Below are 72,089 nucleotides of genomic sequence, written 5' to 3' on the forward strand. Positions count from 1 at the left end.
AGCTGAAACAATATCAGTATCTTATGTGTACTATAATGATCAGTTTGCAGCTGTGCATGTAGTCTTGGATGAAGGACCGAGACAGTTGATTAGAGAACAGGTGAATCACATATTTCATTAGGCAAGAAAGGGGGCAGGGGGAAATGCAAGCAAAACAGCTGATGGTCTTACCATGCTCAATCTCTCATGTCCAAGGAAGCAGAAGAAGGGTTATCCAAAATGATGAATTTCCTTTTGGAAAATGAAGCCATTGTTGCATGTGAATCTTCACTGGTGAAAAGTCCTCTGAGAGCAGTAAATGCAGCAGTATATCCTGCTGGTCCAATTGTACCTAATCTGGCAACTATTGGGGTGCAATATCTGCTGGGAGTTCATTCACAGATCAGGTGGCTAGAAACAGCTATGTCAGGAAGTGCAGTAGTGCTTCAGATGGTTTCCACAAGAGCACAACAGCAGTGTAAGAAAAATGAGGATGTGTACGATGTGGATATTTCAGACTTGACACCTGACATATCTTCATCATCAAATGATGGAATTGTTCTGCAGCAGTCTGATGATCAGATATTAATATTGTCTGATACTCACAAGTACTCACTAAAGAAAGAAGCTTTTTGTCTAAAAAAGAATCAGTTCAGGAGTGTGTCTTATGTACAGGAGAGAAGAGAGAATATAAGCCCATATGGATCTGCATCTGTCTGTCATAACAAAAGGGACGTTTTTAATGATTAATATTGCAGTTCCACTGGATTTAGACTGAAAGGTCAGTGATCTACCTGTGACCATGTTGAATGGCTAAGAGCATTGACATGTAAACAGAGTAATCCTGTCCTCCACATTTTCTATATTTCTGTTTCATTTTTGTTTTGATCCGGTTCTGCTTTAGAAGCTGGAGACATGAGCGACCGTCTCTACTTTATAGTCTTTAATATCAGCTCTGTCTTCTTTATCTGAGACAGTTGTTGTGATGCTTGTGCTCTCTGCTCCCTGTGTTACTGTACTCTCTCTCACTGACCATCGTTTGTGTTTGTGTTTACTTTGGAGAAACTTGGTGACCGCAGAGGAGCGAGATCTCCAGGTGCTCTGCAAGGAGGTCGTCAAGCTTTATTGCTACTGTTGTAGAGGCAGTCCAAACTCCACCAACGGAAGACGAGGCTGGAGATTCCTCTAACGCTGGCTATATTAAATCCAGCACTACTGGTGTGGCGGACACAGAGGGTTATCTCCCCTCCCGCACCGCAGAGGACCTGGAAAAGCAGAGGGCTCCTCCACCACCACAGCCGGTTTTCACTTCTACTTTTCAGCTCTTCACCAGCTCCTCAGGGCGGTGTTTTTCATTGTTGGAGGTTTTACTGTAAAACACTTAAAAGCATTAAGACCAAAGAGTAACACCTCAACCCCTTTCCTTTTTTTTCTTTTTTTTTCTTTTCTCTTCTCTCCAGGCGGTTTCAGTATCATCATTCTCCACTCTTCTCTGCCCGATGCAGTGAGGCCCTGAAGGAGCACCGCCACACTTCTGGACACCACTCGGAAAAAGACAGGATTCAAGGGTAGGAAACTGGATAGTGGGCAGGTAATTAATTTATGTGGTTTACTCAGTTTTATAATCATTTATTCTGGTGTTTGGGCACTTCACTCATTTTATGTTTTTAAGCTGTGTCATCTTTATGGTTTTGAATGTCTTGAGCTGGAACATTTTAATGGTCTAAATGAGTCTCTTAAATGTGCTAATTTGGTCTGATTAAGAATCCCATTTGAGCGATGTTGATATTCCCAAATACAATAAATTCTGGAGTTGCTTCTAATGCAACTGCAAATCGTACAACTAAAGCAGTTATCTTGGTACAGAGGAATTGGGAGATTACGATGTTAAACCAAGGAAGGGATGAAGAAAGGAGAATAACACATTACAACAAAAGGAAGAAATGAGAATTCTTTATTTCAGTTCACGCTCCAAATCCAAGAGATCCCAGTTTTTCTTTTCTGTTAGATTATCTAACACATCTAGTGGACTTTCAGTTAGTGGTGGGATATGAATAGTCATTAATCATTTATTAATTAAATGGATCAGGGGGTGATATTTCTCAGTCAGCTGGCCGCTAGCTAGTAAGCTTAAGCTAGGTATTACCACATTGTCTTTACTCGACTGCTGGAAGCATCTTAAGCAATAAACTAAATTTCAAGTTGACAAATACTGGCTTTAGATACATTGGGAGATTACAATTACCCATGACCTGAACTGAATTATTAGCTTTGTTTCTCCTGCCTGTTGAGCGTATACACATCTCTCTTTGAATGAAGTCATTTAGTAGCAGTAGGATATGGACCTGGAACCTTTCTGAACTTTTATTTAATATTGTGCATGTATTCTGTTTATTTCAGAGTCTTTATTCCTCAGCCTGTCCTCAATTCTTCCTCACTTATTCATCATTCACCCATAACGCTGTCATATTTCTAATGCCCAGTGCTCCATGCTTCAGCCCCTGAACACTGAAAAGTATCGACCCTAAAGAGTAATGCCACAGTCTCCTGTTTTCCAGGTGCCAGTGTCCTGGACGTCGCCAGGAGGCTTTGGCGCCATTTTTCTGCTTGTATTAAAAAAGTAATAGTGTCACTCATAGTATTTCAGACAAATCCTGCAGTATTGAGACTGTCATGGTTTGTAAAATATAAAAAAAAAAACCTAATGGTAAAAATACAGGTAATAATTTCTGAATATGAAGTTATAAAAGCACATACAAGTGTCCAAAGAAACAAAGGGTAAGAGAGTAGACAGAAGTTTAGAAGAAGACAGAATTTTAAATAGTTAAATAGATTTCAGACTGGGTGCTAACCAGCCAATTAATCCTCAGAGTCCATATTGTCTATTTAAGTCAAGACAGGTTGCCAAGTAGTATTAAATTCACCACTGCACCCAATTTTAGGTAGGAGGGGTTTTCTCTTTCCCTTTAAGTAATCTAAGCAGTCTTAGTCAGCACCTTTTGAACAAGATTTCCCCAGATAAAGCCCTTGAGGAGTCAACCTGAATATTGCTGTTGTAGGGGAAGGCTGGATCGGCTGTTTGAAGACTCCTGAAAAGAAGTAGAAAACATAATTCCAAAAGACTGTCATTTTTAGACAAAACCAGAACGTGTGCCTGTGTTGTTGATTCTGTTTGACGTCTATCTCACATTAGATTCATGTTTTAAACTAATTCTGCCAATCATGCCTCAGTCCAGTGTAAGAAATGCACTATTTTAAACTGAATTATAATGTGTTTAAACATATAGATGAGGAGAGTTATCTACAATATTTTACCACCATTCAGTAAATATATTGATGGACAGATGTATCCTCCACCTACTGCTGATTTAATACTCGTTAGGGTTTCATATGAAAGGAGTTCAGTAACAGATATGGTGCCAATTATTTTTTTTTTTTATCTGTGGGTTGACGTTTAGAACCGTATCTAATAATGACGAAGTTTGTGGACACAAAACTACGTAGCTGCAAATACCTGAAAAAATGAGCATGAAGATTAAATTCAAAGTTCAAAAGATTCAAAGCTTTTATCAATAAACAGATCCTTTAAGACATTTCCTCCTTTTTCTCCTCAAGATTGAAACAATGCACAGAGAAGCAAATTCCACTGCCACAGTTTTGGAGGTTCCACCGAGACCCCAATATTCCTCTGGGTTCAGAGTTTTCAGAGACAGGATCAGAAACCGACAGAGGCGGCCGCCGTCATCCCAATGAGTGATTCTGAGTCAATTCAGGCGCTCTACTGACTCCGAGACTCTGTACCCGAGGTGACTGTAAGTAAATTAATTAGACCGCTTGCCTTATGAATTACGGGCCTCCAAATTTTTAGACATTCAGGTTACTTTAATCAGGATCCATTTAAATATTTTTATTTTCAAATTTGTTTTATACCATTGACTTTTTGCATTATCCGGATTCAAAGGATGAAGATGTCCAAAGCATTGCCTTAAGATCATTTCAGTCTCACAGTTAGAAACACTTAGAAACTTCAGTATCCGTCAGTATGGACACAATTCTAACAGTGGATGTTTCAGGCTCACCACTCTCAGAACATTTCTGCAGTGCTGTGAAGGTGAAATTGGGTAATAGAACAGTAAAACACCGGTTTATAGTCTCCACACATTGCCCCGTGAATTTACTAGGACGTGACTTATTGGGAGCTTTCAGTCTAAACCTACAATGTACAGATTCAGGGTTTTCTGCTGCTAGTCCTAGTATAGGGAGATTTCCACTTCAAATAGACCCAGAAGAATATTCTTGGCGTCTGACAGAGCAGAGAACCTGATGTGCACATGGAGCTCTGTCAAAGGTTGAAACATAGTTTTATTTGTCTCCAGATGGTGTTAATATGTATGAACATATCGTGGTAGAAAAGATACCAGCTGAAACAATATCCGTATCTTAGAGTGGTATGAAAAAGTTTGGGTACCCCTGATAATTTTGATGATTTTCCTTTATAAATCATTGACTGTTCGGATCAGCAATTTCAGTTAAATAGATCATAAAGCAGATGAACACAGTGATATTTGAGAAGAGAAATTATGTTTATAGGATTTACAGAAAGTGTGCAAGAATTATTAAAACAAAATTAGGCAGGGGCATAAATTTGGGCACCCCAACAGAAACATGACATATGTAGTAGGTCCTCCTTTTGCAGAAATAACAGCCGTTAAACGCTTCCTATAGCTTCCAGTGAGAGTCTGGATTCTGGTTGAAGGTATTTTGGACCGTTCTTCACAAAATGCAACGTTGCTAAACTCCACGGCATACTATCCCGGGGGGAAGCTGAGAAGCTGGTGCATGTGTTCAGAACCTCAAGGCTGGACTACTGCAGTACTGTAGGCTGGAGGTTCAGGTAAAGCTCTTCATAAGCTCCAGCTTGTTCAGAATGCTGCTGCCAGGGTACGAACTAGAGCTAGAAAATCTGATCATATTAGTCCAGTTCTTTCATCCTTACACTGGTTACCTGTTAAATTCAGTACAGATTATAAAATACTTCTAACATATTAGTCTCTTAATGGTCTGACCCCACATTATCTGGAGGAACTTCTTACACCTTCTTATACCCTCCACGTATACTCCGCTCACAAGATGCTGGCCTATTATCAGTCCCACGTATTTGAAAAACCAGTGCAGGAGGAAGAGCGTTCTTTTATAAAGCCCCAACTTTGGAACAAGCTCCCTGTTAATATCCGGGAATCAGAACCACTCTCAGTCTTTAAATCTAGATGAAACACTTCTCTCTTTACACCAGCTTTCAGAGAACTCTCCAGTTCTGTGTTCTGTCCTGCTCTGATTACATTTCACCACTGTTCTGCCTGCTCTGATTCCAGGCTTTTTATTACCATTATTGTGGTTGTGTCTGTAACTATTTCTGCTACAGGTTTCTCACTAAACGTAAAGCTTGTTCTAATCTTCATCTTTTTCTCTCTCTCCTCATGTCCTGAGCTGCCTGCCTGGAGTTGCCCTTTTTTGGTTCAGTTCCTGCTCTTGGTATCAGGCCTGTCCCGCTACTCAGCTTCAACACAACAGGAGGTGTCCATGTTCCGGAATCAGGCATGTCTCTCTACCCAGCATGGACAGCAAATGTCCAGCACCTTCTCATACTGCATAACCTGCTCCTACATTAGCTATAGCTCTTCATTATCTCTCTGTCCAGCACCTACTCGCACTCCTACTTCATAACCTGCTCCTACATTAGCTATAGCTCTTCATTATCTCTCTGTCCAGCACCTACTCGCACTCCTACTTCATAACCTGCTCCTACATTAGCTATAGCTCTTCATTATCTCTCTGTCCAGCACCTACTCACACTCCTACTGTAGAGTATATAACTATATATTATTTGTTTTCTTATTATTATACAGTGCTTGAAAGTCGGAGCGGAGCAGAGTTCTGTTATTCACTACTCTGCTTTGACTGCCTGCTGTTTTGCTTTTATGCCTTCAAACTCTTCAGCGAGCGTGGACTTGAGTTCTGACCCGAGAAGCTTGGACATGTTGGTTTTCAAAGCACAGAGGATCTCTTCATCTCTCCATATCTGTTAGCTTAGATGGTGAGGTTGATCTACCGCTGTGATCATTGACCACATTCAGGTAATAAAGCCTATTGTACTCTTGTACCACTTTTGTGGCCATGTCTTCTTTTTATTAGCTTTGTCTTCTTAACCTGAGCCAGTTGTGATCCTTGAGGTCTCTGCTCCCTGTGTTACTGTACACTACTCTGTCTCACTGAGCGTCGTTTGCGTTTCTGTGTCTGTGTTTAATCAGTGGAGTCCACGGAGGAACAAGCTCTCCAGGAGGTCGTCATGCTATTACGGCAGATCCAGCTTCTGTGCTGTCCAAACTCCACAGACGGAAGATGAGGCTGAAGGCTGGCCGTGACTCTTTCAACCCCTCCAACTTAATTCCAGCTCTACCGGCGCAGCGGACACAGAGGGTTATCTACACTCCTGCACCTGAGAGGCCCTGGAAGCGCCACCGTGGCAGGGAAAAGCAGAGTGCTCTTCCACCACCACAGCCTTTTTTCGCATCTGCTAACTGGTTTGAGGAATTCAGCTCTTCACCTGCCCTGAAGATGCACTGCCATACGCTTCTGGACAGTGTTCGGAAAAAGCCAGACACCAGGATCATCGACTTCTACCCCCTGACCACTTACAGATGAGTGAGGAATCAGTTTCCTCAGCTCTTCGCGCTCCACTGCTGGCTGCGGGACAGGTCCATCTGCACTGACTTCGTAAACAACTGGGAGAGATTTCGGCTGTGTCCGGTCCTCTAACACAGAGATAAGCTTCACCTGAGCCGGCTGGGGTCCATCATTCTCTCCGGGAACATCAAGAAGGTGCAAGGGGAAGGACTGACTGGCCCTTCCCAGTCACACTGTCAGGTTAGTGAACTGCGTAGTTGGCAGCTAAGTGATTTACATGATTTACTTGATTCCACCCATTTATTCTGACACTTTTCTGCTTGTATAAAAAAGTAACGTTTATTACGTTGGTGGGGGTCATAAAATCGGTTCATACAGAGACTCCTGGAAGCTCAGTGTTTCTGCATTTATGATTAACTTAAGACTCTAACTGTAAAAATACAGGTAATTTCTGAATATGAAGTTATAAAAGCACATACAAGTGTCCAAAGAAACGCAAAGGGTAAGAGAGTAAATGTAAATGACTGCAGAATTTTAAATAGTGAAATAGATTTCAGACTGGGTGCTAACCAGCCAATTAATCCTCAGAGTCCATATTGTCTATTTAAGTCAAGACAGGTTGCCAAGTAGTATTAAATTCACCACTGCACCCAATTTTAGGTAGGAGGGTTTTCTTTCCCTTGAAGTAATCTAAGCAGTCTCGGCCAGCACCTTTTGAACAAGATTTCAGTGTAACTGACTGTACTGCAAGGTTTTTTTTTTGTTTTTTTTTTTCACCAAGATCCCAATATTCCTCTCGGTCCAGAGTTTTTAGAGACAGGATCAGAAACAGACAGAGGCGGCCGCCGTCATCCCAATGAGTGATTCTGAGTCAATTCAGGCGCTCTACTGACTCCGAGACTCTGTACCCGAGGTGACTGTAAGTAAATTAATTAGAACGCTTGCCTTATAAATTTAGAATAAACGGGAGGAGACGAGACGCCATATTCTTAGACCTTCAGGTTACTTTAACCTGGATCCCTTTTGATATTTTCATTTTCAAATTAGTTTTAGACCATTGACTTTTTGCAGCAATCGGGACTCAAAGGATGAGGATGTCCAAAGCATTGCCTTAAGATCATTTCAGTCTCACAGTTAGAAACACTTAGAAACTTCAGTATCTGTCAGTACGGTAAGGTTTTAGAAATACATTTTATTTTTCTGGGCTGTTCAAATTAGAAATTTCGAATGTTCTAAACAAGCGAGAGTTCAGACTATACACGTGAAATTAATTTATAATTATAGTGCTAATAATCATAATTGTTACTAAGTATAAAGGTGTTTAAAAGGAAGCAAGGGCTATGAGGCTGTCTGACACGGTCAAGTTAAAGGCATTGGAAGTTTGCTGGGGGAGCCGGCCGTGTAGACGGGAAACAAACTGGTCTATATCTGTCTCTAGCTGCATTGTCCTCAACAACAGACATTCAAGCAAAACAAACTTGCATTATCCGGGAAGACGAGGATTATTCTGATTTGGTGGCTCATGAGAAACATGTAGAGAAGAACTTGGCGAAGAGGGAGAAGTGGCTTCAGGAGACATTTTTACAAGCTCAGTTAATGTACTGCCGGACTGAGATGAGGGACTTGAAAGTAGCAGAGAATGTGCTTGTTTTAATTGTTTTACAAGCTTTTTGTCAAAAAAAAAAGAATTAGTTCAGTAGTTTTTCTTAGATGCAGATCCATATGGGCTTGTATTCTCTCTTCTCTCCTGTACATGTCTGTCATAACAAAAGGGACGTTTTTATTGATTAATATTGCAGTTCCACTGGATTTAGAATGAAAGGTCAGTGATCTACATGTGACCATGTTGAATGGCTAAAAGCATTAACATTTAAACACAGTAATCCTGTCCTCCACATTTTCTATATTTATATTTTATTGTTTGGATGCGGTTCTGCTTTAGAAGCTCGAGACATGATTCTACAGAGCGTCGAGGGACCGTCCCACCTTTATAGTCTTTAATATCAGCTCTGTCTTCATCTGAGACTGTTGCTGTGATGCTTGTGCTCTCTGCTCACTGTGTTACTGTACAGTACTCTCTCACTGACCGTTTGCTTTTCTGTCTGTGTTTACTCTTGAAAAACTTGGCGACTGCTGAGGAGTGAGATCTCCAGGTGCTCTGCAAGGAGGTTATCAAGCTTGGCTGCTGCTGCTGTTGTAGAGGCAGTCCAAACTCAACTGACGGAAGACTAGGCTGGAGGCTGCTCCAGACACAGAGGGTTGTTGCCTCCACTCCCGCACAGGAGAGTGCCTGCAGTATGGAGAGTGTCTGTCCCCTGCATGGTTTGTAATTGTAGTGTCAGAAATCTGCATTAGGGGAAGTCACATGACTCCATTCATGGGCTCGGTTGCAGCTGGCTAGAGCTCCTGATCGAGTTTGGTCCTTATTTTATTGACACTTTTTGGTTACCGGTGCAGTTAAGGATGTTTCTCAGCAGGAAACCTCTGCCTTTTACTCCAAACTAGTCACCAGCAAAAACGTTTCTTTTTCCTGAGATATCAACTATTACAGTGACATTCAGGTAATAAAGCCTATTGTACTCCTGGGGAACTTGGTACCGTATGTTTGGCTGTGTTCCCCACGTCCTTGGTGAGAAATCAGAGGCTGTTGCTGTTTCATTCTGAATGCAGAATGAAGCTAAATGCTCGACAGCTAGTGTTTTCATTAATAACCTTCCAGTAGCTGTGAGCATCAATAGTGACACAGAATTAGCTTTGTCTTCTGTATCTGACAGTTGTTGTGATGCTTGTGCTCTCTGCTCTGTGTTACTGTACAGTACTCTGTCTCACTGACCGTCGTTTGCGTTTCTGTCTCTGTGTTTACTCTGGTGCCCGTGGAGGAACAAGATCTCCAGACTCTGCAGGGAGCTCGTCCAGCTGCTGTTGTAGAGGCAGTCCAAACTCCACCATTGGAAGGTGGGCGCAGGGTCTTTATCTCCACTCCCACACTGGAAAGGGACCCTGGAGTGTCAGTGTGGCCAGAAAAAAAAAGCTAAGGGCTTCTCCACAATCACAGTGTCTGGACCCGAGTGACCTAGGGTCCATCGTTCTCTCCAGGAACGCCAAAAAGGTGCTACGTCAGGACTGTCTGGCTCTTCCCAGTCAGGTTAGTGAAATGGATAGTGGGCAGGTGAGTGATTTACTCTATTTTATAACCATTTATTTTGTCATTTCTCTGCCTACGCTCCAGAAAGCTCTTCCAGTTCTCTACGAATTCAGCGCTGATGCCCCCGTCCTGCAGCCAGCAGTGGAGCGTAAGGAGCTGGGTACTCAACGGCTCACTCACTCGTTGGTTAGTGGTGTCCAGAAACAGAAAAAAAAAAAGTTAAATGGTTTGTAATTTTGACATCAGATTATTATATATATAATTATATATGTGTTTAAACATATAGATGAGGAGAGTTCTCTACAATATTTTACTACCATTCAGTAAATATATTGATGGACAGATGGATCCTCCACCTACTGTTGCTTTAATACTTGTTAGGGTTTCATCTGAAAGGAGTTCAGTAACAGATATGGTGCCAATTACATTTTTTATCTGTGGGTTGACGTTCAGAACCGTATCTAATAATGACGAGGAAGTTTGTGGACACAAAACTACGTAGCTGCAAATACCTGAAAAAATTAGCTTGAGGATTAAATTCAGTTCTAAGTTCAAAAGATTCAAACCTTTTATCAATAAACAGATCCTTTAAGACATTTCCTTCTTTTTCTCTCCAAGATGAAAAGGCCTCATCAATGGTAGAGGGGAGTGAAGGTTGTTGTTCATCATCAGGCAGTATATAGATCATTCATTTAGTGAAAAGACTCTTCCAAACTGCAGCCAGATTTTCAGGGACTGTTTCACAGTCTGGTTTAGTGAACAGCTAGACAAAGATTCTGGTATGGGTAGTTTTGAACAGAGCAACATGTGTAACGTGCAGGAACAGCCCTGATGTTCAAAGCCCAATAATAATAGCGAAAATCGGGTAACGATAAGCAGCTGTAGGGGCCAGTGGTGGCTGTAGGGGCCAGTGGTGGCTGTGGTTAGGAATTTGGAACACGCGGGAGGAGACGACGCTCCGTATCAGAGGGATCCAGGTTGAAGTAACCTGAATATGTACACACGTTTTACTCCGTCTCTGGTCATGGATCTATTTAGGTATAAATTCTATCTAGGCACCGTGATAAAATGACCAGACATGTCTTCTGAAACCGATCACTCAATAGAGGCGACCATCCCTACTTTATAGTCTTTAATATTAGCTTTGTCTTCTTTCAGTTATTGCAGATCCAGCTAAACATATTCAAATCAATAAAATGACGTGTGCCCAAATTTATGCACCTGCCTAATTTTGTTTAAATAATTATTGAACACTTTCTGTAAATCCTATAAACTTCATTTCTATTCTCAAATATCACTGTGTTCATCTGCTTTATGATATATTTAACTGAAGTTGCTGATCCGAACAGCCAATGGTTAATAAAGGAAAATCATCAAAAATGATCAGGGATGCCCAAACTTTTTCACACCACTGTATGCAGTATATTTAACACTGCTTTCTTTCATTTATGCAACATTACTAAACTCCGCAGCATACTATACCAGGGGGAAGCTGAGAAGCTGGTGCATGTGTTCAGAACCTCAAGGCTGGACTGCTGGAAGTTCAGGTAAATCTCTTCATAAGCTCCAGCTTGTTCAGAATGCTGCTGCCAGGGTACGAACTAGAGCTAGGAAATCTGATCATATTAGTCCAGTTCTTTCATCCTTACACTGGTTACCTGTTAAATTCAGTATAGATTATAAAATACTTCTAGCATATTAATCTCTCAATGGTCTGACCCCACATTATCTGGAGGAACTTCTTACACCTTACAGCCCTCCACGTACACTCCGCTCACAAGATGCTGGCCTATTATCAGTCCCACGTATTAGAAAAACCAGTGCAGGAGGAGCTTTCAGAGAACTCTCCAGTTCTGTGTTCTGTCCTGCTCTGATTACATTTCACCACTGTTCTGTCCTGCTCTGATTCCAGGCTTTTTATTACTATTATTGTGGTTGTGTCTGTAACTATTTCTGCTACAGGTCTCTCACTAAACGTAAAGCTTGTTCTAATCTTCATCTTTTTCTCTCTCTCTCTCTCCTCATGTCCTGAGCTGCCTGTCTGGAGTTGCCCTTTTTTGGTTCAGTTCCTGCGTCTTGGTATCAGGCCTGTCCCACTATTCTGCTCCAACACAACAGGAGGTATCCATGTTCCGGAATCAGGCCTGTCCCACTACTCAGCAGAGTTCCAACTCAACCATCCTAACCACCCCTCTCTCTCTTTTACATGTACTGAGCTGCGCTACCGTCCAGTCTGAAGGTGTCCGTTCATCCATGTTCCGGAATCAGGCCTGTCCAGCACCTACTCACACTCCTACTTCATAACCTGCTCCTACATTAGCTGTAGCTCTTCATTATCTCTCTGTCCAGCACCTTCTCACACTCCTACTTCATATATAAATAAAGTCTGAATTGAATTGGCTGTGTGACTCCTTCAGTACCATCATTCTCTTTTATTGTCGGCCTGATGCAGCAAGATCCTGAAGGAACACTGCTGCACGCTTCTGGACATAGTCTTCAGCCCCCTGCCCACCTACCAATGAGTGAGCGAGCCGTTTACCCAGCACTGAGCTCCACTACTGGCTACGGGACCGATGCGTTGCATAGTTGGCAGGTAATTAATTTACATTAATTACTATCTTAGCCATCTTAAGTGTTGGAAAACTGGTAAATGATCATCAACCCAGATTATCAGTGTTATCCTCCTGATTTCAGTGTAAAGCTATTTTCATCTAGATCACGTTTCTGCTCCATCTACAGTTTTTAATCTTAGGCCCCCCTTCCCCTCACTGCATGCTCAGCTTCTGGGAGAGGGGTCAGAGTAAATGTGTCATTTTCAATGAGGGAAGTCCTTTCCTCTTTCATAGCGTCGACCCAGAATGTTGATTTAGTTGAATCTCTTTAAAGCTCTGTGGTTCATTACAGACCCTGTAGCAGTAGTCAGTGTTGATCAGTGTCTGATCTCCAATATCTGAATCAGTCAGCTAAGTACTGAGGTGCTTTCCTCTCTCTCTTTGGAGAGCGTGTACTATCACTCAGTAGCTTTTATGATTTCATACTTAGTTTTTAGGAAGTTCACAGACTGCACCTGAGTAATCCTTGGTAAACGCCGGAGTGGATCTACATCCCTCTTTTACACACTGGATCTATAGGAGCAGCTAGGTCAGTATGTACTAGTTCAAGTACTGCTTTTGCTCGTGCATCAGGTTCTGTTTCTACTCTGATGAACTGAACTGTGAAGGCTGCAGACAAGAGAAATCTGCTCAATCTTACCCTTGATCTTCATGCTCTCTACTGCAGAATGTGAATCATCATAATTACAGTGATCAAGGATTTCATGCTGTTTGAATATTGTAACACACTGCAACCATCACCACTGTGATCATTGACCACATTCAGGTAATAAAGCCTATTGTACTCTTTAATGGGGAACTTGGTACCGTTTTTGGGACTTTGTCTTCTGTATCTGAGCCAGTTGTGATCTTTGTGCTCTCTGCTCCCTGTGTTTTTGTACTGTACTCGCTCACTGATTGTCATCTGTATTTTTACTCCGAGGCATCCACGGAGGAACGAGCCCTCCTGGAGGTCGTCAAGCTATTACGACGGATCCAGCTGCTGTTGTAGAGACAGTTGACGGAAGACGAGGCTGGAGGCTGCCCGTGACTCCTCCAACGCTGCCGTCTTAATTCCAGCACTACCGGCGCAGCAGACACAGAAGGTCGTCGTCTCACTCCTGCACCTGAGAGGGTCTGGAAGTGTCAGTGTGGCTGGGAAAAGCAGAGGGCGACTCCACCACCACAGCCGGTTTTCACCTCTGCTAACTGGTTCAAGTTCCTCTTTTGTAAAACACTGAAAAGTATCGACCCTAAAGAGTAATGCTCCCGTTTTCCAGGTGCTTGTGTCCTGGACGTCACCAGGTGGCTTTGGCACCGTCGTTCTCCACTATTCTCCGGCTGATACAGCGTGGCCCTGAAGAAACACAGCCGTACGCTTCTGGACACTGTTCGCCTGGGGTCCGGCGTTCTCTCTGGGAACATCAAGAAGGTGCCAGGACTGACTGGCCCTTCCCAGTCACACTGTCAGGTTAGAGAACTGCATAGTTGGCAGGTAAGTGATTTAAATGATTTACTTGATTCCACCCATTTATTCTGTCACTTTTCTGCTTGTATTAAAAAGTAATATATCAGTGTCACTCATAGTATCCGACACATCCTGCAGTATTGAGACGGTCATGGTTTGTAATTGTAGCGTCGGAAAATGTGCTTTAAAATCTTATTAGAATTTATATGAATTCTTCCATCTTTCCGAGTACAAGCAGTTCTGCATTGAATTTGGGCTGTTGAACAATCAGTGGCGGACTAAATACTTTTTTGCCCCACTGTATATTTAAGTTCTCCTAAGATGAGAGGTCTGAAATGTTAATTACAAAATCCAGGAATTCACATTGTAGAATTTCTAAAGAATTTATCTGTAAATTATGGTGGAAAATAAGTATTTGGTCTCTCACAAACAAGCAAGATTTCTGGCTCTCACAGACCTGTAACTTCTTTAAGAAGCTCTTCTGTCCTCCACTCGTTACCTGTATTAATGGCACCTGTTTGACCTCGTTATCTGTATAAAAGACACCTGTCCACAGCCTCAAACAGTCAGACTCCAAACCTCCAACCTGCTTAAGCCAGTACATGTCCAGACCCGTCTGAAGTGAACCACCTTAGTTCACTAGATCTCTGTGAACTAAAGGTCTGTAGGTCTGTTTATTACATTGGTGGGGGTCATAAAATTGGTTCACACAGGGTCTCCTGGAAGCGGAGTCTTTACATTTATGATGAACTTAAAACTCTAACTGTAAAAATACAGGTAATTTCTGAATATGAAGTTATAAAAGCACATAAGTGTCCAAAGAAACACAAAGGGTAAGAGAGTAAATGTAAATGACTGCAGAATTTTAAATAGTGAAATAGATTTCAGACTGGGTGCTAACCAGCCAATTAATCCTCAGTCCGTATTGTCTATTTAAGTCAAGACAGGTTATTTTAGGTAGGAGGGGGTTTCTCTTTCCCTTTAAGTAATCTAAGCAGTCTTAGCCAGCACCTTTTGAACAAGATTTCCCCAGATAAAGCTTTTGAGTCCCACCGAATATTGCTGTTGTATGGGAAGGCTGGATTGTCTGTTTGAAGACTCCTGAAAAGAAGTAGAAAACATAATTCCAGAAGACCGTCTTTTTTAGACAAAACCAGAACGTGTGCCTGTGTTGTTGAATCTAATGTGTGATAGACGTCAAACAGTTTCAATCATGTTTTAAACTAATTCTGCCAGCCTTGCCTTAGTCCAGTGTAAGAAATGCACTATTTTAAACTGAATTATAATGTGTTTAAACATATAGATGAGGAGAGTTATCTACAATATTTTACCACCATTCAGTAAATATATTGATGGACAGATGGATCCTCCACCTACTGCTGCTTTAATAGAAGGGTTTTTTTTTGTCAGACGCAGTTCTGAAGTCTTCCACTGGCGTTACGTTTACTGCAGGATTAAAGTGTTTCTCTACATTCCTGAGACTGACTGATCGAGTTGATTCATTAAGCGCGGAGAAGCAAATCCCACTACCACAGTTTTTCTCAATATTCCTCTGGGTCCAGAGTTTTCAGAGACAGGATCAGAAACAGACAGAGGCGGCCGCCGTCATCCCAATGAGTGATTCTGAGTCAATTCAGGCGCTCTACTGACTCCGAGACTCTGTACCCGAGGTGACTGTACGTGAATTAATTAGACCGCTTGCCATATGCTTTTAGAATAAACAGGAGGAGACGAGACGCCATATTCTTAGATCTTCAGGTTACTTTAACCCGGATCCCTTTTAATATTTTAATTTTAACATTTGTTTTAGACCATTGACTTTTTGCAGTGATCCGGACTCAAAGGACGAAGATGTCCAAAGCATTTCCTTATGATCATTTCAGTCTCACAGTTAGAAACACTTAGAAACTTCAGTACCCATATCCGTCACACATCCTTCACATTTTCTATATTTCTATTTTATTTTAGTTTTGATTCGATTCTGCTTTAGTAGCTCGAGACGTGATTCAACACAGAGCATCGAGGGACCGTCCATCCTTAATAGTCTTTACTCTCAGCTCTGTCTTTATCTGAGACAGTTGTTGTCATGCTTGTGCTCTCTGCTCTGTGTTACTGTACAGTACTCCGTCTCACTGACGTTTTGCTTTTCTGTTTGTGTTTACTCTTGAAAAACTTGGCGACTGCTGAGGAGTGAGATCTCCAGGTGCTCTGCAAGGAGGTCATGAAGCTTGGCTGCTGTTGCTGTTGTAGAGGCAGTCCAAACTCCTCTGAAGGAAGACTAGGCTGGAGGCTGCTCCGGACATAGAGGGTTTTTGCCTCCACTCCTGCACAGGAGAGGGCCTGCAGTATGGAGACTGTCCCCCGCGTGGTTTGTAATTGTAGCATCAGAAAACTGCATTAGGGGAAGTCACATGACTCCATTCATGGGCTCGGTTGCAGCTGGCTAGAGCTCCTGATAGAGTTTGGTCCTTATTTTATTTCTTCTTTTTGGTTCCGGGTGCAGTTAAGGATGTTTCTCAGCAGGAAACCTCTGCCTTTTACTCCAAACTTGTCACCAGCAGAAACGATTCTTTCTCCTCAGATATCAAATATTATAATTACAGTGACATTCAGGTAATTAAGCCTATTGTACTCTAGGGGAATTTGGTACCGTATGTTTGGCTGTGTTCCCCGCGTCCTTGGTGAGAAATCAGAGGCTGTTGCGGTTTCATTCTGAATGCAGAATGAAGCTAAATGCTCGACAGCTAGTATTTTCATTAAGAACCTTCCAGATTTCTCCATCTCCTTCCCATTTCACCCTAAAGATCTAGAGCATGTAACAGATGATCTGCAGACTGTGCTCCAATCTTCTTTTGACGGTGTCGCTCCAATCAGAATCAAACAAATTGGCTAGGAAAAGCTCGCATCGTGGTTTACTGATCACACGACCACACGTAGTATGAACCTGGTTATTCGTAGCTGTGAGCGTCAATAGTGACACAGAATTAGTTTCTTTAACTCCAATGTTATCAATTTGATTGAGCGATCATCCCTACTTTATAGTCTTTAATATCAGCTTTGTCTTCTTTATCTGACAGTTGTTGTGATGCTTGTGCTCTCTGCTCCCTGTGTTTCTGTACAGTACTCTGTCTCACTGACCGTCGTTTGCGTTTCTGTCTCTGTGTTTACTCTGGTGCCCGTGGAGGAACAAGGTCTCCAGACTCAGCAGGGAGGTCGTCCAGCTGTTGTTGTAGAGGCAGTCCAAACTCCACCATTGGAAGGTGGGCAGGGTTTTTATCTCCACTCCCACACTGGAAAGGGACCCTGGAGTGTCAGTGTGGCCAGAAAAAAAGCCAAGGGCTTCTCCACAATCACAGTTGGTTTAAATCTCTTGCTTACCGGTTGGAGGTCCTCAGCTCTTCCCCCTCTCCTTCACCTGCTCCGTCACAGAGGACAACTCCTCAGGGTGGTGTTCTCATTGTTGGAGATTCTACTTTAAAACACAACACAGTAAGAGTAACCCCACAATCTCCATTTTTTCAGATGCTTGTGTCCTGTTTGTTTTCAGGCGCCTTTGGCATTAACGTTCTCCACTATTCTGTTTCTGGACACCACTAACCAACGAGTGAGTGATCCGATGAGTTTACCCAGCTCCTTACGCTCCACTGCTGGCTGCGGGACAGGTGCATCAGCGCTAAATTCGTAGAGAAAGGGGAGAGCTTTCGGGAGCATCTGGGGTCCATCGTTCTCCCCAGGAATACAAAAAGGTGCTACGTCAGGACTGTCTGGCTCTTCCCAGTCAGGTTAGTGAAATGGATAGTGGGCAGGTAAGTGATTTACATGATTTACTCTATTTTATAACCATTTATTTTATCATTTCTCTGTATTAAAAAGTTAAATAGTTTGTAATTTTGACATCAGAAAATTAATATTTTAACAAATTTAATCTGAATTATAATGTGTTTAAACATAGATGAGGAGAGTTATCTACAATATTTTACTACAGTTCAGTAAATATATTGATGGACAGATGGATCCTCCACCTACTGCTGCTTTAATACTTGTAAGGGTTTCATATGAAAGGAGTTCAGTAACAGATATGGTGCCAATTACAATTTTTATCTGTGGGTTGACGTTCAGAACCGTATCTAATAATGACGAGGAAGTTTGTGGACACACAACTACGTAGCTGCAAATACCTGAAAAAATGAGCTTGAGGATTAAATTCAGTTCTAAGTTCAAAAGATTCAAACCTTTTATCAATAAACAGATCCTTTAAGACATTTCCTCCTTTTTTTCTTCAAGATGAAAAGACCTCATCAATGGTAGAGGGGAGTGAAGGTTGTTCATCATCAGGCTGTATATAGATCATTCATTTAGTGAAAAGACTCTTCCAATCTGCAGCCAGATTTTCAGGGACTATTTCACAGTCTGGTTTAGTGAATAGCTAGACAAAGATTCTGGTATGGGTAGTTTTGAACAGAGCAACACGTGTAACCTGCAGGAACAGCCCTGATGTTCGAAGCCCAATAATAGCGAAAATGGTAACGATAAGTGGCTGTAGGGGCCAGTGGTGGCTCAGTGGTTAGGGCCCTGGGATATTGATGATAGTGTTGTGGGTTCGATACCCGGGCTCTGCAAACCACTCTTGAGCACCTTCTTTTGTGTGGGCCGCAGCAATGGCTGCTCACCGCTCCAGGCATGTGTGCTCACTGTCCACTGGGGGGTGTTTCAATATTGTGGGGGAATCTTTTCAGGTGTTTCAATATTCTATGTATTTGTTGTTTTCAGAAACAGACAGATGGTGGCTTTTGTTAGTTTGAAACAATGAGGTCTATCATCTTCACACCAGCCTCATCACAGGTTGTTTACTGCAAGATTAAAGTGTTTCTCTACATTCCTAAGACTGACTGATCGAGTTGATTCTTTAAGCGAGGGAAGCAAATCCCACTACCACAGTTTTGGAGGTTCCACAGAGATCCCAATATTCCTCTGGGTCCAGAGTTTTCAGAGACAGGATCAGAAACCGACAGAGGCGGCCGCCGTCATCCCAATGAGTGATTCTGAGTCAATTCAGGCGCTCTACTGACTCCGAGACTCTGTACCCGAGGTGACTGTAAGTAAATTAATTAGACCGCTTGACTTATGAATTTAGAATAAACGGGAGGAGACGGGACGCTGTATAAAAGGGATCCCGGTTAAAGTAACTTGGAACGCTTAAAGTCTCTGCCCTAAAACTAATTTGAAAATTTAAGGAATCTGGATTTTGTCTTGGAATATTTTGATTCTCAGGGTTGATTTTAAAATGTTTAAAATTCAAAGATTTTTAGGACAAGGTTTTGGAAATGATTTATCTCTCAGGGCTGTTCAAATTAGATTATTATTTTTTAAAATAGTTTTGTGATGATGGCTTAATTTACAAAATATCCAGAAGTTTTCTTTTTGCAGACAACAGGATGCAATCACAGTGACTGTTTTTTGAGAGAAGTCATTCCATGGTGCGAGCAGATTTTTCAGTGCCGACAGACTCCAAACACTCCATACAGAGCGACGATTGGATCATGGTGAAGGACTTCAGGAGGAAATTGTATCACCTCGATAGTTGGGGCCTTGGCAGGTTCTTCACATCACACAAACTGCTGTTCTAGTAGCAGAAAGGGATTCTTGGGTTCCTTGTTCACACTGCAGGAAAGTTCACATGCCCGATCCGAGTGCAGATGGTGTACAGTACTCTCTCACTGACGTCGTTTGTCTTTCTGTTTGTTTACTCTCTAGAAACACTGCGACCGCAAAGGAACGAGCTCTCCAGGCACTCTGCAAGGAGGTCGTCAAGCTTGACCGACTGCTGCTGTTGTAGAGGAACTCCTCCAACCCGGCTGTCTTAATTCCAGCACTGCCGGCGTGATGGACACAGAGGGTCGTTGTCTCCACTTTACCTCTGCTGGTAAACTGGTTTGAGGTTATCAGTTCTTCAAGCTTTACCTTCACCTGCTCCAGCACAGAGTACAGCTCCTCAGGGTGGTGTTGTCACTGTTGGAGATTCTTCAGTAAAACACTGAAAAGTATCGGAGGCCAAAGAATAACACCACAGTCTCCTGTTTTCCAGCTGCCTGTGTCCTGGATGTCGCCAGTCAGCTTCTGCACTTGTCGTCTCTTTCCAATGCCACTCTGAAAAAGACATATGGCAAAATAATCTACCAGTCCCTCAGCGCTGAATTTGCAGAGAACTGCGAGAGCTTTTGGAAACGTCTGGTCCTCTATTGCTCTTCCCAGTTACACCTGTCAGGTTAATAAACTGGATAGTGGGCAGGTAATTGATTTACATGACTCTTGTTTCAGGGATAGATGATAAGTATCTGGCCTATGTCTTTCTCAAACCACAATAGTATTTTTTACTAAGATAAAAATGACTACAGATTATGGTCGTGCAGCTCGAACACAAATTTACTGCACATTATGAGTTCAGTTCTCAATTTAGGAGTAAATAAACAGACAGGGTTCAGAGGACGAGCTGAGTTTTGTGGGGAGCAGTGAAAGGTTTCATGAGGAATAATTCTATTGGGTTTGCTTCTTGGTAACAGAAATGGCCTAGGCCGCAAGTATCTGCCCTTTAAACTTGAAGCACTTGAAAGGTCCAATCAACAGTCTCTTTCTGGTGATATGGCAACACACATAGTCTCCACTTATATTCCAGTGGTGGACTACTTTAGATATTTGGGGGTAGCTTTGCATCCCTCATTGAGTGACTGTCCTTAAAAATTTCAGTGGTATACTAAAACAAATTAAAATGAATACACTCAACAGGAGTGTAGTGGTAAAATAAATATTCTGCCTAGACTAAATTTCTGTAGTTATAGGATTTATATGACCTTTGCCCCTGCCTATAAAAATATTGGGATACACTCTAAGGTACTATCCATGTACATTTGGAATGGTAAATTACCTCAAATGAAATGATCTACTTTATAGAGGTGTAATTCAGATGGTGGTCTTGGATTTCTAGATTTTGAAATGTATGCTCAGGCATTTACCTTAAAACCTTGATCAACATGCCTGAATCAAAGTGCTCATAATTCATGCAGCTCAATAGAGGCTCTGGTAGCCCCATATAAATTACAAGGTCTTATATTTTGGGATGTTCTCACTAGATTTTGGACCCATAATTTCACACCTTATATTAATTTGGCATTAACAGTTGTTGGGCAAATAATCTCTAATATGCATGAGTTCTCTACACTCTTTCATAATCATACTTTACTGATGGCCCTTCCCCCAGTAGAAGAGCAAAGAAGTTCGATCTCCAGACGATATCTGCAGTAAAAAAATGGGTTAAGATCTTTCCAGGCTCTCAAAGAGCAATGTAATGCGTCCAGCACCTCTTTCTTTCTCCTCCCTTACCTTCTTGGTGAAGGAATAAAAGACTCTTAATCTGTGCTCTAACCGCTGCAAAAAATAAATACTTTATATATTCATTTTTTGTATGTTTTTTATGGGGGGGGGTATTTTAAAGAATGAGAAATATAATTACAGAGTTCTCTCACAACAAATCTTATACAAATCACTGTTATAAATAAAACTTTCCTCAATAAGAGTGGGAAGATTTAGTTGTTAGTTTTTTAATAGAAAGAGTAAAGAGAGTGAGGAAGTCACTTAAGTTTAAATGAAGTCTTGTTGCTGGGTTTTATATAGTCCAGCCATTAAAACCAAATTTGTCCTTTTGAATTCTTAATGAATAAGCTAGCTTCTCCATAACAACAATGTCAATCCACTCATGAATTTGAAGAAGTTCAGTAGACAAGCATTTTCTGGTGATTACTATATAATTTTTTTTTATTATTATAATTTTTTTAAATATATATATATATATATATATTTTTTTTTTTTTTTTTTTTTTTTTTTTTTTTTTACTTGTTGCTGACAATTGTTTGTTGATATGCTGTCCTGCTCTGGGTTCTAATATTGGGTCATTCTCAGCTCACTGTATAGCTGTGCCTATGACTATTTACCTGCATGCACTTTCACCTGCCCTCACATTTTTACCATTTTTGACTTGATGTCACATTTGCAGCAGCTCTTAAAATATCCGGTGTTGACCAGGGGAGGACTGGTTCCCCTTTTCAGTCTTGGTTCCTCTCAGGGTTTCTTCCTTTTCCACTTGTGTACATATGAGATTTTACTTAATTATTAATTTATGATGAATTACCACAAATGTCTAAAAACCCTGCTTTCGTTTTGTCATTGTGTAGAGTTGTGTAGAACTCAATAATCAGTGTATTCTGTATTGTTCTCTTACTTCAAATGACCTGAGTGGCTGCTGCTGTTGTTGTGGTGGTTGTTGTATTTTAAGATGTATGTGATCAGAAGGTAGGACCATATGAAGAGTCAGTGGCAACGGCTGGTAAACAGTCATCCTGACTCCATCCTACATTGACAACACAGCCTAAGGTGTGAGCCTAGCGCCGCCTTGGCTGCCTGTGATGACGGTGACACTCCACACTTTGAAACTTTTAGCTCTGAAGGGCAAAGACTGAGACAGAACAAGTCTTGACACAGCACCGTTTGAACAACGGCATTGGACTGATTGTGTTACTTGTTTCCCACCACCTACAAGATCTGATCCAGGATGCTTTTTCAGTTGGAACAGAAATGGACTTTAAGGTTGGGGATGTACCCAGACCAGAAATGAACTCTGGACTATTTAGAACACTTTCTGAGTGATATGGCCCAGAACATTGTGTTTTTCTTTGGCATCCTTTCAGGAACCCAGGACTATCCTCACACACCAGGACAATGCACCACCTAATGTTTTGTTTGTCAATAATACCAATGTCAATGTCACATGTGGGTGTCCTATGTAGCTTTTACAGCCATAGTGCTTCAGGACTGAAATTAGGGTTGAGCACAGCAGTTTTTATGGGATAGTTGGATTCCATGTTTGGTAGATGGAAAAGGTTTATGGTCACTTTCTCTAGTCTAATCATATGAATTTCTATGCTTGTGCTCAGTGGCTGCTGTATTACTCTGTGCATTCAAGGTTTTATTATGTTAAGTCTGTTTCTTTGCAAGTGTATTTTGACCACAATTCTTTCTCTACTGTAATGACCTTGAATTCTGCCCATCATTTGTACAGTCCTGTGCCAAAGGAGGCCTGTGTTTAGCGAAGGACATTTTATAGTATCCAATCCTGAGAGAAAACAAGGACTGACGACACCTTTATACTCAAAGATGTTTTAAATTTTCCTGAAACCTTTTACTGTTTTCTGCTCACCGTGAAATGACTTCCAGCCTACCAATTGGATCTTGTCCCACTGTTACCACTTTTCCCACCTACCCCCCCAAACAAATCCTCCTAACTTATTGTGTGTTCCCTCCTTTCTTTTCTTTCGCTCTATAGATCTCTCTCGCTCTCACGCTTTTTCTCTCTCATCCTCACCTCATTGCATGACCATGCATTACCTGCCTGGACTTTAACATTTCACTCACACAAATTTCCATATTCTTTTAATTCAATTATTGTGCTATATGTTGTCAACCAGAGGAGGATGGGTCCCCTGTCTCAAGTTTTCTTCCTCTCGAGTTGAGAGTACTGTTGCCACTAGCTTGCCCAAAAGAGGCTCGTACCCAGATCTCTGTAAAGCTGCTTTGTGACATTTGTTGTAAAAAGTGCTTTATAAATAAACTTAAACTGAATTGATTTTTAATGCTTTGTTTCCTTTTAACAATTGTTCATATTTTTTGCCTATTACTCAATATAATGTTTTTCCTGTTTTTTTTTTATTATTGCTTATTGACTTTGCCAAGTTATGATGCCAACTGCAAGTACTTTCCTGCTTTAGGGAAGCTAGTCCTGTTAATGAATTTCATAGAATATACATAAATATTTGAAAGCAATGTGTGAAGTCTTTTTTTTTTTATATATATATATATATATATATATATATATATATATATATATATATATATATATATATATATATAAAAACATAGTGGGGGGGAAAAAGTATTTAGTAAATTGTGCAAGTTCTCCCACTTAAGATGATGAGAGAGGCCTGTAATTGACATCATAGGTAGACCTCAACTATGAGAGACAAAATGAGAAAAGAAATTCAGAAAATTACATTGTCTGATTTTAAAATTTTATTTGCAAATAATGGTGGAAAATAAGTATTTAGTCAATAACAAAAATTCATCTCAGTACTTTGTTATATATCCTTTGTTGGCAATGACGGTGGTCAAACGTTTTCTGCAAGTCTTCACAAGGTTGGCACACACCGTTGCTGGTATGTTGGCCTATTCCTCCATGCAGATCTCCTCTAGAGCAGTGATGATTTGGGGCTGTTGGCGGGCAACACAGACTTTCAACTCCCTCCAAAGGTTTTCTATGGGGTTGAGATCTGGAGACTGGCTAGACCACTCCAGGACTTTGAAATGCTTCTTATGAAGCCACTCCTTTGTTGCCCTGGCAGTGTGCTTGGGATCCTTGTCATTCTGAAAGACCCAGCCACATTTCATCTTCAATGCCCTTGCTGATGGAAGGAGGTTTGCACTCAAAATCTCACAATACATGGCCACATTATTATTCATTATTCATAAGACATTCTCCCAATACTCTGTCCAACATCCAAATGCTCTTTAGGTGTAGTGTGTTACTGACTGTAGCCTTTGTAACGTTGGTCCCAGCTTTCTGCAGGTCATTCACTAGGTCCCCCCGTGTGGTTCTGGGATTTTTGCTCACTGTTCTTGTGATCATTTTGACCCCACAGGCTGAGATCTTGCGTGGAGCCCCTGATCGAGGGAGATTAGCAGTGGTCTTGTAGGTCTCCCATTTTCTGATTATTGCTCCCACAGTAGATTTCTTCACACCAAGCTGCTTGCCTATTGCAGATTCAGTCTTTCCAGCCTGGTGCAGGTCTACAATTTTGTTTCTGGTGTCCTTCGACAGGTCTTTGGTCTTCACCCTAGTGGAGTTTGGAGTGTGACTGTTTGAGGTTGTGGGCAGGTGTCTTTTATACTGTTAACTAGTTCAAACAGGTGTCATTAATACAGGTAATGAGTGGAGGACAGAGAAGCCTCTTAAATAAGTTTTTACAGGTCTGTGAGAGCCAGAAATCTTGATAGTTTGTAGGTGACCAAATTCTTATTTTCCACCATTATTTGCAAATAAATTCTTTAAAAAAAATCAGACAATGTGATTTTCAGAATTTTCTTTTCTCATTTTGTCTCTCATAGTTGAGGTCTACCTATGATGTCAATTACAGGCAGTTACAGGCGTGCAAGTGGGGGAACTTGCACAATTGGTGACTGACTAAATACTCTCCCCCCCCCGTGTGTGTGTGTGTGTGTATATATATAGATATATATATATATAGATATATATATATAGATATATATATATAGATATATAGATATAGATATATATATATAGATATATAGATATAAAAAATAAAAGCAGCTGAGACCTTCAGGGTTGTTGTACACCTCTGTGACCAGCAGGTGGAGTCAGTATGCTGAGTTTCAGACGTAGTGGGGAAATCACCTGGTTTAGGACCAAACTGTGTTCAAACGCTGTGAGTTTGGGTTAAATTAGCGTGGATTGTTGTGATCTGAGGATGATAAACTGCTGGAGGAAACTTTAAGCTGTGTTTAAAAGCCCCCTGTTTGTGTTTTTTCAGCTCACAGCTAGTTACAGTTAGCTTGTCCTGTAGTCACTTAGCTAGCGGCCTCTCCTGGGGTCCTGAAGCTCCAGCGCTCAGCCCTGTTGATGTCCTCTGCTGCCTGTCAGTGCAGGTTAGCCCTCGGAGCTAATGAATGTTCGGGGTATTTAGCAACTCATTTCTGTGGAAACATTGGATTTTTGTATCTTTCATACACCTCTTTGTATATTCATAATAATAATAATAATAATAATAATAATGATGATAATAGAACACATTCTAGATGATTCCTGATATTGTATTATTTTATTAAAGGTGGTGAGAGTGGAGAAGGAGGTGAAGGAGGAGAGGGAAAAGGTGCTGAGATATTTAAACTGCTCTGGTCCATCAGTATGACCAGCCGGACCAAACTGGTCAACCACCTTGGTCACACTGACCAAGACCCGCTAAACCATCCCTCCCACAGAAAACCATGTGATGCCGTGCTGGTCAGGAGCTAAGTAAACTGCTGGACCAGCTGGTTTACCAGCATTACCGGGACGTTTCCCCTGGACCATCAAGGTCCAGCTTAGGTCATCTGAAGGCAGTTGTTACCAGTTGATGTGGATTTTTTTAGTCAGTGAAGAAACAGAAACAATAGGTTTAAAGTCCATTTGATGGACAAAAGTATGTGGACACCCTTTCTGATGATTGAGATACGGTGTTTAAGCCACACAAGCTTCAATTGTACTACTGATAGGTTGCTTAAATGTTCAGACGAAGGTGAGCTACATTTTTATAATATTGTTATTGTATTTTTATCTGAGCAGAAACCTCTTCAGCGAGGTGCTCCTGCACTCAGGCCAACTCCAGAGAGCACACCCAACATTGCCTCCAGCAGCTCTCGCAGCTTCTCCTCGACCTTCTCAATCTCCATGGGGGCGTGGACATCATCCTTCATCCTGGAATCGGCATCAGCATGACCAGCTTCACCAGGCCAGTCAACCAGTATGACCAGCTCTTGACCAGCTTGACCGGTTTTGTCCAGTCTCTGGATTTTCGTCTCCACTGTCTCTGGATGCTCCGAAGTAGGATCTCATTCAGGTGACGTGTTTTGGACGTGTTGACCTTCCTGTTATACCGTAGTTGTGTTCATGCACTGAATGCTGGGATATGTTGTTCTCTCCCATTCTGGGATATGTTGTGGGTTTGAGACCCGGGATTCACAAGCTGTCACTGTTGGGCTCTCGAGCAAGGCCCTTAACCCTCCTGACTGCCCCCCACTCCAGGTTAGGTAACTGAATTGCCCTTGGCTAACTAGTAGGTAGTGTGTGTATGTGTGTGTGTGTGTGTGTGTGTGTGTGTGTGTGTGTGTGTTGGTTTGAAGTGTAGTCCTGACCTGTAGCAGTGGTATTATCAGTTTTATTGGGATTATTATTTTGATTATTAGTGTGTAACTCTGACCAGGGGTCCGGCAGCAGCGCTCTTGCTCCTTGTTCTCCTCTTTTGTTCCTCTGTTGGTTTTGTTTGATGTGGCCTGTCTGAAGCTCGGCTACGTGGTTTACTTTAGTTTTGCTCTCGCCCTTTCTGAAGCGCTGCTTCCTGCTCTGTTTTCCCTTCCTGCCCTGTCCTGCTTTTACACCCAAGCTCGGCTTGTGGTCGTCGGTTCTCCTCATCCCCTTGTCCCTTCCGAGCACTGCTCAGTCGCCTTGGCTTTTCCCACCCAGCGTCGTGTTTGCCTCCCAGATCCCTGGATTGTTATTTTGGCTCAGTCCTGCCTTATGTGTCATTATTATTATTATTATTATTATTAATAATAATAATAATAATAATATATTTATTAGTGTATTATGATCTATTTCTTCAAAGTGATCTAATGTGAGTTTAATCCTCAGACTCATTATAAAGATGAAGAGAGACGATCAATATCTAGGTTTTACTTTCAGTAGAAAACAAACATCCAGAAAACATCAGTAATGCAGAGCAGCGCTTTATTAATGCTCAAAAGACACACACACACACACACACACACACACACACACACATAATCACACACACTTCCTTCACATCACTCCAGCTCTTTTTTTCTCTCTTTTTCTCACTCCCTCGTCCTCAAGCCTCCAATCACTCTTTCTCTCACTGTTTCAGGGTCAATCCTCCAAATCCCTAATTCTCTAACTGTCTCAGGCTCAATCCTTCAAATCCCTCAGTTTCTAACTGCCTTAGGCTCAATCCTCCAATCACTTATTCTCTAACTGCTCAATTCTCAATCCTCTTAATCCCTCATTCTCTAACTGTTTCAGTCTCAATACTCCAAACACTCTTTTTCTCATTCGTTCATGCTCAAACCTCCAATCACACTCAATCCTCCAACCACTCTTTCTCTCACTACCTCTGGCTCAATGCTCCAAATCCCTCAGTTTCTAACTGCCTTAGGCTCAATCATCCAATCACTCTTTCTCTCACTGCTCAATTCTCCAATCACTGTTTCTCTCACTGTTTCAGGGTCAATCCTCCAATCACTTATTCTCTCACTGCTCAATTCTGAATCCTCCAAATCCCTCATTCTTTAAATGTCTCAGTCTCAATACTCCAAACACTCTTATTCTCATTCATCCATGCTCAATCCTCCAATCACTGTTTCTCTCACTGTTTCAGGGTCAACCTTCAATCACGGTTTCTCTCTCTGCTCCATGCTCAATCCTCCAAATCAATCTTTCCCTCACTAAAACCCTAAATCCCCCGGTGAGCAAGCCAAAGGCGACAGTGGCAAGGAAAAACTCCCTCACCGCTGGAGGAAGAAACCTTGGGAGGAACCAAGACTCACACGGGGGGACCCATCCTCCTCTGATCAGAACTATTGATAAATGAATGATAAATTCACGGTTCGGTTTAGTTCAGTTCGGTTCGGTTCCAATCACTCCCTCACTGCTGCAAATTCATCATGGATCTCGCCTAGGTTCACTCTAGACTCACTCCTCCAAGCTCACTTCGCAGAGTTCCCTCGGAAGAGCTTCCTCATCCTCCCTCGAAGTGATCGTGAGACTCTGAGGATCGGTGCTGCAACATATTTCTTAGCTGCCCTTTTAACTGCAGCACAAAGCGGACTACAGTTAAAGCAGCCGGACTCCTCCCCGACAACCTCTACACCAGCTCTACTGCCACTACCGACTTCCTGGACTGGGTCGACTGGGTCTGGATAAAAACTGCTGCCCTTGTCAACGACGGTCACGACGAATCTGCCGATAACTCTGGGGGCCCTGCAGAAGCAATGGGGAGATGCAGGCATTGTTAGTGAGCTGATTCTGTACGGTAGCTACGTCTAAACAAGCTCTTCACCTTTAGTGATCTTTATCATGGCATAATATGGACACTTCACCAAGTGTGTGTGTGTGTGTGTGTGTCCTTAGTGGCAGTGTTGCCAGACTGACTGTGTAAGAAATAATCAGACAAACTTACTGTCGGTTTTCCTCCGAACGCTGGATGGCGTTCTGCTCATAAGCGTTCATTATGGAGAAGAGAAGACCGCTGGATGAGGACAGGCTGCTCCAATCCAGGTCCTCGTCCCCGCTGTCTACCTGCCTGTCCTCACTGCATTCTCCACTGTGTTTCCCTGGAATTCCACACACTTTCACCTCTGGAGAGCTTTCAGACTCGGGGAAAGATGAGTTTGCAGAATCTCTCCTTTCCCTGTTAATGAAAATACAGGTGATTGTAGTAAACAAACAGTGGACCGATCTGGAGGAGGGGGTCACAAAGCAGGATTCCCAGCTCAGCCAGAGAGCTCAAGCCTAGAGTCCAGCCTGTTCCATTGACCTGAGCCTGTTGCCATTGTCCCATTAAGAAATGCTGCTTTGTGAAACACCGCCCTGCAGTTCTTCAGAAAAGCCGTTTATTTACTATAGCTAATCAATCAATAAAGGATCAATAAAAACAGTAATAAATAATACATCCATTAACAAAAGGACTCGACACTGGAGTTCCAGCACAGCGCTCTACTTACTGTTCTTGCCTGGCCTGCAGCCAAGGGTGGTTCGCCACGTTTCTCACCGAAGGCCGGGTGAAGGGATTGAAGCGCAGCATATAAGAAATGAAGGCCCGACAGGGCTCCTCCACTGCAACCCCACACGAATACTCCACAGCTTTGCGCTGGAGCTGTGTGAGGGTACCTTGCTAGGTTGAGGTTGCTAGGGTGTCACAGGTAGTTGCTATGATGTCTCAGGTTGTTGCTATGGAGCTGACATCTGTTTATGGTGTTGCTAGGTGGTTTCTATGGTGTCACAGGTGTTTGCTATGGTTTTGCGAGGTGGTTGCTATGGTGTCACAAGTAGTTGCTATAGTGTCACAGGTGGTTGCTATAGCATTGCCAGGTGGTTGCTATGGTGTCACAGGTGGTTGCTATGTGGTTGCTTAGGTATCTCAAGTGGTTGCTTGAAGTTACACCTTAACATTCAATGTTAGTGTAAACACAGTACTACCTTAAAAGACGTTCCACCTTAAAATTCAGTGTCAGGGTAAACTTAGTACTACCTTAAAAGACGTTCCACCTTAAAATTCAGTGTCAGGGTAAACTCAGTACTACCTTAAAAGAACTTCCACCTTAAAATTCAGTGTCAGTGTAAACTCAGTACTACCTTAAAAGAAGTTCCACCTTAAAATTCAGTGTCAGGGTTAACTCAATACTACCTTAAAAGAAGTTCCACCTTAAAATTCAGTGTCAGGGTAAACTCACTACTACCTTAATAGAACTTCCACCTTAAAATTCAGTGTCAGGGTAAACTCAGTACTACCTTAATTCAGTGTCAGTGTAAACACAGTACTATCTTAAAAGAAGTTCCACCTTAAAATTCAGTCTCAGGGTAAACTCAGTACTAGCTTAATTCAGTGTCAGTGTAAACACAGTACTACCTTAAAAGATGTTCCACCTTAAAATCCAGTGCTACTTGAGCACAATTCCACCTTAAGCACAGTTTCGCCATAAAGAATTGACTTAAAAAAAAAGAATAATCTTACATTTATTAAAAATGATAAATCAGATCGACTCTAAAAATACACAGCAGACCACACAGCGAGATCATCTACGAAACGGTGTTTGAACCGTGTCTGTACGTTAATCAGTTCAGGCTGTATTAATTACACAAATGTGTGGAAGAAACAACAACAACAACAATAATAATAGTAACAACAATAATAACAATAATAATAATAGTAACAACAATAATAACAATAATAATAATAATAATAATAAGCAGAAAAGGAATAACATATATATACAGAGCTTTTCTAGAACTATAGGTTATTGATGACAGGGTTGTGGGTTCGATACCTGGGTTGGCCAAGCTGCTACTTTACCCTGTCTGCTCCCTGGGCGCTACAGCAATGACTCCCCACTGCTCCAGGTGTGTGTTCTCAGCATATCACTGTGTGTGTGTTTACTGCACAGATGGGTTAAAGGTGGAGGCCAAATTCTGTGTCCTGCACGAACGGTAAATCTATAGTGTGTGTGTATATATATATATAATGATAAATACCATGATTGCCATGATTTTTATATTTATTTCTTTATTTTTTGGTCAGTTTTATTTATTCATTATTTTCCGCTTCCTCAGCAGGTATTGTGTCTTAGTTTATTGATGTTTTTTTAATATATAAGTTAAAAACATAAAAATAAATAAAAAGTTTACCAAAAGAAAAGTAGAAATGCAGAAATAAATAAATGTAGATGTTGAACTTCTGTGTCAGTGAGGTTTACCTTCAACAGACCTGGCTGTATTCAATCAGATCAGTCTAAATATCACTGCAATTTGGTTCATATCTTAACCACAGGGGCCAATACTTTTCCACAGCACTGTGTGTACATACAGTTCTATACAGCCAATGAGGAACTGACCTCAGTAACCTGACTCCTCCTCTCCATTGTGATGTCATGTTGATGACATCACAGAACCTATAAATAGGCTTGTTCTCCCTCATTGGCTCAGTTAGGATTCGGCAGCCCGCGAGACAGCTGATTCCTATGTTCTCAGTGACACTGATGTCATTTGGCTGAAGCTCTTATCTAGAGCCAACTTATCTAGAACCAGCTTTCATCTGCAGGGAAACAATGGAAACCAAAAAAGCCTTGAGGAGCCTGGGCTTTCAGGTGGTTCGCAAAATCGGTGAAGGGAGTTTTGGAAAGGTGATGCTGGCCACGTCCAAGAAATACCCCGACCAGGTGGCCATTAAAACAACGGACCTCAAGTTGATGAAACCTGGTTTTGTTTCCAAATTTCTGCCCCGGGAACTCGCCGTTCTCCGAAAAGTACAGCACCCTCACATTGTTCAGGTGCATGACATCCTTGAGTTGAGTAACAGGCACGTGTTCATCGTGATGGAGGCTGCCGCAACCGATCTCTGTCACATGATCCAGGAGCTCCACCACATCCCCATTGACCAGGCCAAAAGGTGGTTCTCCCAACTCGTCAGTGCCGTGGTCTATCTGCACCAGCAGAACATTGTCCATAGAGATCTGAAGTGCAGTAATGTTCTGCTGACTGCTGATGACCGAATCAAACTGACCGACTTCAGTTTAGTTCGCATCTCAAGAGGCTTCCCTGACCTGAGTGAGACGTACTGTGGCACTCCTCACTACGCTGCTCCTGAGGTGCTTCTGCATGAGCCCTACGACCCGAAGAGGAGTGATGTGTGGAGCCTGGGTGTGATCTTGTACAACATGGTCACTGGGTCCCTGCCCTTCGACAGCAACAATCTGAAAAGGCTCCCGCATCTCCAGAAGCAACCCTTGAAGTATCCAGATGGTGTCACAGTGGATGAGCCCTGTAAGAACTTCATCTCCTACATGCTGAAGTTCCATTATTACCTTCGGCCTTCGGTGGCAGAGGTGGCACAGCACCAGTGGCTGCAGTTACCTGAAGACCGGTGAGTAAACCATTGAGCTGGAACTGGAGTCTCTAGTTCCAGGTTTATAAATATAAAGAATATTTCGTTGTACTTTTATTTGAATTGGATTTTTGTTTGTGATTATTTATTTTTAGATTGTGGGTTTATATCTCTATATAAAAAAGAAGCCATATTGTATTAGAACGTTACTAGAAGTCTCCTGTAGATGTAAATTAAAGCACATATAGGAAGAAGAGGGGGATCAGATCGGGGCAACATTTGAAGAACTGTTAAACACTGAACTGCTAGAAGTTCTTTTAGAAGAGCTGTTAGGATTAAGATTAAAACTGAATCAGGACTAAATAAACTGCTGATTCCAGCAGGAATGCACAGGAGAAAGAGGTCCTCACAACCTCCTCAACCTTCTAACTTTCTGCTTCTTTCTTCATCTGCAGGGAGAAAATAGACACTGACAAAGCCCTGAGAAGCTTGGGCTTTGAGGTGCTGGGCAACATCCAGGAAGGCAGTTTTGGGAAAATTAAGCTGGCCGCATCCAAGAAGCACCCCAAGCAGGTGGCCATTAAAATAGTGGACCGTATATTGATGGAACCTGATTTGGAGACCAAATTTCTGCCCCGGGAACTGGACATCCTGAAAACAGTGATGCACCCTCACATCGTTCAGGTGCATGACATTTTTGAGATGCCTAACCATCTGGTGTTCATCGTGATGGAGGCTGCAGCCACGGATCTCCATCAAAAGATCCAGGAGCTCCACCACATCCCCGTCGATCAGGCCAAAAAGTGGTTCTCCCAGCTTGTCAGCGCTGTGGACTATCTGCACGAGCAGGACATTGTCCATCGAGATCTCACCTGCAGTAATGTCCTGCTGACTGCTGACGGTCAAATCAAACTGACCGGCTTCAGGTTTGGACGCATTTCAAAAGGCTCCCCTGAAGAAAGTAAGACGTACTGCTGCACTTCTTACTACACTGCTCCTGAGGTGCTTTTGGCTACGCCCTACGAGCCGAAGAAGAGCGATGTGTGGAGCCTGGGCGTGATCCTGTACGTCATGCTCACTGGGTCCAGGCCGTATGACCACACGGATTTGAAAGAGCTCCCAAATCTCCAGCAGCGACCCTTGAACTATCCGGAAGGGATGGCGGTGGAGGAGTCCTGTCAGGACCTGATCTCCTACATGCTGCAGTTCCGTCCTTTCTTTCGGCCTTCGGTAACACAGGTGGCACAGCATCCTTGGCTGCAGTCGAGTCAAGAACAGTAAGTAAACCATCGCGCTGGAACCTGAGTATCAAGTTCCAGGATTATAAACATAAAGAACATTTTCATTGTATTTGAACTGTAATTAGATTTTTGCTGATTTATTATTAAGAGTTTATTTCTTGCTTGTTTGTTTACATGTAACTGAGTTGTTTATTCATTTCTATTTTATTGATTAGCTTTAAAAAACTTAGCACTTAGCAGAATGAACAAACCCTTTTCATGCTTTTGGGTTTAGTCACAGTTCCATCAGGAGTCACAGAGTGTTTCACAAAGCAGCATTTCTCAGCTTAAGCCCAGGGTTGAGGACTGGAATGTTCCTCAGCTCTTCTTCTATTGGACAGGCTGGACTCTGGGATCAAGTTCTCTGACTGAACAGAGACCCCTGCTTTGTGACTCCCCCTGAGACTGGTCAGCTGTTTACTTATTTGCTGTATTTGTCTTGTATTTTTATCAACAGTGAAATGAGTGAGACTGCAGACTCATCTGTGGCTGAGGCTAAAAGCGCTCCACAGGAGAGTGTGTTCGGGTTTCCAGAGAGACTCTGTGATGAGAGCTGTAAGGAGATCCAGCAGCATCAGCAGAACACCATTAAGCGTTTGGAGAAAATACGGAATGTTTGTTTGTTTGTTTGTTTGTTGTTTAGACACTATTTATGACTGTTGTATCTCTGCTCTCTCTATTAAAACAGTCAGTCTGGCAGCACTGTTCTGTAAATCAGTAAATAGGTAACATACAGTATTAGTTCACTAACAATAAGCTAATACTTATTCTCCACATTGCTTCTGTACCGTCTCCAGAGTTATAGGCAGGTTTGTGGTGGAAGCCGTTGACGAGGACGGGGAACCCAGTTCTCATGGAGACGCCAGCCCACTCCAGGAAGACGACAGCAGTAGAGCTGGGGCAAGTCTAACTTGCCGAAGCGTGGAGGCTGTGGAGGAGGAGCACGGCTGCTTCTGCTGCAGTCCTTTTTGTGCTGCAGTTAAAAGGGCAGCTAAAGCTTATGTTGTCACACCGATTATCAGAGCCTCCCATTCACTTCGAGGGAAGGTGAAGAAGTTCTTCATCTCTGCGGTGCACAACTCCTCCTCTTCCCAACAGGGGGCTCCACATTCTGCTGCCTCCACAGAAGCTCCTGCCTGTTCCAGTCCTGAACAGAGACGTGAGGATGGGACTTCGGACATCCTGCTCCATGGGCTGGTGGTGGAGGCAGAAGCTGTCCTCCCACAGCCCACAGTGAGGCAGGGAAGAAGAAGGCTGCGATTCCCCAAGTTTAAGGTAAGTGGACTGTTGAGTGATCGTGACGGTCCTTTTATACCATAGAATCACTTTAAATATTGATCAGAAATGTTTCAGTTGGTCAATCTTTGTCATTTTTGTCTCTCCAACAGATCCTGAAGAAGAGAGTTCATCCTCTGTAGACGACCAGCACGGCTCCCAGTAATGGTAGTGTACTGTCTGGGTTTGATTCTGAAGGGAAAGTCCCGCTCCATGGGCCGGTGGTGGAAGCAGAAGCTGTGCTCCCACCGCCCATTATGATGCAGGAAAGCAGGAGACCGAGTCTTCAGCTCCCCTTCAGATTATTCAAACTGAGTTCACCCTGTTCATGCTTAGCCCAAACAAATCATGTTGGATGACCATGTGGACCCACCTCCCACAAGGTCTGGGTTGGAGATGAGTGATTGGAGGAACAGCCTGCCTGATCTCAACCCGAGGGGTAGGGTGTTACTGGACTTTTGTGCTAGTCACAATTTGTCCACAGCAAACACCATGTTCAAACACAAGGTTGCTCATGAGTGTATTTGGTACGCTCATAGTGTACCTTGAGCCAAAGGTCAGTTAATGATATTGTGCTCATATCATGTGACCTGAGGCCATGTTTGGACTCTCGGGCAAAGAGAGGCACTTAGCTGTTAACTGATCATCATCTAGAGGTGAGTTGGACCAAGTGGTGGGGAAAACTGCCAGACAGACCTACAACGGCCCAAAGACTAGTGAGGGTCTGCTGGGATAGACCTGCATCATAGAAGCAGCTGGACATTTGGATGTGGCCTAAAGCTTTTTGTTAAGTGGTGTTGAGGTGCCTTTAAACCATTCATTATTCAGTCATACATGTTTTTGACCAGAGGAGGATGGGTCCACCTTGTGAGTCTTGGTTCCCCTCAAGGTTTCCTCCTCCAGCTCTGGGGAGTTTTTACTTGCCACTGTCGCCTTTGGCTTGCTCACTTGGGGTTACATCATCAATTTTATCTAATTTCCTGATTTTTTGTAAAGCTGCTTTGCACCATCAGATTTGCAGTGGCAGAAGTCCAGGGACTAGGAACAGTGTGGAGAGTCCATGGAGAATGACATTCGGGTGGCCATAAGGAGGTTCTGTAAAATAGTCCAACAACTCAGAAGAAGAAGGAGAATCATTGTCCAAACTATGGTCAGTTAGGGCGGTGAAGCTCTGCTCTCAGCTGAGGATATTGTTGGGCAGTGTATAGAACACCTTGAGGAACTCCTAAACTTGAGGAACATGCTTTCTGTCCAGGAGGTAAGGCTGGAATCTACCAGGGAGTCAGAATCTCACCATCTCTCTTGCCAAAGTCACTGAGGTAGCTGAAGAAAGCTCCATAGTGGCAAAGCACCAGAAGTGGAGGAGATTCACATGGAGGAGCTGAAGGCTCTGGTTGAGATGCCTCTGCAATGTTGCATGGACCTCTGGAACAGCACCTCTGGACTGGAGTACTTGGGTGGTGGTCCTATTTTCAAGAATGAGAACTGGAGAGTGTGTGCTTACTCTTGAGGCATCACACTTCTTAGCCTCTCCAGGAAACTCCATTCCAGGGTAGTGCAAAGGAGAATACACCCGATAGTTAAACCTCAGATTCAGGAGGAGCATCGCAGGTTCTGTCCTGACTGTGGAACAGTGGACCAGCTCTTCACACTCTCTCAGATAGTCGAGGGGTCATGAGTGTTCACCGTTTCAGTCTACAACCATGTTCCCCGAAGCTGTTTGTGAGAAGTGCTCGGGGAGTACGGGGTGCCGAGGTCACTGATGTGAGCCGTACAGTCCTTGTACTCTCGGTGTGAGAGCTGTGTCTGTTCTCTCAGCACCAAGTCAAGCTTGTTCAGTGTTGCCGTTGGACTCCATCAGGGCTGTGGACAGGATAGCAAGGCTTCTGTGTGTGATGGCCTCCGATGTGCACTTGTTTGCACAGTTTGCAGCTGAGTGTAAAGCGGTCAGTATGAGAATCAGCTCCACCAGGTCTGAGGCCATGGTGGCGTCCCATTCACTCTTCATTATGGAACAAGGAGCTCTGCTATCCGGGTGAGGCTCGGAGTAGAGCTGCTGCTCCATGGTGTTGAGGTGAGCCAACTGAGGTGATTTGGGCATCTGATAAAGATTTCCTCCGGTCATTATCAGTCCCCTGGTCCCCTCTGGACATGGCAGAATGGGAGGAGACCCAGAGGAAGACCCAGGACCTGCTGGTGTGATTATATCTCCCGGCTGGCCTGGGAATGCCTTGGGGAACCCCCAACAAGAGGTGGTGGAACTGGTTGGGGATGGGAGTGCCTGGACTTCTGTGCTCGCCTAATGCCACTGCAGTCCTGAGCTGAATTAAGAAGAGGAGGATGATGAAGATGAGCTTCAACTTTAAGGTATGTGAACTTTTTCCTCTTCTTGACACACATAAAGCTCTGCCATAGTGCAGCTAAATGTGCAGTTAAATTTAATAAAACATTTATTAATAGAGCAGAGAGCCTGGAGCAGAGAGCCTGGAGACATGATGAGAGGAGTAATCTGGATAATCTGGAGTGAGTCTGGAGGAGTAAAGAGGGAGCCTGGAGAAGTGATCTAGAGGAGTGATCTGGTGGAGAGTTTGTGTGTTGGTCAGCATGAATAAGAGATGTTCTGTATTACTGATGTGTTCTGGATGTTTCTTTTTTTACTCAAAGAAAATCTAAGTATTATTATAAAATAATATAATAACAATAATACTGTAATAAAATAAAGTTACGTCAAAGTCAGCTTTATTGTCAGAACTGCAATATGTACAAACACAGCATTGAAATTGCTTTACTCTCAGAGCCATGGTGCAACAATAAACAGCAAACATATAAATAAACATTAAATAACAAGAAGCATAGAAATGGTCTTTTACTAATATGTAGGAATGTAAGAGTTTTAGTGGTTGTATAAATAAATAGAGTGAAGTGGCATATGCAGCAGATAAAACATCTGGGTTTGGTTAGTGCAAATATAAACAGTAGTGCAAACTGGAGCTCATAGATTATTAAAGTGACGTGTGCAGAAGCAGTTCTTGATAATGCAGAGTTCACACACACTTAACTACACACACATGTTCATGTTCAGGGAATACTACGTGCAATACCCCCCCCCCCCATGTGCAATTAAGAGTCTTTTGCTGTAAATAATATTGTTATTGCTCTTTTAATTCTTATTTATATTGTGTGTGTGTGTGTGTGTGTGTGTTTATAGTGTAAATTATTTATCCAAATTTTTGTAACTGAGTGTCTTGCTATCGCTTTCTGCTGTTACACTGAATTTCCCCACTGCGGGACTAATAAAGCATCTTATCTTATCTTATCTTAACACCACACCACAACACCACACCACAACACCACAACACAACACCACATCAACACACCACAACATAACACCACAACAACACAAAACAACAACAACACAGCACAACAACACACTACAACAACAACACAACGACACAACACAACACACACAGCGTTTGAGCTGGTTTAGACTCACTGTGGTGATGAAGCCCCAAGTTCAAGATCCCTTCAAGATCTGTTTAATCTAGTGTTGTATGACTGAACCTGTTAGTGCTGCCATCTGGTGACCAGACAACACACCACAACACCACAACACAACACACCACAACGACACAACACAACACACAACAGCACAACATAACAACAACACAACACAACACACTGCAACAACACAACAACATAACACAACAATACAACACCACAACACAACAACACAACACAGCACACCACAAAACACTGCAACAACACAACACCACAACACAACAACACAACACAACAACACCACAACACAACACAACAATACCAAAACAACAACACAACACAACAACATAACACAATAATATAACACCACAACACAACAACACAACACAGCACACCACATCACACTGCAACAAAACAACACACAACACAACACCACAACACAACAACAACACAACAACACTACACCACAACACACTGCAACAACACAACACCACATCACAACAACACAACACAACAACAACACAAAAACAACACACCACAACAACACAACGCACTGCAACACCACAACACACTGCAACAACACAACACAACACAACAACAACACAACACCACAACACAACAACAACACAACAACACAACACACTGCTACACCACAACACACTGCAACAACTCAACACAACACACAACAACACAACACATCAACACAACACCACGCAACACCACAACACTACACAACAACACAACACAACACACAACAGTACAACACAACAACAATACCACAACACAACAACACAACACAACAACATAACACAACAATACAACACAACACAACACCACACAACAACACAACAATACCACAACAACACAAAACAACAACAACACAGCACAACAACACACTACAACAACAACACAACGACACAACACAACACACACAGCGTTTGAGCTGATTTAGACTCACTGTGGTGATGAAGCCCCAAGTTCAAGATCCCTTCAAGATCTGTTTAATCTAGTGTTGTATGACTGAACCTGTTAGTGCTGCCATCTGGTGACCAGACAACACACCACAACACCACAACAACAACACAACACCACAACACACTACAACAACACAACACAAAACACAATGACACAACACATCAAAACAACAACACAACAACACAACACAACAATACCACAACAACACAACAATACCACAACACAACAACACAATACAACAACACAACACACTGCAAAAACACAACACACAACAACACAACACAACAACACAACACAACACAACACAACAACAACAACACACCACAACAACACAACACAGTGCAACACCACAACACACTGCAACAACTCAACACAACACATCAACACAACACACCGCAACACCACAACACTACACAACACACAACAGCACAACACAACACAACAACAACACACCGCAACACCACAACACACAACAGCACAACACAACACAACACAACAACAACACAACACCACAACACACTGCAACAACACAACACAATGACACAACACAACACCACACAACAAAACAACACAACAACACCACAACACATCAAAACAACAACACAACAACACAACACAACACAACAATACCACAACAACACAACAATACCACAACACAACAACATAACAAAACAATACAACACAACAATACAACACCACAACACAACACAATACAGCACACAACAACACACTGCAACAACACAACACACAACACAACACCACAACACAACACAACGACAACACAACACACAACAGCACAACACAACAACACAACACCACAAAAACACAACAATACCACAACACACTACAACAACACAACACAAAACACAATGACACAACACAACACACAACAGCAGAACACATCAAAACAACAACACAACAACACAAAACAACACAACAATACCACAACAACACAACAATACAACACCACAACAAAATAACACAACAAAAACACAACACCACAACACACTGCAACAACACAACATAACACAACAATACAACACAACAGAACACCACACAACAACACAACACCACAACACAACACCACAACAACACAACAATACAACAACAACACAACAACAACACAACACCACAACACACTACAACAACACAACACAAAACACAATGACACAACACATCAAAACAACAACACAACAACACAACACAACACAACAATACCACAACAACACAACAATACCACAACACAACAACATAACAAAACAATACAACACAACAATACAACACCACAACACAACACAATACAGCACACCACAACACACTGCAACAACACAACACACAACACCACAACACAACACAACACAATGACACAACACAACACACAACAGCACAACACAACACACCGCAACAACACAACACCAACACCACACAACAACAGAACAACACAACACCACAACAAAATAACACAACACCACAACAACACAACACAAAAACAACACAACACATTAACACAACACAACAATGCAACACAACAACACAACACCATAACACAACAACAACACAACACAACAATGCAACACAACACAACATCAATACAACAACACAACACAACACAATACAGCACACCACAACACACTGCAACAACACAACACACAACACAACACCACAACACAACAACACTACACCACAACACACTGCAACAACACAACACCACATCACAACAACACAACACAAAAACAACACACCACAACAACACAACGCACTGCAACACCACAACACACTGCAACAACTCAACACAACACACAACACAACACATCAACACAACACACCACAACACCACACCACAACAATACACAACAATACAACACAACAACACAACACAACACACAACAGCACAACACACCGCAACAACACAAAAACACAACACAACAACAACACAATACATCAACATAACACAACAACACAACACAACAATACCACAACACACAAAACAACACAAAAACATAACACAAAAATACAACACAACAATACAACACCACAACACAACAACACAACACAGCACAACACAACACCACAACACACTGCAACACCACAACACAACAACAACACAACACCACAACAACACAACACAACAACATGACAACAACACAACACCAGAAGACCACAACACAACAACACACAACAACACAACACCACACAAATACAACACACCACACCAAAACAACACAACAATACCACAACACAACACCACAACACAGCACACCACAACACCACAACACACTGCAACAACACAGCACACAACACCACAACACACAACACAACACCACAACACAACACAACAGCAACACAACACCACAACACACTGCAACAGCATAACACAACACATCAACACAACAACAACACAACAATGCAACACAACACAACATCAATACAACAACACAACACAACAATGCAACACAACACAACATCAATACAACAACACAACACAACAACACAACACAACACAACAAAATAACACCACAACACAACCGAGTTCTGCATTTCTGGAATCCTCTGATAATTTATTGAGGCTGATCATCTGTGTAAAAAATCTCCTTCTGTTAAGAGTTTGATCTGGTGTTAAACTGCTTACAGGATTTACATCTTAAGCTCTTTTACATGCTTTTCCTTTCCCAGCTTCACCTGATGAGGTCAAAAGCTGCTAAACTTCTGGACAGGGAGGGAGGTTATAGCTAGAGAGCTCGCCCATGCCCATCACCAAGATTTTCACTCTTTCAGAAATGATTAGCTGTCCTGCACTGATTCACATCACACAGCGTTTGAGCTGGTTTAGACTCACTGTGGTGATGAAGCCCCAAGTTCAAGATCCCTTCAAGATCTGTTTAATCTAGTGTTGTATGACTGAACCTGTTAGTGCTGCCATCTGGTGACCAGACAACACACCACAACACCACAACACAACACACCACAACGACACAACACAACACACAACAGCACAACATAACAACAACACAACACAACACACTGCAACAACACAACAACATAACACAACAATACAACACCACAACACAACAACACAACACAGCACACCACAAAACACTGCAACAACACAACACCACAACACAACAACACAACACAACAACACCACAACACAACACAACAATACCAAAACAACAACACAACACAACAACATAACACAATAATATAACACCACAACACAACAACACAACACAGCACACCACATCACACTGCAACAAAACAACACACAACACAACACCACAACACAACAACAACACAACAACACTACACCACAACACACTGCAACAACACAACACCACATCACAACAACACAACACAACAACAACACAAAAACAACACACCACAACAACACAACGCACTGCAACACCACAACACACTGCAACAACACAACACAACACAACAACAACACAACACCACAACACAACAACAACACAACAACACAACACACTGCTACACCACAACACACTGCAACAACTCAACACAACACACAACAACACAACACATCAACACAACACCACGCAACACCACAACACTACACAACAACACAACACAACACACAACAGTACAACACAACAACAATACCACAACACAACAACACAACACAACAACATAACACAACAATACAACACAACACAACACCACACAACAACACAACAATACCACAACAACACAAAACAACAACAACACAGCACAACAACACACTACAACAACAACACAACGACACAACACAACACACACAGCGTTTGAGCTGATTTAGACTCACTGTGGTGATGAAGCCCCAAGTTCAAGATCCCTTCAAGATCTGTTTAATCTAGTGTTGTATGACTGAACCTGTTAGTGCTGCCATCTGGTGACCAGACAACACACCACAACACCACAACAACAACACAACACCACAACACACTACAACAACACAACACAAAACACAATGACACAACACATCAAAACAACAACACAACAACACAACACAACAATACCACAACAACACAACAATACCACAACACAACAACACAATACAACAACACAACACACTGCAAAAACACAACACACAACAACACAACACAACAACACAACACAACACAACACAACAACAACAACACACCACAACAACACAACACAGTGCAACACCACAACACACTGCAACAACTCAACACAACACATCAACACAACACACCGCAACACCACAACACTACACAACACACAACAGCACAACACAACACAACAACAACACACCGCAACACCACAACACACAACAGCACAACACAACACAACACAACAACAACACAACACCACAACACACTGCAACAACACAACACAATGACACAACACAACACCACACAACAAAACAACACAACAACACCACAACACATCAAAACAACAACACAACAACACAACACAACACAACAATACCACAACAACACAACAATACCACAACACAACAACATAACAAAACAATACAACACAACAATACAACACCACAACACAACACAATACAGCACACAACAACACACTGCAACAACACAACACACAACACAACACCACAACACAACACAACGACAACACAACACACAACAGCACAACACAACAACACAACACCACAAAAACACAACAATACCACAACACACTACAACAACACAACACAAAACACAATGACACAACACAACACACAACAGCAGAACACATCAAAACAACAACACAACAACACAAAACAACACAACAATACCACAACAACACAACAATACAACACCACAACAAAATAACACAACAAAAACACAACACCACAACACACTGCAACAACACAACATAACACAACAATACAACACAACAGAACACCACACAACAACACAACACCACAACACAACACCACAACAACACAACAATACAACAACAACACAACAACAACACAACACCACAACACACTACAACAACACAACACAAAACACAATGACACAACACATCAAAACAACAACACAACAACACAACACAACACAACAATACCACAACAACACAACAATACCACAACACAACAACATAACAAAACAATACAACACAACAATACAACACCACAACACAACACAATACAGCACACCACAACACACTGCAACAACACAACACACAACACCACAACACAACACAACACAATGACACAACACAACACACAACAGCACAACACAACACACCGCAACAACACAACACCAACACCACACAACAACAGAACAACACAACACCACAACAAAATAACACAACACCACAACAACACAACACAAAAACAACACAACACATTAACACAACACAACAATGCAACACAACAACACAACACCATAACACAACAACAACACAACACAACAATGCAACACAACACAACATCAATACAACAACACAACACAACACAATACAGCACACCACAACACACTGCAACAACACAACACACAACACAACACCACAACACAACAACACTACACCACAACACACTGCAACAACACAACACCACATCACAACAACACAACACAAAAACAACACACCACAACAACACAACGCACTGCAACACCACAACACACTGCAACAACTCAACACAACACACAACACAACACATCAACACAACACACCACAACACCACACCACAACAATACACAACAATACAACACAACAACACAACACAACACACAACAGCACAACACACCGCAACAACACAAAAACACAACACAACAACAACACAATACATCAACATAACACAACAACACAACACAACAATACCACAACACACAAAACAACACAAAAACATAACACAAAAATACAACACAACAATACAACACCACAACACAACAACACAACACAGCACAACACAACACCACAACACACTGCAACACCACAACACAACAACAACACAACACCACAACAACACAACACAACAACATGACAACAACACAACACCAGAAGACCACAACACAACAACACACAACAACACAACACCACACAAATACAACACACCACACCAAAACAACACAACAATACCACAACACAACACCACAACACAGCACACCACAACACCACAACACACTGCAACAACACAGCACACAACACCACAACACACAACACAACACCACAACACAACACAACAGCAACACAACACCACAACACACTGCAACAGCATAACACAACACATCAACACAACAACAACACAACAATGCAACACAACACAACATCAATACAACAACACAACACAACAATGCAACACAACACAACATCAATACAACAACACAACACAACAACACAACACAACACAACAAAATAACACCACAACACAACCGAGTTCTGCATTTCTGGAATCCTCTGATAATTTATTGAGGCTGATCATCTGTGTAAAAAATCTCCTTCTGTTAAGAGTTTGATCTGGTGTTAAACTGCTTACAGGATTTACATCTTAAGCTCTTTTACATGCTTTTCCTTTCCCAGCTTCACCTGATGAGGTCAAAAGCTGCTAAACTTCTGGACAGGGAGGGAGGTTATAGCTAGAGAGCTCGCCCATGCCCATCACCAAGATTTTCACTCTTTCAGAAATGATTAGCTGTCCTGCACTGATTCACATCACACAGCGTTTGAGCTGGTTTAGACTCACTGTGGTGATGAAGCCCCAAGTTCAAGATTCCTTCAAGATCTGTTTAATCTAGTGTTGTATGACTGAACCTGTTAGTGCTGCCATCTGGTGACCAGACAACACACCACAACACCACAACACAACACACCACAACGACACAACACAACACACAACAGCACAACATAACAACAACACAACACAACACACTGCAACAACACAACAACATAACACAACAATACAACACCACAACACAACAACACAACACAGCACACCACAACACACTGCAACAACACAACACCACAACACAACAACACAACAACACAACACAACAACACCACAACACAACACAACAATACCAAAACAACAACACAACACAACAACATAACACAATAATATAACACCACAACACAACAACACAACACAGCACACCACATCACACTGCAACAAAACAACACACAACACAACACCACAACACAACAACAACACAACAACACTACACCACAACACACTGCAACAACACAACACCACATCACAACAACACAACACAACAACAACACAAAAACAACACACCACAACAACACAACGCACTGCAACACCACAACACACTGCAACAACACAACACAACACAACAACAACACAACACAACAACAACACAACAACACAACAACACAACACACTGCTACACCACAACACACTGCAACAACTCAACACAACACACAACAACACAACACATCAACACAACACCACGCAACACCACAACACTACACAACAACACAACACAACACACAACAGTACAACACAACAACAATACCACAACACAACAACACAACACAACAACATAACACAACAATACAACACAACACAACACCACACAACAACACAACAATACCACAACAACACAAAACAACAACAACACAGCACAACAACACACTACAACAACAACACAACGACACAACACAACACACACAGCGTTTGAGCTGATTTAGACTCACTGTGGTGATGAAGCCCCAAGTTCAAGATTCCTTCAAGATCTGTTTAATCTAGTGTTGTATGACTGAACCTGTTAGTGCTGCCATCTGGTGACCAGACAACACACCACAACACCACAACAACAACACAACACCACAACACACTACAACAACACAACACAAAACACAATGACACAACACATCAAAACAACAACACAACAACACAACACAACAATACCACAACAACACAACAATACCACAACACAACAACACAATACAACAACACAACACACTGCAAAAACACAACACACAACAACACAACACAACAACACAACACAACACAACACAACACAACAACAACAACACACCACAACAACACAACACAGTGCAACACCACAACACACTGCAACAACTCAACACAACACATCAACACAACACACCGCAACACCACAACACTACACAACACACAACAGCACAACACAACACAACAACAACACACCGCAACACCACAACACACAACAGCACAACACAACACAACACAACAACAACACAACACCACAACACACTGCAACAACACAACACAATGACACAACACAACACCACACAACAAAACAACACAACAACACCACAACACATCAAAACAACAACACAACAACACAACACAACACAACAATACCACAACAACACAACAATACCACAACACAACAACATAACAAAACAATACAACACAACAATACAACACCACAACACAACACAATACAGCACACAACAACACACTGCAACAACACAACACACAACACAACACCACAACACAACACAACGACAACACAACACACAACAGCACAACACAACAACACAACACCACAAAAACACAACAATACCACAACACACTACAACAACACAACACAAAACACAATGACACAACACAACACACAACAGCAGAACACATCAAAACAACAACACAACAACACAAAACAACACAACAATACCACAACAACACAACAATACAACACCACAACAAAATAACACAACAAAAACACAACACCACAACACACTGCAACAACACAACATAACACAACAATACAACACAACAGAACACCACACAACAACACAACACCACAACACAACACCACAACAACACAACAATACAACAACAACACAACAACAACACAACACCACAACACACTACAACAACACAACACAAAACACAATGACACAACACATCAAAACAACAACACAACAACACAACACAACACAACAATACCACAACAACACAACAATACCACAACACAACAACATAACAAAACAATACAACACAACAATACAACACCACAACACAACACAATACAGCACACCACAACACACTGCAACAACACAACACACAACACCACAACACAACACAACACAATGACACAACACAACACACAACAGCACAACACAACAACAACACAACACACCGCAACAACACAACACCAACACCACACAACAACAGAACAACACAACACCACAACAAAATAACACAACACCACAACAACACAACACAAAAACAACACAACACATTAACACAACACAACAATGCAACACAACAACACAACACCATAACACAACAACAACACAACACAACAATGCAACACAACACAACATCAATACAACAACACAACACAACCGAGTTCTGCATTTCTGGAATCCTCTGATAATTGATTGAGGCTGATCATCTGTGTAAAAAATCTCCTTCTGTTAAGAGTTTGATCTGGTGTTAAACTGCTTACAGGATTTACATCTTAAGCTCTTTTACATGCTTTTCCTTTCCCAGCTTCACCTGATGAGGTCAAAAGCTGCTAAACGTCTGGACAGGGAGGGAGGTTATAGCTAGAGAGCTCGTCCATGCCCATTACCAAGATTTTCACTCTTTCAGAAATGATTAGCTGTCCTGCACTGATTCACATCACACAGCGTTTGAGCTGGTTTAGACTCACTGTGGTGATGAAGCCCCAAGTTCAAGATCCCTTCAAGATCTGTTTAATCTAGTGTTGTATGACTGAACCTGTTAGTGCTGCCATCTGGTGACCAGTCTGTGTCTTGTTTCTCATCTCTCTCTCTCTCTCTCTCTCTCTCTCTCTCTCTCTCTTAGCTGATTTCAGTGCATGTGTTGATTGGCTGCATTGTAAGAGCCTCATCTTTGTAAAAGTGCTGGAGATGTTGATTCAGTCGGCTGAGGTGTTCAGTGTTGTACACTTATCCTCTTTGTCCCTAAATCTAAAGACTTTTTTTAAGGCGACTAGCGACAAATCAAGCGACTTTTTCTGCTGTTATTTGACACTTTTGGAGATGAACACACATGTTCTTCAGTTCCTGTCCTCAGCAGCAGGTGCTGCCGTGAGCCCCGTCCCACAACCCTCACAGCGCTCAGTCTCTCAGTCCGAGCAGACCCACACCGCTCCACGTCCACACTGCAAATGAACTGCGCATGCCCAGACCCGCCTCTGACCCCGCCCCCTGTTTACAGAGCGGGATGTAAATATAAATGCGTCTTCAGAGAGACACTAAATAAATAAATAAATCAATAAACAAATAAAACTAAGTATCTCTGCCAAACTGTCTGTTTTAGGGTCACTTTGTGGGTCTGAAGCCCGGATAAAGGAGGAGGGTTGAGCGTAGAGTAGCAGTTCCTCCCCACAGAACAGTCTTCTGATTAAATTTGATAAGCTAACATTTAACAACACAGAACTACATTGATTTATGACATTTATGTAAAAATGATTTATGTAATGTAGGATATTTTACATATTTCATATGAAAAAAAGGATCAACTTAAGAAGGAGAACTGCAGGAGTTCAAGCCTGGGGGAATCGATTCATTCACAGCAATGATTCATTAGGTTTAACCCCCGTTTCACAAAGACACAGTGAACTGAGGAGGTTTTCAGTAATGATTTCATTTACTGACTGCTTTAGCTTCTAGAGATCCTACATTTAACAGCCCAAACTTAATGAGGGAAACACGAAGCTCTAATGTTGATTTAATCAGGTTGTTACGAGTCGAGCTTCTAAAGAAGAACCGAATCCAAACAGCGGTTCAGAGTCTCGCTCAAAATACCGGAGATCACGTGATCGCCCGAAGTGACGCTTCGCACGTCACTGAACGTAATGACGTTCAAGGCGCGTCAGTTTCCCGGGAGTATGAATATGAACTGAAATATGAACTGAAATAAAACAGTAATAGATAATTAATAATAAGTTTCTGTTTATTTCTGTGTTCAACAGATGTTCAGTCTACATGCAGATTAAACAGGGGATTTTTCACATCATCAAATATGATCAAACGTGGCTGTTTTATTTACGAGGAGAACAAAGCAGTTACACACTCAGATGAAACACATGCAGTTAAATGTAGATAAAATGACATTCAGTGAAGAGAAGAAACACAGGCAGACATCACTGTATGGAGCTCCCGTCTCAGTCTGGACGAAGCTGATGAACACAAGTGAATCAGGCGATGGAGGTGTAGTGTTTTATTAGAACAGCAGGTGGCGCAGTAGAGCTGAGGAGCTGAGAAGCACTTTGGCTTCAACTGTGTCAAAAAGTCTCGGGCTGCGTCCAGAAACCCCCAAATTTACAGCTTTTTACTACTGATCCTCCTCCTCTCCTCCGAGACCTGGAAACTGGGTTTGTGGCTCCATCATGTCGCTTCTCCAAAAACCGGAGGAGGAAAGAAGCGACTTCCAGCAGAGGAGACCTGAGAGGATCCCACCCAGGAAGAGTGTTAAAGCTTTAGGAGAGAGATCACTGAGTGCTCCCAGAGACCACGGGGAAATAGAGGAAGCAGCACACAAGTCCTAAACGCTCAGATTCACTAATATTACTGATCTGATACAATGAGCAGTAAAGCAGTTCTAGAAATGTAGAGTTCAGAGAGACGAACACGCTCCCCTGCTTCTCTACACCTGGATTATTTACTGGAACTGAGCTGAAAAGACTGTCTGTTCAGTTCAGCTTTATTAATCACCCTATATATAGATATATATAGATATAGATAGATAGATAGATAGATAGCAGCTCTCACAGCTGCTGCACAGAGCAGCACGTATACAACAATTCTGTACATTTAACTTTTAATTGTGAATTATTTATATATTTAATTCAGTATTAATTCAGCACAAAAACACAAACACACATTTCACAACACCTAATCACACCAAATGCATGTAGCCTAATGCAAAATCACTGACAAGGTATTCCAGCTGTAATAAGGGGGCTTTTGTCAAACTGGTGGTCCTCATTGTGTGCAAACTGACTGACCTCTTTATCTGTTCTTTGATTCAAAGTCTGGTACATTTAAAAGTTTTGGAACATTTTAAAAAGCTCTAGCAGGAGCATCACATGGAAATGCTTAGACGTGCCCAGTGTAGATGTTTCCCTGAAAGATAAACCCTTCATTCTGTAGTTTCCCCCAGATCTTCTAGGAAGTCACTGAGGTAGTCCACTAGTGGATGAGGCTTTGACTGTCCACAGAACAGTGCACCTACAAATGGCTCCACGTTGCTCCAAACTGTGCTGCTAGATTTAAAAATGATAAGCCAATCAACATTCACTACTAAATCAACTGTGCTATCTGAATGTGTCAGGCATTAACTCTGACCCAGTCTGAGGCAAATGTAGGATTCTAGGCCATAAATACATTGTCCTCCACATTTAGATTTGACCTAAACATCTGAGAGTGTTGAAAGCAGAGTGCGTCTTTGGGTAGATTGTGTCCACGATCTCTAAGAATTCCTAAAAGTTCATTAACGCTGCTTTGACGCTGCCCATTCTGCAGGTCTGAGGTGAGGTCAGGTCCATCTGTGCTTAAAGGTTCTGCATCTGTGTCTACTACACATTTTCTCTGACTACTACACATTTTTAGAAGAACCATAGTCTGTAGACTCTGGATGCACACCAGAATCAGAATTCAAGGTTATGTCTGGAAAATCTAGATTCATACTGGCATTAGTTTACACAGTTACAGCCTCATTAACTCCATTTAGCAGATGGGGTGACGGCTCAAAAGCTGCTACAATGTTAACTTCAGCCATTCAGCTTCTCTATCTTTTCAGATACTGTGTGCTGGAGGCCATTTGTGGTTCTGTTGTTAACAAACATTGATCCAAACCACCAATTAAAAAGGTGTTACGGGACGGTCAGGGAGCAGACCCAAGTGCAGAGAGGAAAGCCTGTAAGGACAGGCCTTAATGTGTGATATAAGGTTAATGTATGTGTGGTTGATGTGACTGTGGGTGCTTTTGTGTACTTGTGGGAGAACAGTTGCTCCCAGCTGGGTTTGAACCAGCAACCTTGGCAACAGAGGTCCAAGACCTTACCACTGCACCACCAGCAAGCACAGGCAATTGGTGGAGCTGCACCCCTTAAAATAAAGAAATAAAACAAAACAACTGAAGAAAAACAAATGCAGCTCTCTCTCTGGAGAGGGAACTTCAATGCTTAACTCAAACTCTTTTACTTATGAGCTGAGCTCTCTTCAGCTACTTCATTTTACAACCCTGTTTTCTATTTTTACAACTTCTCTCTTTCCTTCACTTCTGTGTATCGTACCGGTCATCCCTCTACAAAGGTGTAAGAGAGAAGCGCTGTTTGTCTCAGCCTTAAATGCTGTGACCACCAGCTGTGTCTGGTTGCCACTGATTACCCCTCAGGGGGCTCTCTGGGGATTGGAGTTCCCTTGGGTAACTGTGCCTCGCCGCCATCGCCCTCTGCTGGTAGGTGGCGGCCGACACAGCCTTAAATGCTGTGCATCTTTACAAAAGGTGAATTTGAAAATAAAATAACATTACTTTATTTCTACACAAATTCACTTACCCCAGACTTTAGACATGTTGAAGTTTTCTCACAGTTTCTTTGTTAAATTATAGATGTGAACAAACATCTGGGCTGATAAACTACATATTGGTGGTTGGTGTGGCGCAACAGATAATACCACTACCTGCTAGTGAGCTACCTCACCACATGGGAGACTGGGGTTCGATTCCCAGTCTGGGTGACTATGCTGCGCTACACCAATAAGAGTCCTTGGGCAAGACTCCTAACACTACATTGGCCCACCTCTGTAATATGAGTAACCCTGTAAGTCGCTCTGGATAAGAGCGTCAGCTAAATGCCATAAATGTAAATGTAAATGTAATATTGTGTTATTATCAACAATATTGAAGATTGTGTCATTTTTTCCTCCCTAAAAAGGTTTGCAGTCACAAATGATTAAGGAAACATTATAAGGTGAAAACTGCACAAACATCTGAACATTAAATGAAGCTGAGGCTGCAGTAATACTCACTGTTCACTGTTTCAGCTCTGCCGGTATGTTGTGGTACAGCAGTCTGTCCCAAGTCCAGTCAGCTCCTGAAACACATATTTCTTAATAAAATGATACAGTCAGCTACAGTTAATTCAGCGTCTCTGCTAATACATCTCAGTGTCTAATAAAACCCACAAACTCATGCTTACCTTGTGCTGCTAAAGCTAAAGATCCAGGTATGAGCAGGAGAGCAAATGTTGTCCTGCTCATCAACATCTAGACAAACAGCCGCTCCTGAAGCTGTTTAATTCTCGCTGCTCCGACTTAGTTTAGGAGGAGAGCTACTTTCAGACACTGTCCAACAATCCTTACTTCATTTCACAGAAACAAAAGTGAGTCTGGAGGTTTTAAATTCAGCTTCTTCACACTTTAATAAGAACTGATCAAATCTGGAGGTGAAGTTTAGTGAGACATGGCTAATGCAGCTCAGCTCAGCTCTTCAGATTCTCACATTTTCTACATTTCTATTTCATTTCAGTTTATTTTCATAAAGTGGAGCAGAAGTAATTCACTATGGTACATGTCATGTTCCACATATGATGATTTTATTTGTGTACATAAAAATATTTTTAGTTAATCCTTCAAATGAATTCTGATCTGGGTCTGTCTTTTCCTCTTTTCCTCTTTTGGGTCCAATACTGTAAAATGTAGTGAACTCCCACACTGTGGCCTCATTCTCAGTAGATTATATATTTAAAGTTAAATAATCTTGAATAATTATCACACAACTCTTAAATGAAGGAGTTTGAATAAGCAGCACTCTTCCTAGAGCTGACCTCCCACCAAACTGAGTAATCAGGGGAGAAGGGCCTTGATAAGAGAGGAGACCAAGAACCCAAATGGTCCCTCTGGTTCAAAAAGATCCTGTTTACAGAAACTTCCAGAAGCTCAACCATCACTGCAGCTCTCCACCAATCTGGGCTTTATGGCAGAGTGGTCAGATACAGGAGAGCCTCTAAAGGACTCTCAGACTATCAGAAACAAGGTTCTCTGATCTGATTAAACCAAGACTGAACTTTTTGGCCTCAGTTCTAAGAGTCATGTCTGGTGGAAACCAGGTCCTGCTCATCTCCTGCCCATCACCATTCTTTCAGTGGAGCTTCATGCTGTGGGGGTATTTTCAGGGTCTGGGACGGGGAGACTGGGTCAGGGTTGAGGGAAAGCTGAATGGAGTACAGATAACCTGATCCAGAGCACTCAGGACCTCAGACGGGGCAAAGGTTCACCTTCCAACAAGACAGTGACTCAAGACAACACAGGAGTGGCTTAGAGACTCTGTGAACGCTCCTGAGTGTCCAACCAGAGCCCTGCTTTACACCCTATTAAAAATCTCTGGAGAGCCCTGAGAATGGCTGTCCCCCGACGTCCCCATCCAACCTTACGGAGAGGATCTGTAGAGAAGAAAGGCCAAAAATCCCCAAATCCAGGTGAGCAAACCTTGTGGCATCGTACCCAAGAAGACTGGAGGCTGTAATCACTGCCAAAGGTGCTTCAACTAAGTACTAAGTAAAGTGTCTGAATACTTATGTCACTGCAACATTTTAGTTTTTCATTTTATTTTAATAAATTTGCAGAAATTTCTAAAACTCTGTTTTCACTTTGTCGTTACGGGATAAACATGGTGCCAGTGTCTAAAGCTGTATATTTTCCTTCATAAGTCTTTTATTAAAGATTTATGTTTCCTGATTAAGATTATATTAATAAAGTGTCAGAGAAAGAAAAACAATCCCAGCAACACTAAGTATAGAAAAAAGTCTCCTTTATATCTGTTATTATTTACAGTTATTAATTTGAGTTACTTTAATAAGCTGTTAAATAGTTGTAAACACTGTTTTCTTTAACTAGTTCATCATTTTCAGTTTAGAGAGTCAGAAATATTTTTATTCAGGTTTAGGAGGGACTTTTATTTTGACAGAATTTCGTTCGCTACTCTGGTCAAGTGTTGCTAGCTTCACACTGCTAGCTCGTTGCGCTCGGGAACTGACGCGCCTTGAAACGTGATTGCGTAACGAAGCGTCACTTCCGGCGGTCACGTGATCTGCGGTATGTTTGAGCGCGTGTTTGGACGCGGTTCTGCTTTAGAAGCTCGAGCTGTGATTCTTCACAGAGCGTCGAGCGACCGGCCCTCCTTTCCAGCTTTACTCTCAGCTCTGTCTCCTTCCTCTGAGACAGCTGCTGTGACCCTGGAGCTCTCTGCTCCCTGTGCTGCTGTACAGCTCTCTGTCTCACGGAGGCTCGTCGTCTCCTCTCCCGCACCGGAGAGGGCCTGTGGGGCGTCAGTCTGGCCTGGGGGCGTCGAGGACTCCTCCACCACCACCGCCGGTTTTCACCTCTGCTGACCGGTTCGAGGTCCTCGGAGCCCAAAGAGGAACCACGCTCTCCTGTTCTCCAGCTGCCCGTGTGCTGGACGTCGCCGGCCGGCTTCCCCTGGCGCTGTTCTCCGCCCGACGCGGAGGTCCAGAAGGAGCCCTGCCGCTTCAGAAAAACCCAGACGAGAGGATCATCGTCTTCAGCCCCCTGCCCTCCTACCGACGAGTGAGCGAGCCGCTCCCCCAGCTCCTCTCGCTCCACTGCTGCTGCGGGACAGGTCCGTCCACGCTGACTCTGTAGAGAACTGGGAGAGCTTTCGGCTGTGTCCGGTCCTCTACCGCAGAGATGAGCTCCACCCGGTCCGGTCTGGGTCCGGCGTTCAGGTTAGTGAGCTGGACAGTGGGCAGGTGAGTGATTTACATGATTTACTGGATTTAATCATCATTTATTCTGTGATTTCTCTGCTTGTTTTAAACAGTAATAAATCAGTGTCCCTCATAGTGTCTCAGACTAACCCTGCAGTATGGAGACTGTCTGTCCTCCACATGGTTTATAACTGGAGCTTCAGAAAATCTGTTTTAAAAATCTTATTAGAATTAATATCAATTATTTTGCTGCACCATCATTCAGTACTACTGCTCTTAATGATATTCAGGGATTGTGCTGCTGCTGCTGCCTCCATCCTAAGAGTAGAAAACTGGTAAATGATCATCAGCCCAGATTATCAGTGTTATCCTCCTGATTTCAGTGTAAAGCCGTTTTCATCTAGAGAACATTTCTGCTCCATGAACTTTGCATTGTACATTACAGACCCTGTAGCAGTGGTCAGTGTTGGTCAGTGTCTGATCTCCAGTATCTGGATCAGTCTGCTAAGTACTGAGGTGCTTTCCTCTCTCTCTTTGGAGAGCGTGTACTTTCGTAGCATCTGTGGCAACAGCAAAGGAGAATTCGTCTAAGGCTTTATTACTAAAAAAAAAAAAAAAAAAAAAGTTGTTAAAGATGAGAACTTTCTGATTCCTGTACAGTGGCCAAAAAAGTATTCAGTCAGCCACTAATTGTGCAAATTCTCCTACTTAGAAAGATGAGAGGTCTGTAACTTACATCATAGGTACGCTTCAACTACGAGAGACGTTATGGTGGAAAATGAGTATTTGGTTAATAACAAAAGTTCAGCTCAATACTTTGTAACATAACCTTTTGTTGGCAATGACGGAGGTCAAATGTTCCCTGTAGGTCTTCACCAGGTTAGCACACACTGTAGCTGGTATTTTGGCCCAATCCTCCATGCAGATCTCCTAGAGCAGTGATGTTTTGGGGCTGTCGCTGGGCAACAGACTTTCAACTCCCTCCACAAATGTTCTATGGGGTTGAGGTCTGGAGACTGGCTAGGCCACTCCAGGACCTTGAAATGCTTTTTTCAGAGCCACTCCTTCATTGCCCAAGCGCTGTGTTTGGGATCACTGTCATGCTGGAAGAACCAGCCATGTTCCATCTTTAATGCTCTCACTGATGGAAGGAGGATTTGGCTTAAAATCTCGATACATGGCCCTGTTCATTCTTCCCTTAACACGGATCAGTCGTCCTGTCCCCTTTGCAGAAAATCAGCCCCAAAGCATGATGTTTCCACCCCCATGCTTCACAGTAGGTATGGTGTTTTTGGGATGTTTAATAAGAATGAATTTTGCCCTGCTGAGGCCAGGGAGCTGCCTTAGGGTGCACTCCATACAATTAGTACACACTGTGTTGTATGAGCAACTTACTGTTCGGTTATGGGATGTAACCACTAGGAAGAGGCCGACTCCTTTGGATAGGCTGCGAGGGTGTTTGTACTATGAAAGACGTTATGAAGTGGTGCAGGTGCACTGCGGAACCACTCTAATTTGGTCTTCATATCCAAATATAAGGATTTAATACGTCCATGTTCACGTTATATTAAAGGTATGCTTGCTGGTCATAATGTATTGGCAATATGTTAACAGGTCTATACAGCTGTTTAAAGTAATGTAATACTGTAAACTAACGTTTATATGATCAATTATATAACTTGTTTTTCATGAGGGTGCTGTTATCAACCACTGGAATGAAGGGTCAAGGGAAGACTGTGCCTGGTGGGAGCGGTTGGCCCCCGCCTCCGTCCACGCACAGTTCTTCATTTTGTTAAAGATATAAGGGACGGGACCCCCTTACCTGGTGAGAGTCGGCCGAGTGGAACTGCAGGTCCAGCTCGTGGTTTACTGAGACGGCTGTCTCTTACCAGGATCGAAGGGCTCTCCTGATCCAGTGAGTGGTGAGTCACAATGAGACTGGCTGTTAAACTGAAAGCGTTCTGCCAAGTTTGCTCTCGGTTTTTTTTGTTGATTGTGAAATAAAGGGACATTTTTATACGGGACCTCTGGTGTGAAACCGGAGTTATTTGACGATCTTCCCTTTGATTCAATATTTCACAAAACAGGATGCAACTCTACATTCTTCTTTCTCCAAAAGCGTGTGGGGCTTCAGATCAATGGAGATTATCAATGGTCTTCCATTTTCCTTTAATTGCTCCCACAGTTGATTTATTCACACAAAGCTGTTTGCCTATTGTTGATTCACTCTTCCCAGCCTGGTGCAGGTCTACAATTTTCTTCCTGGTGTCATTCGACAGCTCTTTGGTGTCTGTTTGAGGCTGTGGACCGATAATGAGGTCAAACAGGTGCCATTAATACAGGTAACGAGTGGAGGACCGAAGAGCTTCTAAAAGAAGTTACAGGTCTGTGAGAGCCAGAAATCTTGCTTGTTTACCAAATTCTTAATTTTCACCATAATTTACCATACATTTTTTTAAAAATCCTGCTATGTGATTTCCTGGATTGTTTTTCTCATTTTGTCGCTCAAAGTTGAAGTGTACCTATGATGAAAATTGGACCCCTCTCATCTTTCTAAGTAAGAGAACTTGCACAACCAGTGGCTGACTAAATACTTTTTGTGTATTACCCCAAGCAGTAATAGCCATCCGCTCTCATCAACTTTTCAGCCGTTACTGACGAGCATTTATACGCTGACTGCTCGGATGAAGTGCTTGTTGTGCACACAAGTATTTGCATGCAGTTATTGCCATTATGGGCAGGCGTTTATCGTTGGTGCGCCACCATGTTATCGGATCATCATCTACATCAAAGGTTGATTCCTGTTCATATGCTGCCGGCTTAGCAGTAGCTCTTCAGTAATAGAGGTTCCTGATTGGTTTTGTTTTGGACAAATGGCTGCCTTTTTTTATATATATTTTTATCCCTCTTTTTGTTTAGAGCCCCAGCACTTGGAGCTTCTTGAGTAAACAATGAAGCACTTTTGTAAATCGCTTTTGATAAGAGCATCAGCTAAATGGTGTAAATGTAAATATAGTACCACCGATATGAGGAAATGTAAATGAAATCATGCATGTCTACTATTTACTATTTACGGTCATCGTGTATTTGTGGGGTATAAAAAGTGGAACGCTGTACAGCAAGGTGTTTTTAAATCGGGCACTGTTCTCAAGTCTTCCACTGGGGTTACATTTACTGCAGGATTAAAGTGTTTCTCTACATTCCTGAGACTGACTGACTGAGTTGATTCTTTAAGCGCGGAGAAGCAAATCCCACTACCACAGTTTTTCCCAATATTCCTCTGGGTCCAGAGTTTTCAGAGACAGGATCAGAAACCGACACAGGCGGCCGCCGTCATCCCAATGAGTGATTCTGAGTCAATTCAGGCGCTCTACTGACTCCGAGACTCTGTACCCGAGGTGACTAAGTAAATTAATTAGACTGCTTGCCTTATGAATATAGAATAAACAGGAGGAGACGAGACGCCGTATTCTTAGACCTTCAGGTTACTTTAACCCGGAGACTTTTTGCAGTGATCCGGAATCAAAGGACGAAGATGTCCAAAGCATTGCCTTAAGATCATTTCAGTCTCTGAACTGGGAATATCTCGGGATCCAGATTTGTTTTAAATTGGAAGATTCTAAGATATTGTCTATTGGAATATTTTGATTCTCAGGGTTGTTTAAAGCAGAGAATTTTTCAGGGATCCAAATGTATTAAAATTCAAAGTTTCTCTGACAAGATTTTAGGATATTTAATTCTTAGTACTGTTCAACCGAGAGAATTTTGTAAAGAGATCCGAATTTATATTTGTAGAAAATTCAAAGATTTTAAAGAAGGCTTTTTTTTTTTCGTTTTTTTTTCTCAGGGATGTTTAAAGACAAGGGAGCAAAGTTTATAATATCCAAAGAGTTTGGACTGTACACGTGAAATTAAAGGCAGTGAAAAGTAGTAAACTGGTTTATATCTGTCTCTAGCTGCATTGTCCTCAACAACAGACATTCAAGCAAAACAAACTTGCATCAACAGTATCAAGACGAGGATTACTCTGATTTGGTGGCTCATTACTCTGATTCATGCAACGCAGGAGGAAGAGCGTTCTTTTATAAAGCCCCAACTTTGGAACAAGCTCCCTGTTAATATCCCAGGAATCAGACACACACTCAGTCTTTAAATCTAGATGAAACACTTCTTTCTTTACACCAGCTTTCAGAGAACTCTCCAGTTCTGTGTTCTGTCCTGCTCTGATTACTTTACATGCTTCTTATTACTATTATTGTGGTTGTGTCTCTAACTATTTCTGTAACTATCCTAACCCCTCTCTCCCTCTTTTACATGTACTAAAATGCCCTGCCGTCCAGTCTGGAGGTGTCCATTCATCCATGTGCCGGAATCAGGCCTGTCCCTCTTCTCAGCATGGACTTTAACATTAACACTGAGCAAATGTCCAGTACCTTCTCATACTGCATAACCTGCTTCTACCTTAGCTATAGCTCTTCATTTTCTCTCTGTCCAGCACCTACTCACACTCCGACTTCATAACCTGTTCCTACATTAGCTATAGCTCTTCATTTTCTCTCTGTCCAGCTCCTACTCACACTCCTACTTCATATATAAATAAAGTCTGAATTGAATTGGCTGTGTGACTCCTTCAGTACCTTCATTCTCTACTATTGTCGCCAGATGCCGCGAGGTCCTGAAGGAACACTGCTGCACGCTTCTGGACATGGTCTTCTGCCCCCTGCCCACCTACTGATGAGTGAGCGAGCCGTTTACCCAGCTCTTTGAGCTCCACTACTGGCTGCGGGACCGATGTGTTGCATAGTTGGCAGGTAATTCATTTACATTACTGGATTTTATAATCATTTATTATATAAGTGTAGCCATTCTAAGTGTAGGAAAACTGGTAAATGATCATCAACCCATATTATTAGTGTTATCCTCCTGATTTCAGTGAAGCTAAGCTATTTTCATCTAGAGAACGTTTCTGATCCATCTACAGTTTTTAATCTTAGGCCCACCTTCCCCTCACTGCATGCTCAGCTTCTGGGAGAGGGGTCAGAGTAAATGTGTCATTTTCAATGAGGGAAGTCCTCTCCTCTTTCATAGCGTCGACCCAGAATGTTGATTTAGTTGAGTCTCTTTAAAGCTCTGTGGTTCATTACAGACCCTGTAGCAGTAGTCAGTGTTGGTCAGTGTCTGATCTCCAGTATCTGACTCCGTCAGCTAAGTACTGAGGTGCTTTCCTCTCTCTCTTTGGAGAGCGTGTACTATCACTCAGTAGCTTTTATGATTTCATCCTTAGTTTTAGGAAGTTCACAGACTGCACGTGAGTAATCCTTGGTAAACGCCAGAGTGGATCTACATCCCTCTTTTACACACTGGATCTATAGGAGCAGCAAGGTCAGTATGTACTAGTTCAAGTACTGCTTTTGCTCGAGCATCAGGTTCTGTTTCTACTCTGAGCAGATTTCTCTTGTCTGCAGACTTCACAGTTCAGTTTATCAACCTTACCCTTGATCTTCATGCTCTCTACTGCATAATGTGAAACATCATAATTACAGTGATCAAGGATTTCATGCTGTTTGAATATTGTAACACACTGCAACCATCACCACTGTTGCACTCTTTAATGGTGAACTTGGTATCTTTTTTGGGGCTTTGTCTTCTGTATCTGAGCCAGTTGTTGTGATCTTTGTGCTCTCTGCTCCCTGTATTTTTGTACTGTACTCGCTCACTGATTGTCATCTGTATTTTTACTCAGAGGCGACCACGGAGGAACGAGCCCTCCTGGAGGTCGTCAAGCTATTACGGCAGATCCAGCTGCTGTTGTAGAGGCAGTCCAAACTCCACTGATGAAAGACGAGGCTGGAGGCTGCCCATGACTCCTCCAACGCTGCCATCTAAATTCCAGCGCTACTGGCGCGGCAGACACAGAAGGTCCCTAAAGAGTAATGCCATGGTCACCTGTTTTCCAGGTGCTTGTGTCATGGACGTCGCCAGGTGGCTTTGGCACCATCATTCTCCACTATTCTCCGGCTGATACAGCGTGGTCCTGAAGAAGCACAGCCGTACGCTTCTGGACACTGTTCAGAAAAAGACACCAGAATCATGGTCTCCTACCCCCTGACCACTTAACGATGAGTGAGCAAGCAGTTTCCTCAGCTCCTCTCGCTCCACTGCTGGCTGCAGGACCGGTCTGTCTGCACTGACTTCGTAGACAGCTGGGAGAGCTTTTGGCTGTGTCCCGTCCTCTAAAACAGAGATAAGCTTCACTTGAGCTGCCTGGGGTCCATCGTTCTCTCCGGGAACATCAAGAAGGTGCCAGGACTGACTGACCCTTCCCAGTCACACTGTCAGGTTAGAGAACTGCATAGTTGGCAGGTAAGTGATTTACATGATTTACTTGATTCCACCCATTTATTCTGTCACTTTTCTGCTTGTATTAAAAAGTAATAGATCAGCGACACTCATAGTATCCGACGCATCCTGCAGTATTGAGACGGTCATGGTTTGTAATTGTAGCGTCGGAAAATCTGCTTGAAAAATCTTATTAGAAATTATATGAATTCTTCCATCTTTCCGAGTTCAAGCAGTTCTGCATTGAATTTGGGCTGTTGAACAATCAGTGGCTGACTAAATACTTTTTTGCCCCACTGTATATTTAAGTTCTCCTACTTGCAAAGATGAGAGGTCTGTAATGGTCATTACAAAATCCAGGAAATCACATTGTAGAATTTTTAAAGAATTTATTTGTAAATTATGGTGGAAAATAAGTATTTGGTCTCCCTCTGGCTCTCACAGACCTGTAAATTCTTTAAGAAGCTCTTCTGTCCTCCACTCGTTACCTGCATTAATGGCACCTGTTTGACCTCGTTATCTGTATAAAAGACACCTGTCCACAGCCTCAAACAGTCAGACTCCAAACCTCCAACCTGCTTAAGCCAGTACATGTCCAGACCCGTCTGAAGTGAACCACCTTGGTTTACTAAATCAAGGCAGTAGGTCTGTTTATTACATTGGTGGGGGTCATAAAATCGGTTTACACAGAGACCCTGGAAGCTGACTCTTTTTACGTGTATGATGAACTTCAAACTCTAACTGTAAAAATACAGGTAATTTTGGAAAGTTGATTCTTTAAGTGTGGAGAAGCAAATTCCACTACCACAGTTTTGGAGGTTCCACATAGATCCCAATATTCTTCATGGTCCAGAGTTTTCAGAGACAGGATCAGAAAGCGACAGAGGCGGCCGCCGTAATCCCAATGAGTGATTCTGAGTCAATTCAGGCGCTCTACTGACTCCGAGACTCTGTACCTGAGGTGACTGTAAGCTAATTGAAGGTGACCGCTTGCCTTACGAATTACGGGTCACCATATTTTTAGAACTTCAGGTCAACTTTGGAACAAGTTCCCTGTTAATATCTGGGAATCAGACCCACTCTCAGTCTTTAAATCTAGATGAAACACTTCTCTCTTTACACCAGCTTTCAGAGAACTCTCCAGTTCTGTGTTCTGTCCTGCTCTGATTACATTTCACCACTGTTCTGTCCTGCTCTGATTCCAGGCTTTTTATTACTATTATTGTGGTTGTGTCTGTAACTATTTCTGCTACAGGTCTCTGACTAAACGTAAAGCTTGTTCTAATCTTCATCTTTTTCTCTCTCTCCTCATGTCCTGAGCTGCCTGCCTGGATTTGCCCTTTTTTGGTTCAGTTCCTGCGTCTTGGTATCAGGCCTGTCCCTCTACTTGGCATGGGCTTTAACATTAACACTGAGCAAATGTCCAGCACCTACTCATACTTCATAATCTCCTCCTACATTAGCTATAGCTCTTCATTATCCCTCTGTCCAGCACCTACTCACCTACTTTATAACTGTATATTATTAGTTTTCTTATTATACAGAGCTTGAAAGTCGAGCGGAGCAGAGTTCTGTTATTCACTACTTCTGCGGTTTTGCTTTTATGCCTTCGAACTCTTCAGCGAGTGTGGACTTGAGTTATGACCTGAGAAGCTCAGAGACGTCTGTTTTCAAAGCACAGAGAATCTCTTCATCTCCATGTCTGTTAGCTTAGATGGCGAGGTTGATCTGCTAGGCCTGTTTGCAGTGTTTCTTCTCTTGTATGGAAATTGTCTGAGATTTTTAGCCATTATATGAACCATTGAGGAGTTTTTGGCTGTAGATCCAAATTAGTGATCTGAAAACTTTTTGATGACTTCTTAATGTCGTACAGAGCTAAATTTCAATCTTTTATGGGAGCTTCTGGGAGATGAGTCGAGTCACTTGTGTTTCCATAAGCTTTGTCTAAACTGAAACCGGAGCACCTTCACCGGAGTGAAGTCTGCCTGTGTTTGTTCTTTTAATTGAACATTAGTTTTTATGTAATCTCTCATATGTCCATTTATATTCAGCTTGTTATGCTCAGGTCTACAGTGGGACCGGGGAATTTACACGCTTGAAACGTGACTGCTTAAAACGAAGCGTCCCCACCACAGCCGGTTTTCATCTCTTCCAACCAGTTTGAGGTCCTTAGCTCTTCTACTTTACCTTCACCTGCTTCATCCCTCAAGGACAACCCCTCAGGGCAGTGTTCTCATTGATGGAGATTCTACTGAAAACCACTTAAAAGTATCGAGCCCGAAGAGTAACACCACTGTCTCCTGTTTTCCAGATGCAGTGTCCTGGACTTTGCCAGGATGCTTCCCTTGGCACTGCGGCAACGTGATGCCTTTGGCACAGTGCTTCTCTACTATTCTCCTCCCGACGCAGCGAGTTCCTGATGTTAGTGAACTGAATAATCAGCAGGTAAGTATTTTTTTTCTATTTTAATAATTATTTATTCTGTCATTTTTCTGCTTGTATTAGCAATTTGGTCAGTGTCTGATATTCAGTATAGGACACCCAGTCAGCTAAGTACTGAGGTGCTTTCCTATCTCTCTTTGAAAAGCGTGTACTGTGTTTATCTCCCTCTGTTTGAGCACCATCTTGAGCTTCAGTTTAAGACTCTTGAACCTCTTCTGGAGTCTGATCAACACTGCTGGCTGTTGGAATGGGGGGTACACTCCTCTCACCTTGGGATCATCAGCTGTCATTGACTGGTCAGTCTAAGTTTGCTGTTCTTTAACACACTTTGTATAAAATTTCATAAGCCTGTGTTTAAGGACTTACCCTGTGTCTAGATAGTAGACTAGGTATGATGGACTGTTCTTGTTGTACCTACAAAGACTCCCTTTCACATTTTGACTCTAGCTTCTATCTGTCATGTTTGCAAGTGTAGCATGCTGCTCCAAATACTCTCCTCTTTGAAAGGCTTTCTCTGTCAACGTAGAGTCATTGAATACATATATAAAGCTGCTGCGGTCTCACGCCTTACCCCCTGCTTACAGAGTAATGACTGTAAATGTGTTGCTGTGAACTCTGAACCATTATGTGAACAAATACATTTTACTGATCCATATGGAGAAGAATCGGCCAAACATCTCTCAGTAGCTTTAACTGTTTCACCCTTAGTTTTCAGGAAGTTCACAGACTGCATCTGAGTAATCCTCAGTAAATGTCTGAGTGACTCTCCAACCCTGGATCTGTCCAAAAGCTCCTTAAATTAGTAACCTCATTAAATATTCACGAAGCTTCAGCCGCATTGGTCAGTATATAATGCACAGTCTCAGCCAATCAGGAGCCTCCACTGTAAATCAGCAGGGTGGTCTTGCAGCAGTGTGCAGGGCGAACGAACCGGTGTGACTGAGCTCTGTAGCTCCTCTGGAAGACTAAACTGTAGAAACTGCTCAAGCTGTGTGGCTGTGGGTGCGTTTAATTTTGAGTCTGTGACACAAAGTAAGCTGCTGTTCATTTAGTTTGGGAATGGCTTAGTTCTGTTGCTATGCTAGCTTTCTCCTTAGCAATGTAGCTTCAGTGCTTACCTATGTATTACTGAATTTTCATGGTTTCTGTTATTTCTTCATGTTTCACACTACTGAGCTGTTTTAGGTTAGTATGGATGGAGTAATTCTGTGGATATGTGCTAAATTTGTGTTCTTACTCAACGTCCTGGTGTTTATTGAACTGCTGCTCAGTTTCCTCTTTTCGTCCTTGTGGGGGCGCTAAAACCCAATAGATTAACCTTTGAAAACGGTCAGAGGCAGGTTAAACTGAACTGTGAAGTCTGCAGACATCAGCTTTATCAATCTGACCCTTGATCTTCATGCTCTCTACTGCATAATGTGAAACATCATAATTACAGTGAACAAGGATTTCATGCTGTTTGAATATTAAAACACACTGCAACCTTCACCACTGTGATCATTGACCACATTAAGGTACAATAGGCTTTAGTACTCTTTAATGGTGAACTTGGTACCATTTTTGTGGCCCTGTCTTCTTTATCTGAGCCAGTTGTTGTGATGCTTGTGCTCTCTGCTCCCTGTGTTACTGTACAGTACTCTGTCTCACTGACTGTTGTATGCGTTTCTGTCTGTGTGTTTACTCAGAGGCAACCACGGAGGAACAAGCTCTCCAGGAGGTCATCAAGCTTGTACAGCAGATCCAGCTGCTGTTGTAGAGGCTGTCCAAACTTCACCAACGGAAGACAAGACTGGAGGCTGCCTGTGTCTCCTCCAACGCCGGGGTCTTAATTCGAGCACTTCCGGCACGGCAGACACCGAAGGTCGTCATCTGGAAGTGTCAGCGTGGGTGGGAAAAGCAGAGGGCTGGTTCGCTTTGGCACCATCGTTCTTCACTATTCTCCTGATGCAGTGCGGCATCCGGTCCTCTAACACAGAGATGAGCTTCACTTGAGCCGCCTGGGGTCCATCGTTCTGTCCGGGAACATCAAGAAGGTGCCAGGCCAGGACTGCCTGGCCCTTCCCAGTCAGGTTAGTGAACTGCATAGTTGGCAGGTAAGTGATTTACATGATTTACTTGATTCCACCCGTTTATTCTGTCACTTTTCTGCTTTTCTGTCACATATCAGTGCCACTCATAGTCTCAATACTGCAGGATTTGTCTGAAATACTGTCATGGTTTGTGATTGTAACTTCGGAAAATCTTATTAAAATTCCATCTTTCCATATATATATATATATATATATACACCCCCCCACAAACAAGCAAGATTTCTGGCTCTCACAGACCTGTAACTTCTTTAAGAAGCTCTTCTGTCCTCCACTCGTTATCTGTATTAATGGCACCTGTTTGACCTCGTTATCTGTATAAAAGACACCTGTCCACAGCCTCAAACAGTCAGACTCCAAACCTCCAACCTGCTTAAGCCAGTACATGTCCAGACCCGTCTGAAGTGAACCACCTTAGTTCACTAGATCTCTGTGAAACTAAATCAAGGGTGTAGGTCTGTTTATTACATTGGTGGGGGTCATAAAATTGGTTCACACAGGGTCTCCTGGAAGCGGACTCTTTTTACATTTTTGATGAACCTAAAACTCTAACTGTAAAAAACAGGTAATTTCTGAATATGAAGCACATACAAGTGTCCAAAGAAACACAAAGGGTAAGAGAGTAAATGTAAATGACTGCAGAATTTTAAATAGTGAAATAGATTTCAAACTGGGTGCTAACCAGCCAATTAATCCTCAGTCCATATTGTCTATTTAAGTCAAGCCAGGTTGCCAAGTAGTATTAAATTTACCACTGCACCCAATTTTAGGTAGGAGGGTTTTTCCTCTTTCCCTTTAAGTAATCTTAGCCAGCACTTTTTGAACAAGATTTCCCCAGATAAAGCTTTGGAGGAGTCCCACCGAATATTGCTGTTGTAGGGGAAGGCTGGATCGGCTGTTTGAAGACTCCTGAAAAGAAGTAGAAAACATAATTCCAAAAGACTGTCATTTTTAGACAAAACCAGAACGTGTGCCTGTGCTGTTGAATCTATTGTGTGATAGACTTCAAACAGAATCATGTTTTAAACAAATTTTGCCAGCCTTGCCAGTGTAAGGAATGCACTATTTTAAACTGAATTATAATGTGTTTAAACATATAGATGAGGAGAGTTCTCTACAGTATTTTACCACCATTCAGTAAATATATTGATGGACAGATGGATCCTCCACCTACTGCTGCTTTAATAGAAGTTTTTTTTTTGTCAGACTCAGTTCTGAAGTCTTCCACCGGCGTTCCGTTTACTGCAGGATTAAAGTGTTTCTCTACATTCCTAAGACTGACTGATCGAGTTGATTCTTTAAGCGCAAAGAAGCAAATTCCACTACCACAGTTTGAGGTTCCACCGAGATCCCAATATTCTTCTGGGTCCAGAGTTTTCAGAGACAGGATCAGAAACCGACAGAGGCGGCCGCCGTCATCCCAATGAGTGATTCTGAGTCAATTCAGGCGCTCTACTGACTCCGAGACTCTGTACCCAAGGTGACTGTAAGTAAATTAATTAGCTTGCTTTACGAATTTAGAATAAACAGGAGGAGACAAGACGCCATATTCTTAGACCTTCAGGTTACTTTATCCCGGATCCCTTTGATATTTTCATTTTTGTTTTAGTCCATTGACTTTTTGCAGTGACTCGGACTCAAAGGACGAAGATGTCCAAAGCATTGCCTTAAGACCATTTCAGTCTCTCAGTTGTCTGAACTGGGAACTTCTCAGGATCCAGATTTGTTTTAATTTAGAAGATTCTTGGAATATTTTAATTCTCATGTTTTTAAACCAGAGAATTTTTCAGGGATCCAAATTTATTAAAATTCGAAGTTTCTAAGACAAGATTTTAGGAGATTTAATTCTCAGTACTGTTCAACCTAGAAGATTTTGTAAAGGAATCCGAATTAATTTTGTAGAAAATTCTAAGATTTTAAAGCAAGGTTTTGGAAACAAATGTTTATTTTTCAAATTTGACCTTCTGAAGGTTAAGACAAGGGAGCAGAGTTTATAATACCCAAGGAGTTGGACTGTACGCTTAAAATGAATGCATAATTAATAACATGCTAATAATCATAATTGTAACTAAGTATAAAGGTGTATGCTATGTTTAGCTATATATATATATATTTATTTATTTATTTATTTAATATCAGCTTTGTCGTCTTTATCTGAGCCAGTTGTGATGCTTGTGCCCTCTGCTCCCTGTTACTGTACAGTACTCTCTCACTGACCGTCGTTTGCTTTTGTCTGTTTTCTCTGGAGTAACTTGGCGACTGCGGAAGAGCGGGATCTCCTGGCGCTCTGCATGGAGGTCATCAAGCTTTACTGCTGCTGTTGTAGAGGCAGTCCAAACTCAGAATCCCATGACTCCTCCAATGCTGGAGATCTTAAATCCAGCACTACCAGCTGAGGGTTGTCGTCTCCCTCGACGAGGGCTCCTCCTCCACCACAGCTGATTTTCACACTCAGCGAACTGTTGCGAGGTCCTCAGCTCTTCGACTTCACCTGCTCCCTCACCGAGGACCGCTCCTCAGGGCAGTATTTTCATTGTTGGAGGTTCTACTGTAAAACCCTTAAAAGTATCGGGACCAAATAGTAGCACCAATCTTTTTTCTCTCCCCCCCCTCTCCTTCTCCAGGAGTGCTGGACATGGCCAGGTGGCTTCAGTACCATCAATCTCCACTTTTCTCTGGCTGATGCAGTGAGGCCCTGAAGGATCACTGTCTCACACTTCTGGACACCATTCGGAAATAGACAGGACGCCAGGGTAGGCAACTGGAGTGAGCAGGTGAGTGATTTTTACATGATTTACTGGATTTAATAATTTATTCTGTCATTTCTCTGCTTGGTTTGAAAAGTAATATATAAGTGTCCCTCAGTCTCCATACTGCAGGGTTTGTATGAGATACAGTGTCTGTTCTCCACATGGTTTATAATTGGAGCTTCAGAAAATCTACTTTAAGAATCTTATAAGAATTAATACAAATTCTTCCATATTTCTGAGTACAAGCAGTTCTCCCGTTTAATTTGGGCTGTTAAATATACAATCTCTAAAGTGGTCATTGTCAATGAAGGTATGACCGCTATCCAGTCACAGTTTATCAATCTTACCCTTGATCTTCATGCTCTCTACTGCATAATGTAAATCATCATAATTACAATGAACAAGGATTTAATGCTGTTTTGAATATTGTAACCCACTGCAACCATCACAGAAATGGTCGTGGCGGCATCACCACAGTTCAGTTCTGTGCACAACCCAAACCTCAGGTTTTAAAGCTAAATGCTCGACAGCTAGTGTTTTCATTAATAACCTTCTAGAGTTCTGTCTCACTGACCGTTGTTTGCATTTCTGTCTGTTTACTCTTGAGGAACATGGTGACCACGGAGAAACAAGCTCTCCACACGTCATCAAGCTTGACCAGCAGATCCAGCTGCTATTGTAGAGGCAGTCCAAACTCCTCAGACGGAAGACGAGGCTGGAGGCTGCATGTGACCCCTTCAATCAGGCAGTCTTAATTCCAGCACCACCGGTGCAGCGGACACAGAGGGTCGTCGTCGTCGTCACCACTCCTCAGGACGGTGTTCTAACTGTTGGAGATCTTCTGTAAACACTTCAAGATATCGGAACCCAAAGAGTAACACCACTGTCTCCTGTTTTCCAGCTGCCCGTGTCCTGGGCGTCGCCAAGCAGTTTCCCTTGGCGTTGCGGCAGCATGACTCTTCAGCACCATCATACTCTACTATTCTCCTCCCGACGCAGCGAGGTCATGAAGGAGCACTGCCGCACGCTTCTGCACACGGTTCGGAGAAAGACTTTCAGCCACCTATCCGCTTACTGACGAGTGCACTAGTAGTTCTCCCAGCTCTTCACACTGATTTAAACAAATTCTGCCAGCCTTGCCTTAGTCCAGTGTAAGGAATGCACTATTTTAAACTGAATTATAATGTGTTTAAACATATAGATGAGGAGAGTTCTCTACACCATTCAGTAAATATATTAATTGACAGATGGTTTTATCCACCTACTGCTGCTTTAATACTTGTAAGGGTTTAATATAAAATGAGTTCAGTAACAGAGGTGGTGCCAATTTACCTTTTTTTTTTTTTTTTTTTTTTCCTGTGTTGACCTTCAGAGCCGTATCTAATAATGACGAGGAAGTCACAAAACTACGTAGCTGCAAATAACTGAAAAAATAAGCTTGAGGATTAAATTCAGTTCTAAGTTCAAAAGATTACCCAGCCTCATTACAGGGGGCTTAGAAAATCAGTGTAATTAGCAAATGGACGCCAGAGGTGATGAAACCAGTGCACTTCAGCAAATCGAGATCAAGAAGACAATTAAAAAACAGTAAGTGTGTGAATGTCACGTAGTGCACGGTCATCGTGTATTTGTGGGGTATAAAAAGTGGAACGCTGTACAGCAAGGTGTTTTTAAATCGGGCACTGTTCTCAAGTCTTCCACTGGCGTTACATTTACTGCAGGATTAAAGTGTTTCTCTACATTCCTAAGACTGACTGAGTTGATTCTTTAAGCGTGGAGAAGCAAATCCCACTACCACAGTTTTTCCCAATATTCCTCTGGGTCCAGAGTTTTCAGAGACAGGATCAGAAACCGACAGAGGCGGCCGCCGTCATCCCAATGAGTGATTCTGAGTCAATTCAGGCGCTCTACTGACTCCGAGACTCTGTACCCGAGGTGACTTTAAGTAAATTAATTAGACCGCTTGCCTTATGAATTTAGAATAAACAGGAGGAGACGAGACGCCGTATTCTTAGACCTTCAGGTTACTTTAACCTGGATCCCTTTTGATATTTTCAAATTTGTTTTAGACCATTGACTTTTTGCAGTGATCCGGACTCAAAGGACGAAGATGTCCAAAGCATTGCCTTAAGATCATTTCAGTCTCTGCACTGGGAATATCTCAAGATCCAGATTTGTTTTAAATTGGAAGATTCTAAGATATTGTCTATTGGAATATTTTGATTCTCAGGGTTGTTTGAAGCAGAGAATTTTTTTAGGGATCCAAATGTATTGAAATTCAAAGTTTCTCAGAAAAGATTTTAGGATATTTAATTCTTTGTACTGTTCAACCGAGAGAATTTTGTAAAGAGATCCGAATTTATATTTGTAGAAAATTCAAAGATTTTAAAGAAAGGTTTTGGATTTTTTTTTTTTGTTCAATGAGAGTTTTTGAAAGTTCCAAGACAAGGGAGCAAAGTTTATAAT

The 72,089-nt window shown here is 42.3% G+C and overlaps 1 protein-coding gene across 1 annotated transcript; it reads left to right on the forward strand.

Annotated features, from left to right (window-relative positions):
- The first annotated feature begins 31,582 nt into the window (after nt 1–31,582).
- LOC140551053 (ribosomal protein S6 kinase alpha-3-like) lies at nt 31,583–35,079 on the forward strand. Its single transcript, XM_072674422.1, has 5 exons — nt 31,583–32,397; nt 32,814–33,635; nt 34,096–34,260; nt 34,436–34,797; nt 35,027–35,079. Exons 1-5 carry the CDS (start codon nt 31,583–31,585, stop codon nt 35,077–35,079), a joined length of 2,217 nt encoding a protein of 738 aa, XP_072530523.1.
- Nucleotides 35,080–72,089: the final 37,010 nt, after the last annotated feature.

The sequence above is a fragment of the Salminus brasiliensis genome, chromosome 3 (genome assembly GCF_030463535.1).
Source record: "Salminus brasiliensis chromosome 3, fSalBra1.hap2, whole genome shotgun sequence".
NCBI lineage: Eukaryota > Metazoa > Chordata > Actinopteri > Characiformes > Bryconidae > Salminus > Salminus brasiliensis.

Coding starts and splice junctions, on each gene's coding strand:
- LOC140551053 (XM_072674422.1), top strand. CDS start 31,583: ATGGAAACCAAAAAAGCCTTGAGGAGCCTGGGCTTTCAGGTGGTTCGC. Junction 34,261..34,435: donor AAAATACGGAATGTTTGTTT/GTTTGTTTGTTT, acceptor TACCGTCTCCAG/AGTTATAGGCAGGTTTGTGG. Junction 34,798..35,026: donor TTCCAGTCCTGAACAGAGAC/GTGAGGATGGGA, acceptor TCTCTCCAACAG/ATCCTGAAGAAGAGAGTTCA.